This window comes from Musa acuminata, chromosome BXJ2-8 (assembly GCF_036884655.1).
Source record: "Musa acuminata AAA Group cultivar baxijiao chromosome BXJ2-8, Cavendish_Baxijiao_AAA, whole genome shotgun sequence".
In the NCBI taxonomy this organism is placed as follows: Eukaryota; Viridiplantae; Streptophyta; class Magnoliopsida; order Zingiberales; family Musaceae; genus Musa; species Musa acuminata.
Genome location: NC_088345.1, coordinates 13,666,630 through 13,738,718, shown reverse-complemented (window position 1 = coordinate 13,738,718; position 72,089 = coordinate 13,666,630). Strand labels below are relative to the sequence as shown.

The following is a 72,089-nucleotide window of genomic DNA, read 5'->3' as shown; positions in this document are numbered from 1 at the left end:
ATTTTAATATACAAAGAGAAAAAAAAATTATTTCGCTTTAATACATTTTTTCCAACTTTCATGAATACATGTACTAGTCAAATAAAGTGCCGGCCGATTACAATTGTCGCATACGGCTTACAAGACTGAAGAAGAAAGCATGTATTGTCAATCATAAACACGGTTGCGGCATGATGAGTCACATGGATATGGACAATCAATTTTTCGAAAGGCGCTTCGATCATAAAACCAATCTCCCACTGCTTTGCCAATTGGCTGCAACATGAACAATTAAACAAACAAATAATCAGTCATAACAAGTTGACAAGAGACAGGAGATGGAAGCGATATAGCTCGATGCCAGGCATCCTAGACATACTAGATGCAAGTGTGTGTGTGTGTATAGGCCTTAACCTAATGCAAGTGTATATCAGGTTATGTGGTAAGAAAAAAGAGCTAATGCTGGCCATCAGCAGAAAAAGTAATGATAATGGATATACTATTTCACCGGTAATCAATTAGAATGGTTGGTGGGGTGTACTAAATAAATGATGCCGCAGTAGTATATATATGATATATCGAATTGTCAACCATGCATGCATGCATGCATGCAGCTGCTTTCCTACTGTTTGCAGAATCCTCTTCTCTCTAATCCTGGGTTCCAGAATAGTGGAGAGCTTACAATATTATCCAGCGCGGGAGAATCAGCAGCTAACCACGTATCCTGACTTCCGGACTGGCAGTGAGCATAGCATGAGTTGATGAACATGCCTCTTGCAGATGAGTTCCCGAGTGCTGCCACAGCATTCAGAAATTCTGACCGGAAACCTGTTTAAGCTCCCATCAAATCATCAGTCGATGCTTGATTACACGTATTGTACTTATATCATAATTAATTGTTATGGGTGATCTGACATCCATTTTGTGAATATTATAGCTAGCAGATGTTATGCAATATCTCAAGCAGCTCCGCCAAACGTTTGGGGGGAAGGAAAGTTCTAACCTTGCATGATTTGAAGTTGATCCGAAGAACACTGCTTTATGTCGAGCTTGCAGTCATTCCAAGTTTTGTGTGGATCGGCAGCACTTGGTACTAAAATGTTTTTGATCTGTGATATCGTAGGAGATTTTTTATTCAACAAGCACCAAGCATAAACCATGATATATGCATGTGCTTATGAACGACTAGGAGATTGAAAATAATTGCTGCAAGTCTGAATCTACATCAACTCAAACATGCACGTTATAGCTAACAGCGTCTGAACAATATAGTAAATGGTTAGTTCACTTCCTCGGTGAAAGAAAAAGTAATTATGGAAGTGAAGGTTACTACAGTTTCTGTCCTTTTCCTGTATACATACTGCCAATGGCAATATATTTAAAAACCAAATTATAACTTCAAAGAAAAACAATACCCTTTTACAAAGAAAATTATCTTTGATGCCGTGAACAAAGAACATGATACTATCATGATATGAAAAAATGAATCATTTTCTATAAAGCATGATATTGGGAAGCAGTACACCAGACTTGTTCTGGGGAAATTTTACCTGCCATGCATCGTATGCTGCATTCAGAATAAAAAGGGATGTACGCATCTGCGGCACCACATATTGCGGGAAAAAGCACTGGTTTGTGTATGTATGAAAAAATGTTAGTGCTATTAGAAAGCAACATCATCTATATGCTCTCCAAAAAAAAGAAAATTCATCTGTCATTGCATCATTAAATGTCATGTTCCTTACCATACTCGGAGTCATTCTTGATGTGCAGGAAGACGGCAAATTCTTTGCAGATCCCTAGAGAACATGAAAGCATCAACCAAGCATGAACAGGTTAGTACTACTCAAAACAGGGGATGCGACCAACATTCACAAGGTAATCATGCATAATTTGTCATTTTGGGTCAGACAAATCCATAGTTCTTCATATATCAGATTAAAATAGCTAATGAATTCAAAGGATGCAGATATCTATGGTCAATAGGTGAAAGAAGAGACATACATGGGTGTTGACAACCTCACTATAGTAGGCTTTGATTGATTCTGTCCCAGTTATGTCCTTCCTGTTATTGGTATGCAACCATGGAAAGAACATCTTCCTCGTCAAGTATTTAGCAGTCAAATGGACTAAAGTATATATTAAGAAAAAAAGGAAATCAAAGCATGGCCTTACGTACGCATTAATAAAATAACCAGCATCGGAGAGGCACTTAACAGTGGCACCTGCTGGTAGAAGATCACCAAATTTGTCACAATGCAGTATGGATGCCAAGCCACCTGCTGAACAACCGGAGAGAAGCGCCTGCAACCCATTTTTTGTATTAGAATGTGGAATCATTGTGGAAGGAAAAAAGTGTCAGTACAACAACCTACGTTTTCTGCCTTGTTCATCCCCTTTGCTAGTAGCTCTTCAATAACAGCGAGCCAAATCTTAGCTCCTCGAAAGTAGAGCTTCGTTGCCTAGTAAAACAAAAGCAGAGAAGAAAGGTCATGGACTTCACCAAAAATCCAATCTGTAACTTGCATCATTCCGTTTATGCTAGACAGTGAAACATGGTCTGCATGCAAAGAGTGTGTGGGAATTCAGCCAACAAAAGCAATGTCTTAATTAATTAAGGAACTTGATCACTTACAGGATCTACTTCATCCACATCTCCTGTAAATGATGAACCATCACAGTAGCGAATCTTGACCTTATTCCAGTTGTAGAAATCTGCATATATACTCCAACCAACATAATTCATGCAAGAAAACTGCTTTAGCTTGCTACAAGGAGTATTTCTCAGTTTTTTTTTTCCTTTTTTTTGTGAAAGAAAAAATTTGTATTTCTTTTAGATAGCCACGTGTGATTGAACAGTTTCATGCATCTGAATCATCAAAAGCCACAAACTGCATTTGACAACATGCAGTTGCCAAATGGATGGTGGAAGTTAGATCTATCATAAAGAGAAAGCAAATTTCCTAAGATATACGTAGCTTCCATTAATTCATGGTTTTGGCTAAATCATTTTCCAAATGATAGGAATGAAGTCAAACCTGATATGTCCCAAATGATTTATTTTCACAGCTGTCTTCCATGATTAACTTTTGATAGGTTATTTTAAATGCACTTTCCACAAGTACAGTATAATAATGGGTACGCTTTGAGAAACTTTACGTGGTTACCGGTTCCATGGGCTCACTATAGACAGGTCCAATGACTATTCTCTAATAGGATGCCCTGAAGCCTCCAATTCAGATCCTTGTTCCTGTTGTCTATGCATAAGATCGTATATTTTAGCAATTTAGTCACAAAAGAAGAAAACAAAAGCCTTGAAAAACGAATTGAAAAGTTGTTCTTCACAAAATTGTGCCCTTTGTTTCTTTATACCTTTTTCGGTTAAGGTCAATTTTAGCCCTTGTAGTTTTGGATATGGATCTCTCAGGTTCTTACAGTTTACTTGTGTTTAAGATAACCCTTATATTTTTAAAAACATAGCACATAAGCTCCTCCCGTTAAGTCGAAGTTAACAAATATTAGAGTCTGCTTGCATGGCATGCTGACTCACAATAAACTATTAATGTAACGACACATGAAAGTTAGGGTTAAGATCCATTTTAGCTCCTGTGGTTTTAACTAGGATATCTTAAGCCCTTATGGTTTACTTGTATCTAAAATAACTCATACATTTTAAAAAACGTAGCATATAAGCCCCTCCCGTCAAGTTTGAGTTAACAGACGTTAGAGTGTGCTTACATAGCATGTTGACTGACAATAAACCATTAATATGATACCACATATAATTTAAGTTTAAAAAAAACTAAGACCTTCATTAATGACGGGAGGAGGCATCGTCGTGGAAATGGCCACTACCACCAGCACCGAGCCGCTGCTACCTAGTAGGGCGTCATATGCACGCAACCTCTGCCGCGCTAATGACAAGCTCAGGAGCCTTCGGTTCTGCCTCAGGTGGATGTGTATCAATCAGTCCAATGCTAGGCACGTAAAGGTCTCTTGGTCCCTCTTCCTCCTCCTAGGCATTGTCTCCACCGCCTCCCACTTCTTCCTCTCCTACGCCCCCACCTGTCGCACCCACGATGTGGTGGTTCAACTCTTCCTCACCTCCGCCTCAGGCCTTACCTACCTCTACCTCTCCGCCTTCGTCCATCGCTATGTCCTCCGTCGCTTTCTCTTCCTTAACAAGTTGATCGGGGAGAGAGAGCAAGTGTGGGAGGGCTACATGGACCAGCTCAACCACTCCTTCCACCTGCTCTTCGTCTTCGTGATGCCATACTTCGTAAGGGAGGTGGTTTACAAGGTACGGTGGTACTCGTTGGGATCGGAGTGTGTGTTATTCGTGGTGACAAGCAACGCCATGGTGGGCGACGTGGTGGCATGCACCCTAGAGCTGATGAGTGACATCCGGAAGCTCTTGAGCTCGTCGTCAAGGTGGGAGAGGCTGCGTGCATATGACGCCCTACTAGGCAACAACGGATCAGTGATGCTGCTGGTGGTTACTTCAATGATGACGCCTCCTCCCGCCATTGATGGAGGTCTTAGTTTTTTTTTTTAAACTTCAATTTTACGTGTCATTATATTAATAATTTATTGTGAGTTTACATGCCATGTAAACAGATTCTAACATATATTAACTAAGATTTGATGGGAGGGACTTATATGCTTCGTTTTTAATAGTGTATGTATTATTTTAAAAATGTACGAGGAAACCATAAGGGCTTAGGAGGTCTATGACCAAAACTATAAGGGCTAAAATAAACCTTAATCTAAATTATACATATCATTATATTAATGATTTATTGTGAGTCAGCATGCCACGTAAGTAAATTCTAATGTCTGTTAACTTAGACTTGATGATGGGGGACTTATATGTTATGTTTTTTAAAATATATGAATTATTTTAGACACGAGTAAACCATAAAGACTTAACAGGTTCATGGCCAAAACCAAAAGAGCTAAAATAGACCTTTCACCTTACCTTTTTTTTTTCTGAAGGAATTTCAAAACTTCATTTCACCTAAGCATTAGATGGAAATTTCTTCTTCTATAGCTTTTAAATTAAAGAAAGATGTTAGAATCTTTAACATCTAATTAAGTTCAAATGTGTTTCAAACACATGGTAAAATCCACAAATTACGAATATAAATGGTCAAAAGATAGTATACCAGGGTTTGAGTTCTGGCTATTGCCTAGGATCCCAGAGAAGGAAAGAGGCTTCATATACTTGGAGGAGCCTCTAAAAGTGTCTCTCCGAGCTAGACAATCTTGGACATTCGTGCACCAGCCTCCTCCCTGCCAAAGCAAGATAAACCTGTCACAGTCCAACTAAGAACAGCTAGAAGCTCTTGGGAGCTTGGCCTTTTCCATGGCCTAGAGCAGTTACAACCCTTCTCTCACCTTTTTCATCGAAAACCTCGACTCTTTTGTTACCATGGATCAACTTTGTGCCTTTAGATTTTACAGTGAAGTTAAGCATTACTCAATATACATACGTATATATGTGTGCGTGCGCGAGCATGCACGAAGTTTGGAGTTTATTAGTTAGTTCTAAGGTGTGTTGTCAGTTCTCTAGCAAACCAGTTGATCTGCAAGTCTTTGAAATCACATGTAGTTGTGGCTCCAAATTGCAATCCAGGACAATTTCCAACCTGTGTCCTAGCTAGCAGCTATAAGTACAACAATCACAGTGCAACTCTGATTGGTTTGATATCTGAACAGCAGATAGTGTTTCGATCAGACCGATTCAAAAGAAGGCATTATCTTACACAAGATAAGGCAGAGGAAATAGCTAACCTCCATGTGAACCAACCAGTTGTTCATCCCAGAGCCAAAACCCGGAGAGATATGATAAGCTGGAGGGCTCCCATCCAAGCAGACTACAAAAGAGTTGAAAAGCCTTTAAATCCTAAAGGACTGCTGGCTGTCTCCTGAACCAGATTACAAGAAACAACAGTACTGCGGCAAGGAGAGAGAGAGAGAATCTGACCCGCTCCTTCGTCTACTGCACCTTCAAGCAATGTCATGGGTACATCAAATCCGTTTACTACAAGTGCGGCTAGCAGGCAACATACACAAACGAGGGGACAAATCCGTGCTCCTAACTTATCATTGTCCATTCTGCAGAAGCAATTCGAAATATTAAGAACAGAGACACGTCTCACGAAAAGCACTTACCGATCAATCACAAGAGCAAGGCACAGAATATGACGTGATAATTCAAGCAAGAACTTGGAGGTTCTGGTTAGAAGCGGAAAAGGAAGATGGTGTTCTATCGTACGTGCTAGAATCTTCATTTTGGTGATGCGCCAAGTGAGATTTTGGTGATGTAGTCAACAAGGCAATCTAATTAAGTAACGTGATCCGAGATAAATGGAGGGCCTCTACAAAATCTGATGTCCTGTGGTAAACATAAACTCCTAGAGTTCAAGATCCAACTGACCACGACGCTAGCTCTTCCCATCCCCCCAACCCAAAAACAAAAAAAATAAACAATAAAATTCTCAAACTCACTAATAATGAAATCGAGAAAAATCTCCGTCCTTCCGATTCATGTGGACTTCCTCGTTATAAAAGTCATAGAATTGCGTAAATTTCCAATGGAGCGAACTGAAAGCGGAGCTAAAAAACCAAAAAAAAGAGGGTGGGGAAGAATGTATGATTTGCTCCTCATCAAAGCAACAGAACGTCCGAGTAATCTAGCAACAAATTATAGAAACAAAATCTCCAGAAAGGAAAAAAATGCACATATTTTTCAAGAAGGGAGAAAAGCATAAAATTTGCAACACCGTGCATACCTGAGCATCTCGAAGAACCAGATTAGGTCTACTTGGTAATACTCTTCAAAGAGGGAGCGGCAGTGGAAAGCATATAGAAGAGCGAGCCGAGGACTCCCATCGACCGTCGTGGCTTCTGACGTGGTTGAAAGTGATTCCCAAAGACGTGTTGACGCCTTGGTGTCGTGTTGCGTCGGAGTTGCGATTATCCCACTTCCCGGGGTCCCGACCTTAGCAGAGAGAGAGCTGCAGCAGTAGAATGAAGCAATTACCGTGGTCGGGCTTGGCCGCGTCCGGGAATCCAGTCAATTATTGTGGTCTTGCCGGTCAGGAACCTTTTTTTTTTTTTTTTTTTTCTTTAAGGATATATTTGCGAAACGGCAGGTGGTTGTCGGTGATTGCCATAAAACCACAAGGACTCCTGTTGTCCTCTTCACCTGCTTCGATGTAATGTGTTTCGGTCATTCCTGGGTGTCGGCCAAGCTTAAAAGTAACTACATATCTAGAACCGTGCTTTTTCTTGCATATAACGTTGCTCGATTGACGAGCCTAAAGCTAACTTTGCCCGAATTATGTTCGCATTTATTCAGCTAGGTTAGTTGTTATCTATCTTTTTTTTTGTTTTAATTAATTAATTGGATGAACGATCACAGCAATTAAGAATTGGGTATTTGCATCCCAAATTTAGTCCGTGTCGACTGAGAGTGCGCGGAGTGAAACGGTTTCAGGGGAGAATAATTTTGCTTTCTCCATTTTAGTTTTGAATATGCGATGGATAGGTCGTCGTTTGTACTTGTAGTTTTATCATCGTTAATTAAATGACTACGAATCTCTTTTTTATAGAGCAATCAGTGTGTACCAAATATGCCAGAAAGAAAGCGTTGTCTAAATTTAGTCATCGAGATCGAGGTAGCCGTACCGCAGATTGAACAGGACTTGCCTCCTCCATATTAATTTGGACTTGTGAAACAGGCAGCAAAACCCCGGTGGAGGGTATGCATGCATGCATGTGAAAGAAAAGTCCAAACATGATTACTTTCCAAGTTGGAGCCAGGCGTGACAGGACGAAACAACTACCGCCCGTGAAGCAGACGATGCAATATTAAAAGTGTGCTTCTCTCACTCCGCATCTGTTATCTTTGTCGTCGGTACCATGCCGACCTCGTTAGGCACATCAACGGGACGTAGACCATTTGTGTCGGCAACAACCTTACCGAACAAAGAACAGTGGTTACGATAACAGTTAGAATCTTAGATTTTTTTTTTTTATAAAATCAATTGATGAGTTTGTGATCTGTATTTTGAGTAACACAGGAGTAGTTTCGATCAATGAGAAATAAATTGATTGAAGTAGGAGGAATTAGACGTTGAATCAGAGTTGAATATGTCAGGAGATTGATCGGTCGACATACCGACAGAAGGATTTTGTATCGTGAGTTCGAGCATCGGGTCGAAGGATTGGATATTGTGTCAAGGAGGTCAGATGTTGCGGGAATCAACGTGCCGATTGGGCAATATGTTAAAAGAGAGGACGATGCGTCGAAGGATCGAACGAAGCGCTAAAAGAACCAATGATATGTCGGATAATATATAATTCATGTTTTGTAATAATTTATCTAGATCTAATTAGTTTAGATATACTTGAGTCGGTATTGGGGTAAAACAATATCAACTCAATTATGGGCCAATTGAGCCTGAATCATGACTGAATTGGGCTTACTATTTGGCCCATTTAATATCATGTAATAGGGTCTGGCGTGATACCTTACATATTGTAAAGAAAACATTGAACATTGTAAAAAAAAGCAAACATGCTAACTTATACATCTAGCAAAATTTACAAACTTATAAAACTCAAAATTATTGCTAGTTTGCATATTATAAAATGATGTAAAATTTTAGACTTTGCAAAGGAAGCAAAAATTGCTAGCTAAAACATTGCAAAAGAAGCAAAAATTGCAGCTTGCACTTCTCAAAAGAGAAGAAAGAAAATTACTAGCTTGCATGATGATAAAACTTGAGATTATGTTTATTATACAATGATTTAAAATTATGTCTCAAATACTTGAAAGTTGCACTTCTCTTTTTTTATTTATGATAAAGGGGGAGAAATATGATGATGTTATCCATAATTTTAACATAACATGTTACTTGGATTTTTGAATCCAAAAGTTTTATCAATATAGCATATTGATAGGGGGAGTTTATTTAAACTTTATGAGATTTTTTATGCATAAATTAAGATATTATATCATTTGATCTCTTATGTCTCTTTTTGTCATTTACTAAAGAGAATATCTCTTTCGGAATTCATGACTTAAAATTTCTTTTGAACATCTTTTACTATTTGATCTCCTATGATTCTACTTGCTATATATTAAAAAGGAAGTATTATTGAAATCATGATCTTGAATTCTCGGAATCAAAACTTGATATTTTCCTTATGTGAATCAAGATCACTCACTTTTTATTCTCGAATAATTTCTTATATTTTATTAAAGAGAATATTTGTCCAAATGAATCGTAATGTTTCCTTAATTATTTTTCTCACAACTTGAGATGATGTGCTTTGATGTTTGGAACATTGTACACATAAATTGATTTTTCTTTCATGTTTCGATACTCCCTTATTTTCATGAAGTATAACTCATCACCAAATTAATATTTCTTGTTATTCTTTATGTGATGATTTGAAAATTAATGGAAAGGGGAAGAAAATAAGTAATAAATACTTAAAAATTTTATTTGGTATCATGTATGATATGCCCATAGTGATGATTGATTTATTTGGTATCATGCATAAGGATGAAATGTAAGGTTTTAAAATTATGCATGTTTTAATTTGAAACTATAATGATGCACAAACATATTGAAAAAGAATTGATACTTTAACCTTGTCATGATTTGAAAATTAAAATAAAGGGAAAAAAATTACAACATTATATTCTTCCTTTCTATTTGGCAATGATATAAGGGGAGCAAATTTTGCTAGCATGCTAGATAGTTTGCATACTTAAAGAAGAAGCAAAAAATTTGCTAATTTGCACATCATAAAGAGAAGCAAAAAAATTTGCTTATCTCAAAAGATGCAAAATTTTGTCAACTTTCACATGTGTAAAATTTGCTAGCTTGCATGTTCCAAAATTATGTTAAACTTACTAATTTGCTAGCTTGCAAATTGCATGGAGAAAGAATTGCTAGAAACGCAAAAAAGCTAGCTTGCACATTTCAAGTAGATGCAAAAACATGCTATCTTGCATATATCTAAAAATTTTGTAAAAAAAAACTCACTAGCTTGCATGATGCAAAATTTGTTAGCTTGCTTCATGTAAAATATTGCTATCTTGCATTATTTTTCAGAAACTTGCTAGTTTGAACATTGTAAAGAAAAGCAAACATGCTAACTTACACATCTAGCAAAATTTACAAACTTACAAAACTCAAAATTATTGTTAGTTTGCATATTATAAAATGATGTAAAATTTTACTAGCTTGGACTTTGCAAAGGAAGCAAAAATTGCTAGCTAAAACATTGCAAAAGAAGCAAAAATTGCTAGCTTGCACTTCTCAAAAGAGAAGAAAGAAAATTACTAGCTTGCATGAGGATAAAACTTGAGATTATGTTTATTATGCAATGATTTGAAATTGTCTCAAACACTTGAAAGTTGCACTTCTCTTTTTTGTTTATGACAAAGGGGGAGAAACAAACATGATGATGTTATGTATAATTTTATCATAACATGTTGCTTAGATTTTTGGATCCAAAAATTTTATCAATATAGCATATTGATAAGGGGAGTTTATTTAAACTTCGTCATAACATGATTTAATGTGCGTTTAAGTGACGTAGGAAGCTTCGATCAAGGAGAGACAATTAAAGTAGGAAGATTCATGTTGGGCTAGAGAAAAATATGTCAGAAGATTGGACATCGAGCTGGAGGATCGATCAATGTATCGGTAGAAGGCTTCGAGTTATGAGTTCGGGCATCGGACTAAGAAGAGCGAAAATTACGCCAAGGATATCAGAGTTACGAAGGTCAACTGGCCGATTGGGCAATAGACCGCAAGAGAGAACGATATGCCAAAGATTCGAACGAAGCACCGATGAACCAATGACGTACCAGACAACATGGTTCAAGCTTTGTAATAATTATCTAGATCAAAATAGATTTTACTTATGTAGAATTAACTACGATAGTGATCAAGGAATATAGCAAAATGAAGTCTTAGAGTCAAGAACAAGATTTCGTTGGGAGTTCGAGAGTTCGTCGGAAGTCCGAACGTTAGTTAGAAGTTCTATTGGAATTAACCGAGAAGTCCAAGAGCTTGCCAAAGAAGCTCATCGGAACTCGCCAAGAAGATCGTCATGAAGTATAGGAGCTTGTCTAGAGTTCGCTGGAATATTGCCGAGAGATCATCGGAAGTTCGTCGGAAGATCACCGGAAGCTCGCTGGAAGAAACCAGACTTATTTAGCTTAGTGTATGCCTTAAATTTCATAATTAGCACATAATTGGGTTTAAATTGGGCCAACCTAATTAGGGGATGGCACAGTCTCCGAGACTGTGTCAGGCGATAGTACCACCAAGACCTAGGAAACCCGGGATGAGACCTTTTTAGGCTTCAAGTTTGAATCAACTTGAGGCTTATAAATACCCCTCTCATCTTTAGTTAATATATACACAACTGAGTATACAAATTGAGAAAAACACTATTGTAATCTTGAGAGTTCTCCTCCTCTAGCCTAAGTGTTTAGCATTCTGTTTAGGAAGGAGTAAGTGGGATTGTAAAGATTCTCTCCTGAACCTGTCAAAAGGAGAATCGAGTTGTAAGGGTGGTTGATCTTTGCCCAGTGAAGGAAGATCGTTAGTGGATATCGGTGGCCTCGACGGAAGAGGAATCAATGGAGTGGATGTAGGTCATGACGACCGAACCACTATAACTTAGTTTGCATTTACTTCTTATAATTTACATTTACTGCAAACTGCCCTTCTTTACTTGCTTTACATCCATTATACTCTTCCGTATGTTTTCAAGTTAACATCCTTCGAAATGGGTTTAATCGCAACGAGATTTTCAAACCGACATAATTTTTACCGCTGCACTAATTCACCCCCCCTCTTAGTGCCGACTCGTTCCTAACAAAACTGTGTCAAGAGGTGGTATTGCCAGACTAGGCAGTGGTACCACCTAAACATAGTCTTCCAAACTGTGTCAGGTAGTGGTACTACCAGACTGGGCAATGGTACTGCTTAGTGTTAGTTGTCAGATTAGCGATGGTATCGCCCAGTTGTTAGAATGACAAGCGGTGGTATCGCTAGTTATTAGTATGATAGGCGGTGGTACTGCCCAGTACTGGTTGTGGTATTGCCAGTACCCCGAAAACCTAGGATGAAACCATTTTGACTTTAAATTTGAATTCATTTGGGGGCCTATAAAAATCTCACTCATCCCTGCTCGGTTAACACATCAACTGAGAACAAAAATTGGGAAAAACGTTGTTGTAATCTTATAAGAATTTCCCTCATCTAGCTCTAAGTCTTGATTTTAATTTAAGAGAGGGGTGAGTGAGTTATAAATATTATCTTCTAAACCTATAAAAAGGAGAAAGTGTTGTAAGAGGGTGGTTGGTCTTTGCCCATTGAATAAAGATCGTTAGTGGATATCGATGGTCTCAATAGAGGAGGAATCGAGAGTGAACGTAGGTTATGACGATCGAACCACTATAAAATTAGTGTTCTATCTTCTTTGCTATTTACTTACTTTGCTACTACTTTACATCTTCATCACTCTCCTATGAACATCTTTAAACTTGAACATCTTTCCGATACGGTTTTATCATATGAATTTTCAGGATTGACATAATTCTCCAAAAGCACTAATTCACCCTCCCATTTTAGTGCCGACTTATCCTACCAGTTGGTATCAGAGCCATGTTTCTCTCTATTTGGTTTAACACCTAAGAGAGATGACTTTTTCTGACTTTCAAGAGGGTCACTCTATCATTCGTCCTCCTATATTCAATGGGACAAACTACACGTATTGAAAAACTCGAATAAGAGTTTTTTTGCTTTTTATGGATTTCAATTTATGAAATATTATTAAAAATAATTTTCAAAAGTATTCTAATCCGATGAATAAATTGAATGATTTGGAGAAGAAAGCTTTTTCATTGAATGCTAGAGTTATGAACGTTTTATTTTGTGTTTTGAACAAAAATGAGTTTAATCTTTTTTTTATGTGAAATTACACATGAGATTTGGCATACAGTAGAAGTAACTCATGAAGGCATGAATGAAACTAAAAAAATCTAAAATAAATCTTTTGATACATAATTTTAAACCATTTCGAATGAAGCCAAACAAAACTATTGTTGACATGTACACCTGTTTTACGAATGTCATCACTAGTTTAAAAGCTCTTAGCAAATATTTTTCTAATCTTGAATTTATAAACAAGATTCTAAGATCCATTCCAAAGAGTTGAGATCTGAAAGTAACTGCAATACAAGAGACAAAGTACTTAAGCAAATTTTCATTGGAAAAACTTATTGATTCATTAATGATATATAAAATGATGTGCAAGGTATATGATGAACATGATGATAATCTTTCAAAAAACATGAAGGATTTGATACTTAGAACAAAAGAAGACCACTTGAGCGAAAGCTTAAGTAATGATGACATTGAACTCCTCACAATAGAATTAAAGAAGCTTATAAAACAAGAATCTAAGAATAAAAATAAACTTAAAAAGGATAAAACAACTTGCTATAAATATAATCGGCCGGGGCACTTCAAAAGCGAATATCCCCAAGTAAAGAAAAAATTATAAAATAAAAAGAAAGCATTCAAAGCGACTTGGGACGATTTGAGTGCATCCGAAGACAAGAAGCAAACCGACAAAGAAGATGTGGCAAATTACGCCTTGGTGGCTTTCGACAACGAGGTAAGTGACTTAATTAAAACCTCTTTACTTTACTATAAAATTACTTGATATATTTCATGAGTTATTTTTAAATTAGTAAGAAATATAAAATATAAAAAAAGAGATCATGCTTCTCTTTCTAGTAATTTTAAAAAAATAAAAAAAAAATTAAGTATAACGATTACATGTTAACTCATTGCACCAAATATGAAGAGTTAGATTCACTTAAAGAAGAAAAATATACTACTATAACTAACAATAGTAAAGGAAAGATCATGATTGAAACTTGATGATTTTTGTTATAATAAATATTTTGATTGAAGATAGTTTATGATTACACAAATAATAATATATTGATCTTGATTATTTTCGTATTGCTTTACGGTTTTAAATGATAATGCAATGCTTTTGTATGTAAGATTAGGGCATGCTAGTATAAAATCAATCACACAAATGAACTCAAAGAATTTTAGTTAATTTTTATCTCATAGGAATCAATATATATTGTTTTCAATGAATTTTTCAAATGTAAGAAAAGTGATTTTGATGATGAGTTTGGAGTTAACAAATTGAATTTGAATGAAATTTTTTCAACCGAATCATGAACTTTCTTTTGAATTCTCTACTTGAGGTATCTTTTATGAGAATCAAAATCATTTCTATCTTTGATGATTTCTTCTTACCATTTATTAAAGAAGAGATTTATGCAAAGACCATGATAATGGTTTGAAATTATGTATATTATACCTTAATGACTTGAAATCATATTTTGGTATCATGCATACCCAAGTAATAATGATTTAAAAATTTATTATTTTAGTATCATGCTCAAAGTGATGATGATGATGACTTAGCATTTCTTACAAGAAAATTTTATGGATTGAGATTTATTTTGTTATGAATCATGATCTTGATATTTCTTATGCATGAATCAAGTTCTCCCATGTTTCTTTTTGCCATAGAGAAATTTTTATTATAATCATGATCTTGATTTCTCGATATTTGATAATTGAGATTTATTATAAATCAAGATATTTTCATTAATTGTCCTCCTATGATTCTTCTTGGTATTTTCTAAAGAAGAGATGCATTCAAATTAACCATGATATGTCACTTAGACTTGAATTTTATGATATACAATTCTCTTGTATTTATGATTTGTATATCTAATTAAATCATTGGTGTAAAAAAGAGAAAAATTACACCATCGTATTCTTTCCTTCTCTTTGACAATAACAAAGGGGGAGAAAGTGTTGCTAGCTTGCACATCACAAAAGGAAGCAAAAATTGCTAGTTTACACATTTCAAGGAAAGAAAACTTACTAGCTTATAAAAGGAAGCAAAAATTGCTAGTTTACACATTGCAAAGGAAAACAAAATTGCATGGTTTCATATTTCAAAGAAATATAAAATTACTATCTTGTATATCTCAAGAGAAAAGTGCTAGCTTACTCATCTTAAGAGAAGCAAAACTTGCTAGCCTTCGTATTTTAAAGAGAAATAACACTTGCCAACTTATTAACTTGTATGTTCTAAAGTGATGTAAATTTTGCTAAATTGCTAGCTTGAAACTTATCGGTTGTACTTCTCCTTTTTGTTGATGACAAAGAGGGAGAATTTATGATGATCATGCATGGTGTACTTTGATTATGTATGAAATACTCATGATTTTAAGATGATGTGATTAATTGGTTCCTTTAATATTCATAATGCATGTAATGATGAAATAGTCATGATTTTCTAAATTCAAAGTTTTTATCAATATGATACATTGATGGGGGGAGTTTAGTTTAAACTCTATCATCAATTGATTATCATTATTAAAAAGGATTATCATTATTAAAAAGGGGGAGATTGTTGAATCTTGGATTTTGATATTGAAATCAATTGATGAGTTTGTGATCTAATCTGCATTTTGAATAACGCAGGACTAGCTTTGATCAATGAGAGGCAAATTGATTGAAGTAGGAGGAATCAAATGTTGGGCCAGAGTTGAATATGTCAAGAGATTGGACGTTGGGCCGGGGGATCGGTCGATGTGTTGGTAGAATGGCTTTGTGTTGTGAGTTCGGGCATCGGGCTGAAGGATCGGACATTGCGCTAAGGAGATCGAAAGTTGCGGGAGTCAACATGCTGTTTAGGCAATACGCTAAAGGAGAGGACGATATGCCGAAGGATCAGACGAAGCGTTATTAGTACCCCGAAAACCCGGGATGAGACCATTTTGGCACCAAATTTGAATTCATCTGGGGCATATAAAAACCCCACTCATCCATGCTCAGTTAATACATTAACTAAGAATAAAAATTAGGAAAAATACTATTGTAATCTTGTGAGAATTTTTCTCCTCTAACTCTAAGTATTGATTTCAGTTTAAGAGAGAGGTGAGTGGGTTGTAAATATTATCTCCTAAACCTGTGAAAAAGAGAAAGTGTTGTAAGAGGGTGGTTGGTCTTCGTCCATTAAAAAAAGACCATTAGTAGATGTCGATGGCCTTAACAGAGGAGGAATCAATAGTGGACATAGGTCACGACGATCGAACCACTATAAAATTGGTATGTCTTCTCTTCTTTGCTATTTACTTTGCAACTATTTTACATCTTCATAACTCTCCTACGAACATCTTTAAGTTTGAAAGTTTTTATGATACGATTTTATCGTATAAATTTTTACGATCGACGTAATTTTCCAAAAATACTAATTTGCCCCCCTCTTAGTGTCGACTTGGTCCTAACAATAACAATAGCTATTTCGATTCAGCCAAATGTACTTAAAGCAATTGGCTACAAAGCTCTTAATCCAGAGGCAACTGTGTTTTGAAATGTCATATCTCTCACTTAGTTGGGTTCCCTCCCCTCGATTATCGAACGAGTGAAAGGAGAAAGAGATCCTCTCACGAACTAGGCCTTGAAAGGAAAAAAGTGAAGTTACATTCGTTGAGAAAGTGTGACAAGGAATTACTAAAAAGATGACAAACAAGGCATAGTTTCTATTGGCCATGAAAGAGTTTTCAAAGAGATCAACGATAGGAAGTCGATTCCAAAGAAGTTTCTAGATATATATTTTGACATTAGATACAACCGAAAGCTGCCACGCCTTCCAACCGATCCATGTTTAATCCTCGTGATGTTTGCTTTCCCTGACATATCTGTATGCACAACTAGCAACGAGGGATACTCTCGGGTTGAGAGTTAGGTCCAAGTATCATCAAAGGGGCCTATGACAGATGCGATCATTCAGTAAAGGATAGCATGCATCATTGAGCTTTCGTATATCCTAGCAACCTGCAGCAAGTAGAGCAACTATGGTATCAAATTGTTCCACAACATTGATATTAGGGAAGATAGGCCAATGACTAAATGGAAGATTACTAACCCAACCCATGGGTCCGTCCAAATCTTAATGTGAGTGCTCGTACCAACAACTTTGTGAAGCCCCCCCTCTCCCCTGATGAGGGCTAAAAGCTTAGCGAAACCCCTTCTAGCATGCGACTGATGCTTAGAAGAGTGGGTGTCTTAAGGTTTTAGATAACGGCATGTTGAATGTTAATCTAAAATTTATCTTCATAATCCAAGAAAGACAGAATACATTAGCATTGGTAATATGTTTGACCAGCTTTAAGTCAGAGGCCGGTCGATGGGAGATGTCCAAATCTGCCGAGGGTGCAGAGTTACTCACCGAACAAAACAGCGTTCATAGTAACCATGGAATTACCAGAATGGGAATGACCCGGACTTGTCAGGTTAACCTGACCTGATTCGAACACGGCCGATGGAGTTCGCCAATCGAGTTACGGTTCGATCGTAGCACAATGCTCGCTCCCACCCACAGCCTAAAGCGCCCAGCGATCTCCCCGCCGCCGCCTCCTCGTTCGCGCTCGCCTTTTCTTCCCCTCCCTTCCCTCGATTGTCCAACAAAGTCGCACTACCAGCACCATCTGCTCCCCCCGCCTGCCTCCTCCCTCCGCGACACGCTGTGGCCGCTTCCACGTCCACCGTCATTTTGCTGCTCACAGCTCCCCGTCTCCTGGGTTGCCATTACGACACCGACCTTGGCGGGTCGGTTCTATGTGATTGCTTGCGGCCCTTCCTTTTACCCGGCCCGGCAGGCCCCAGCCGACCTGTCCATATCCCTCCTTTTATCTATCTGTAACGGCTGGACTTCCAAATCAAAAGAAACGGCTGCCGACATAGCAGGTTTTGTTTCGCCTCGGGAGATCTATAAATAGTGTGGGTGAGGGATAAATAAAAGTGATGCCTCCTGTATCTCCTCTCCTCTTAAGGCCACCCATCTCCGCCTCTGTAGTTCTCTGGTAGCTTCTTCTCCTTTTGTTCCCGTCAACTCAGCCCTCCCCCCTCTTTCTTTGCCTTCTTGGCTTTTTGATCAGCCGTGGTGTTTGTAGGATCTGGATCAGAAGAATCTTTCTAGCTATCATGGACTTTAAGTTTCTTGATGTGTTTCTTTTCCCTTCTTCAGAGATATTTAAAAAGTTTAATTTCTTGATAAGTGTATATTTGATTGTTTCTTTTCTCGCTTCACGAAGGTACAATCTGATGATGAGCCTCCGGTGTGTTATACGCGTGATGCTGTTGAAATCTTCGATTTAACAATGGTTTATATATATATATATATATATATATATATATATATATATATATATATATTAATGACAATAGATGCATCAGATGATGAAGTCTTTGGCTTTTCCTTAATTTCTGCTTTCCAGCATTGTTTTTCGAATAAACTACGCGGACTTGTCTTTCTTTTTCTTCTTCTAAGGTGCTTATTTTTACATGAATAGTTGGCAGAGCGTAAAAGGAAAACGGAACCTTTTGCTTGGATTAAGATAGTTGCTCGCGGATGAGTCGGGATAATGGGGTTTAGATATATCATACCCTCCCAATAAAAACCCGTGTTTAAGGTGCATAATGTTTTTACATAAACCTGTGTTTCAGGTGCATAAGAGTTTAACATGATTTATTGCCACCTAGAGTGCTTTGAGAATTAAGTAGTTTTTATCACGCAGATCTAATACTTTCAATTTCCACCCTACTTGTTTTAATTTTTAAGGTATCATGGTCATTCGATCTTTACTGGTTTATCCACAAGTTCCGTGATATCTACGCACTTTTTCTTGTACAATGTTGTTACCATGCAATTCTGCCATTTAAAAGCTTTACTGTTGATTTTAATTTTAAGCATCAAATAGTGTTCTAGCTCAAGTGTATTTTTCCTGTTTGGTGTGTCAGCATTGTGGCATCTTGAAGCTTGATTCCCATGCCTTCTACAAATCTTTCTTATGTAGAGATTGAAATTTTCTACTTGGTAATTGGTTTGCGCTTTACCTTTACCTGATCCCTTTTTGTAATTACTGCTTGTGTCTTTGAGGAACCAAAAAGCTCTTAATGATTCTACCTAAAGAACCTAAGAAATTCATTAGATGCAGTAACTGAAAAAAAAGCAATTCCTACCTTTTCATTGGCTTGATGGTTTGGCCGTTCATCAGGATTAGCAAGAGGAGAATAAATGCAATGGCTAAGCCTATATGCTCAAGGTTTATTCATTTGGAAGATTCTCAAGATGTGGCAAATGCTTCAAATGGTATATGCTACACTCTACCATATTGAGAGTTCTATCTTAGCAATCACTTTTTGTTCCTAAGAACCTTGAGGGTTGAAAACTGTTAGCGAAAGCTGCTTTTGTATGATATTAATACCTGTAGTTTTAGGTGCATAATACTTCTATTACCTTCCAAACTTGGTAATGGTACTGTTAATTCTTTGACAAATTATGCAACCAGGTAAAGAAGTCCAAAGTAACTTCTGTGTAAGACACATCTGAAGAACTTGCCCTGTCACTTGAAGAAGCCTAATGTCTAGGATCTAGAAGCTAGCCCAATAAATTCTGAATTTGACACAAGTCCTCTTTGCTTGCACTTGCTCTTCAAAGGAGGAAAGCAACTCATTTATGGTTTCAGAAACATAATGCTGGACATAAAAAGAGACAAACTTAGTGCACGATTCTTTTGTCAATGCAAGGTCTGGGAAGGATCAATTCACATAGCATTACTCAACAAGTAGAGAGACTTCCATGACTCAACCCTGGTCGCCCAGCTCACAAAGGATCAACTTTACAATTGCCCCAAGGCTAACCTTCAAATGTAATGCTATGTATGCGTGGGAAAATATTATTGCCTATTATTTGTCCTTTGCTCTACTTGGTGTCTTTTTGTTGCCTTTCTTCTCAGTATTTCTTTTTTTACATTTTTCATGGAGAAATTGGGATTTGATTGTATTACCCTAGGAACTTTATCTCTTTCAAACATTTTTGATTATATGTATATCCTCCATCACTTGAGAGTTTTAGGTTGGTATTCTCCCATTTTTCCTCTGGTTGATAAACCTTGAGACCCAAGCCTTACCTCCTGCTGTGGATTTGCTATTGTTATTTGTTATAGCTGTACCAGTAAAAAATCTGTTCCTGTATTGTTCTTAAGAAACTTCAAGTAGCATCCACTCTGTTTGGCTATCAAAGCTCAATGGTCCTTTTGAGATTCATATAAAATTTCCAATTTATTCTTTATGCTCTACCAACTTTTGCCTAAATTCACATCTTGATCAGGATGAAGTGGGCTTTAGAGCACCCATGAAAGCCCACGTTCACACCTTAGGAATTGACACCTTAGGAATTGACTTGATAGTTTAGGTGCTCCTATAATTAGTTATATGCTAGCAGCTGAGTATTTGTCAATTAAATCTTTCATAGCATTTCTTTTTCATATTCAGATTTCAAGATATGCTCATGCCATAAGAGACTGTTTCATAAAACATAGTGCATGCATTTGAAAATGGATCATGAATGCTATAATACTGTTTGGATCTTGCATTTTCTTATGATACTCCATATTCGTTCAATTTCTTGCATTTGGTGGCTGTATGAATTGATTGACACAAAATGGTTGCATGATAATGATGTATCCAGGGATCTCTTTGCCATGGTATGCAGTACCGAATGGTACCGCTCGGTACGGGCGGTACATACCGGTCCGACGGTATATCGGTATGCGGACCTCCCGGTATCGGACAGAACGTACTGCAGTGCTACAGTATTACATTGTAGCAGTTCTACAGTGCTACAGTAAAGAAGAAAATATATAAAACTGTTCGATACACCTTAGTGTACCGCTCAGTATGCTGGTACCGTACCATACCGAGCCAACCTCGAAACACCGGTACGGTACGGTATTGCATATCTTGCTCTTTGCAGCTGCTTCTGCTGCATCTTAACTGCATGCAAGATATCAAGGTTCCTAACTGAAAAATATATGTTTTAATGTAGCATGCAAAGGAATCTGGATGTGCCTTTAAGTATTTCTAAAATTTCTTAGGTTAAAACTTTAAATATTTGCCAAAGTTTGACTTGTAATATACAGTATGACAGCATTATTTAACAATTGATATGTCTCTTAGTCTACAATGAACAAAGTAGCTTCCTTAAGGCTTAATTTTTTGTACATATTTGAGATTCCAGTGAGTCTAAATTCATTTGAAAGCTATTTTAAAGATTTTTTTACTCATATTCATGAACGAAATCTCAAAATTGTGTTCAAGTGATCAAAAATTTTGGTTGGATATCAACAACATGAGCAATAAGGTCCCAAATATTTTGTATACCACCACTGTAGTCAAGTTACATTTAGATTTTATACTGGCATTGTTTTGGCAAATTTAGTGTTTTGAGATGAATTGACAGTCTTAAGTTATGTCTAGTTAGAATCAAGGTCTGCCATACCGAAGCGTACAGCCCATACCGGGCGGTACGTACCGGTCCGACAAGTTACCGGTATGTGGACCGTTCGGTACCGCTACAATGCTACAGTATTATACTGTAGCACTGCTACAGTATGAAAAAGTATAAAATTGTTCGGTACACCAGGGTGTACTGCTCGGTACGTCCTGATGTACCGCTCGGTACACCGTTACCGTACCATATCGAGCCCAGGTCGAAATGCCGGTACGGTATGGTACGGCGAACCTTGGTTAGGATAACCTTTTACCTATGAATAATTGGATTTTTTAAGTTGATTAGAATTCAGAAATTGATCTCGTTTGGCATAGTCCTTTATGACTAGAAATCTAGAGTACATTGCTTTTAAGTTATTTAGTGGTCTGCAAAATGAGGACAAATAGGATGTACGTATTTAATTATTTTTTTATTATTTTGTGTATGCTCTTTTTTTTTTATGGAGGATTCTGTTCCTGCCTATTTTCTTGTTTCTGTGTCATTTATTCTGTCTTCAGTACCCCTATTTTTGTTCTATATCCCTGAATGCTATTACAACTGCTTCAACTGATCTAGACTTTTTGCTTCTTTAAATATGTCTGTTTTGATTTATTTTGTAGGTTTTAAATTTCGCTTCATCTCCTATAACATTCTGGCACAGGTATGATGTAACAGTGGTACATTAACTGTGCATTGTCGAGCTGTTTTACTTCAATGTTGGAATATACTCTTATTGATTTGATGATGATGAAACATGTGGCTAAGTGTCCTTTATTAATTTGTTTTGGTTTCGTTGCTTTCCTTGTTTTACTTCATTTGGTGAGTTACCTTATTGTTTGACGATGATGAAGCATGTGGCTATCTGATTAAGTAGCTATTTTAATTTGTTTTTGGTTTGTTGCTTTCCTTTTAATTTTTATCGTACATTTTTGGATCATTGCCCCGTTATCAAGTGCATTGAGTAAGTGTTGATTCTTTTTCATTTTATGTAGTCTTTGTGAAAGAAAAATATCTGATTGATTTTCCCTGAAGTAAAATAATTGAAGGAAGCCAGCAGCAGATGCCTGTACAGACATATACATAAATTAAAATCTGGAAATTTCAAAGGAAGATTTCACTGAAGTTTTCTATTGGCTGCAACATATGGAAAAAATCCATCAAAATATTGATTTCCAGCAGTATTAAGTTAAACATGCATAGTGCAATCAACTTCCTGTATGTTTGTATTATTTGGACTTCATTAGACACTTTAACCTTGAAAGTCTAGTATTTTGTTTTTTGTACATTGTGTTGGTAGAACACCATAAAGGCCACATTTTTAGTTTTAGTTCCAATCAAACATTCATATATTATGTGCTAGAAAAATTTTCAAATGAAGTATCAGATTAGAATAGCAGCATAAATAGAGAAAATTGTGTTCTTTGAAAGATTTTTTTTTTAGTTTCCTAATTTTGTATTAAAAAAATTAGTTTCCAAATTTTAAAAACCTTAATGATCAGGGACTTACGAATGTGATAGGTATGTTGTGAGGATTTAAGAACAATAACATGCTAAAAAAATTGTTAGAATGTGTGACTTGTATCCTTTCATCCTCTTGTATCCAGATTGCCAGCATGAGCTCCTTATTGACTTCTTGTTAGTTGACTACACGAACCTTTATGTCACCATCCACAAACAACGCAAACATCTTTTGTGATCTACTGAGATAAAATAAAAAAACATTGAAATACTGGAATATACTAAACCAAGGATTCTAAGTTTGTAATGGGTGCTGCACCATGATGGCCCATCAGATAGTTTTACTGCCATACAAGGCAGTAAAGGGCCAACCATTTGAGAAATGGATCTAGTTCTACTTATTCTCTAAAATGTTTCTGCTACTTGTTGCATCTAAACTGTTAATGTAAGTGTTATTTTTTGGAAGAATTATATTTTTTCCATGAGTGCATGCCTAGCATAGATGTATTAGACTATTAGTGATATACTAATTAATGTTCAAGGTGTTCTAATTATATATGCATTGGACTCGTGATCTTGATTTGCAGGTTTATGTGAAGAGTTCTTATTTTCAGCATTCTCCATCTTCCTGTCTCAAGTAAGTTTAACATTCTTTGTTTACAGTTAATTGAGTAACGTTAATTAGTTTCATACTGGAGCTGGACTGACTTAGTATTGGTATATACAAATAGGGAAGCTAGTCGCTGTTATGCATATTAACACGCACTGTATCCCTAAATGACTGGATTTTGATTTGAAGCACAAACAAAAGTTGAATTAAGTATCGAACCATAGATCTAGAATCAGAATGAACCATGAATAGAATTGTCATCCTTGTGATCTTTGCCATACACAAAGAACTGTATATGTCTTATGTCTAGCAGTCAATATACTTGAGAATGCTATCTTCTTCTTATTCGTTTAGCCAACAGCTCAATCATGAACCTTTTCAGGCCATACTACTTCACATTAGTCAAACTTATGATGCTGATATGTCATTTAGCATGCTTCTGTTAAGCTAGTTTCTCCTTAGAAGGTTCCTTTAGGATCTAGAAAATTTGTCCATGCCATCTGCTGAACAGAAAATTTTGTTTCAACATTTTGTTGCTGGTCACTTTGATATATTAGACTAAAATAGTCTTGGTACCGTGGAAACATAATGTAGCAACAAAATCAACTTTCTGGTCATGCAACTACATCGATGCTGGCCATGCAGCATGGCACATGTTCCTAAACACGTACTTATATTCTTACTGTGCTTTGCATTAATCGTTTGTTGTTCTTCATGTGACTTGGTTCGTGTCTATTTTTTGTGTGCTTTCATCAAAATGGTGTCATAACTCATACTTGGTTAGTTAATAATAATTAACAATTCATGCTGAAGTTGAAGTAATTAAATTGATATTGTGTATATAATTCCTACTTTAATTTTCTTTAGAAGATTGATACTATTGAGTCTGTTCTTCATGCTTTAATTAAAGATACATGGTTTCATATATCATGTTGTAATGTGTGTACTATATTGGTCCAACCATATACTGCTAGACTAATGTACTGATTGTACCAGTCAATGCATATTAACCAAAATATTAGTAATTTTTTATTGGTTTAACGATGTCTACAGTGCCTTACTGACTGTTATATACCAGTTATTAAGATTTCGATATGGTTTTTGGTATCAATTTTCAAAACCTTGATATACATATATACATGTGCCATGTGTCGGTACATCCTGTTCTTTGTTCTGATAAAGAGAACATATAATACAATTTATCATTATGGAGAAACTCTTTACACTATTTAACAGGAGACACCCTTCTTTTCATGCATACGTCTTAACACTGTTTTAGCTCATATGTGAGTTTGCATACATATCTCTATGCATACATATCTCTATCATATGATATTGGTTTTCGACATGGTTCTGTATTAAATAGGAAGCTGAGGGTGGTAATTATTACTAATTGTTGTATTGTACCCTATTTCTCACCGATGATTGTGTAACAAGTACATAATGTTGTAGGTGGAAAGCTCGTTCACAAGCTATTCTAATGGATTTCAAGAACTTTGATGCTGATTTTCTTTGTATACAGGTTTGAATCTATTCATGCCTTTTATATTGTTCTCTAACAAATAACTAAGGTAGCATTGATGTATCTTGTTGTGCTTTCTTTTAATTGATTACCAGATTCTGTTTTTTAATCATTGTTTCACCAGCCACTACATTCAGGGATCCCACTTTATTTACTACTGTGTGTTGCAAAACAATATCCTGCTAGAATCATTGAAGGACTCTGAAGTGATTTTCTGACCTTCAGCTCTGCAGCATGTCATCAAGATATTATCATTATTTAGATGATTTGAAAGAGATGTTGAAGTATTCCATTTAACTTCGAGGAGTTCAGTACCAAAATGTCTGGAGCTTCATGGTGGAACTATTGCTCCATTGTTTTCCCATGGCATTTGACCTTATTTGTGCTTCCTGACTTAGCCGACCCCTTGATTATAGTCCATGCCATTTTACTTTGTTTTTGTTTGTGTGCATTGGTGGTCATTTCTTTCTGAACTGATTTGTGTCCCAGAAACAATTGTGGGTATCCACCTGCATGGTAATCAAGGTGGTTTGCACATTGAAGATTTGGGTTCTTCTAGAGAACCATTGGATATAATGTTAGTCGAGTCATGAATTATTGTCTGGTTTTATATGCATGTAGTAAATTCCCCCCCCTTTCACCCACCACCATGGATTCTGGTTAGAGCGTCGACATATCTGAGTGAATTATGAGTTTGAGCTTGAATCTTTCTGAGCGTAACTAGGATTAGATCAAGTCTTATAACATGGCATTTAGATTTTTTTTATCTTTCACTGTAAAATTGGAATAGCTAGTTTGAGTTGTCGGTGGATGTTAAGGTTAATTTTAGGTTAAATCAATTGATTTTTTGTTTGGAGTTTGATTTTATCAACAAAATTTGTATTTTACATATGACTTGAGGATCACTTGTTGACATCATTTATCTTAAAAAAAGACCAACTTCATTTATGACTTATGGTTGCTTGTTGGCATGTTTATCTTTGATGTTAACTAAGGGACAACAACCTGTGACCAGAGCTCCATTGGAAACTAGCCAATTTTGGTATTTCTCTTGCTCTCTCTCCTCCATATTAGTCTCTTCCTCTATCCGTCTCTCTATCTGAATGTGTGCTAGCTGTGAGTTCAATGTGTTATTGTTCCTTTGTCAACAGAACTTTGAACAAGACATTGCCACAGATGAATTTGTCTGTTCAGCAACACCATCATCATCACATTCACTCGTGTGACACTCCACTTGTTACGTGACTCGTCTCTCCAAGCCACCAAAACACCTTCCATGATCTGTACTCGCCCGGACTACTATTGCCTTCTACATCTCAGAGGCTTGCAAGCAAGGGAACCTTATATATGCCCTTCTCTTCTTAGCTAACTTACCATTTCATGTATGGAAAATGTAGCCAAGTGCTTCAGGTTGGAAAAAAATGTAGCCAAGTGCTTCAGGTTGGAAAAAATGTAGCGTGAAAAATGCCTGATAGATCCATCTTTTAATTGTTTAATTAGTGATGTAAAACTGTTTCATAGTTTTGTTTATTGTTCAATTAGTATTACTTTTCTATATCCATTGATACTTGTTATTTATTATGTCATCATGGTTCAGCCTTCTGTTTGGTCCCTGTTGTATCTCTAAACCTTGGAACTTGTCTGTTTTTGGTTATATGTTCAGTCCAGTTATCTAAATATCAATGTAAACTTGGATTTTCTTGAGGCCAGTGACCTTGATATCTCCATCATCATCTATCAGATTTTCTCTATCCCATAATCTTCTAGCTCCCTTGCCTGATGTGTTTTTGGACTATTTTGCTGTATTTTCTCTGAAACTCTAATGGCAGATGATAGTCCCTACACCAACTGGTGAAATTTCTTGTTGCATTAACTGCAATGTTTTTAGCAAATTTATTTAGATCATCAATTGTGATTTTGCTGAGAAATTTTTTGTTCATTGTGTGACTTCATTTTGTTATCACAATCTGTATGTAAATATCATTTTTTATTATATTTATTATTTTCTAATATTGTCCTTTGTCTATTGAAGTCTACAGCATTCATGTCATGACAACCAACCGGTTATATGTTGTACATTTTTCGTAAGACTTGTTTTTTATTTTTTTATTTCTGTCATTTTATATGTTGTGGATCATGGTTAAGCATACATGTCATGACAACCAACCGGTGTTTATAATGTACTAATCTCAATAAACCTTGTCAGTAGAATGTAGAAATGATAAATGATTGCTTTAGGCACTTGAAGAAAGCATTAAACTGTACTGAAATTAATATGATCATTTTATACTAGGGCACGACTGTTGGATTGAGAGAACTGAAGCTTATCCAAAAAACAAGTAAAAGTTTAGTATCTGGTTGTAATGTCATAATCTTTGCACAGGTGGCTTTTAGCCTTTTAGAACGATGAAATGGACCTATTTCTTGAAACTCATGAAATGGGCATAAACAAGTGCAGAACAATCAGAATCAATGTCAATTTCAAATGTGAGACATCACCATCTGGTAGGAGACTGGAAACCAATCCAAAAAATGACATAAATGTCTAGCTCTGGCTACCTATGGTTCAGATGAATGTGTACCATCTATATGGCTTTTAAGATTGTGGATGGTGAGTTACAGTTTCGATTAGTTGAGGCCAAGTTTAGATTGGGTAACTAAAGGAGTTTTTAATCATCTATTAAATGTTAGATGTAATACATTGAAATTCTTGAAGTCCACAAATAATGGTGATGGGCGGGCAATATTTCCTTGGCATGCTGGGTTAGGTGTGTTCTAAATGTTTTTTGCTTATAAAACTTGCAAATTCAGAGCGGAGTTTTCCTTGTGCAACTGCCAAATGCAGAAAAATTCTTTATAAATATATTCTGGCTCATTCAATATTTTCTTCTGACATGATAATTTTAAGAGTCTCATCCTTCGAGCACAGCTTAGATACTTATTTTTTGCTAATTCATGACATTGTTTGTGCTCGTAGGAGTTGGATGAGTACAGTACCTTTTACAAAAGTAACATGGAGAACCTTGGATATTTAAGCCTTTATATTAAAAGAAGTGGACAGAAACGTGATGGTTGCGGGATCTTTTACAAACCTAGCAGGTATTGACAACTCTTTTACTGTGTTGTGCATAGATCTTTCCTACCTCATGTTCTGAAGACGTGGAAGTGGTGTTTCTGATATATTTACTTGTTTCCTTTTGTAAGAATTCAAGGGTTAGATTCTTTGCTTCTCAAAATTATTGTGTGTGTTGAAACTAAAAGTAAGGCAGTTTAGAATTTAGACTTCTTTAGTTTCAACTGGCATGTTCTTTCTGCTATGAGTAATTTTGCTTCAAATTTTACTATCAAGGATAAAAACTCAACTTAAATCTGGAATATAAAAGTTTGAAATAATAGTTGCACCAAAGAACATCAATTTACTTTCTGGATATAATTGTTTGTTCGGATGTCCAATTTTCTAAAGTTCGTTGCATAGTAATGAATTCCTATATCAGGAATATCAGGTGAACAAGACTTTACATCTTGGTCCACCCACAATTGGGATCTGGACCAGGTATACCACTTTGAGACCCTGAAAATTTTCTTTTGTTTTTCTTTTTGCATCAAACCAGTTCATTTATTGAATTAACGCGCTCATGACTTATTATGAAATGGTATTCTAGCATATTAGTGCTTAAAAATTGAGTCTTCAATCCATCATTGATGAGGACTCTGCCCACTGCAAGAAAAGGATGAATAAGAAAATATATTCTCCCTTTATTCATCATGTTTGTTTTTCCTACCTTATTATTCTTTTTTCTTTTCTCTCTCTTCATTCGGGTGGCCATTTATGCTGGTCCTTTGATTTTATGGTCCATATTTGTGTACCATATCAATCTGCTGGCTTATCAGAACTCAGCATGTGTCAGTTTTGTAATCCTTAACACTAGTAATGTCATCTCCACAATTTTTTGCATACCATGAAAGATAATGACCCAGATAGAGGATTGTTTTCCCTTTAGTTGTTTGAGATTCAGTAACTACAATAGCCAGCTTGTTTTCCTGTCTTCAAACTAATTTATGTACATCTATGATTTATACCTTTATTGGTTCAGTTCATTGTTGTTTTTTATAGTTTTTCTCGATGAAAATTTTATAAAATTTTCGGACTCTAGATTAGTATGACTTGTAAAGAGGATTGCAAATATTGCTTGTTGATAGTTTTTTTTGTTAAAGGAAAGGTACTTCTTATTTTACTTGATTAACATGTTAGTATATCATGTAACATGCTCTTATGTGATGGATATATGGAGTCCAATGCACTTATAATGCACATATCACGCGAGTCAATATGTTTATTTGAAAACTATGAGAAACATATTTCATAATTAAACTGTACTTTCAAAGATATGTGTGTATATCAAATCAGCTACATTGTTTATGCAACTCTCTATATAATTAGTAATATTAGAATGTAGTGCTTCTATCTGAGTGCATTTAGGAATTTGCAGGAAGGCTATACCATTCGAAAGGTTAAATAGAAGTTATCAGCAAGCAGTACTTGGAAATTAGCATAATTTTTTTATTTTTAAACTTGATGGTTTAATGAAGGTCAGTACTCTTTTTGGCAGTGTGTTACACACGATTCATATTGAAAAGAAAGCAAGAAAATGTAATACAAGAATTCTTGTAGATGGTGACAGGAATGAGGAAATAAGTAGTCTAAAACTCCTCTATGGTTATATAAATACTGGAGAAATTTTTTTGCTGGTGCAGCTTTTTATTTGGTTTCCTAACTGGTTGGAGGAATAATTCATTTAGCCTATGTAAAATTAATGACACCTCTTTCTTCTTAAACTCCTATTCTTTTATCCTATATTATGGTCTGAACTAGTGCAACCATTTGCTTTTTTTGCAGTGCACAGTTGCTCCAAATGGAGGAAATTGATTATAACGATCTTGTTAATTGTGCGAGTGCCCTAAATGAGATAGGCAACAACAAAGTATTGGATCTTGAAACTAGGGATGCACCAATAGAAGGTTCTCTGATTCTTTAAAGTCATTTTAATTGATTTGAAGCTTTAGTTTGTTTTAAAAACTGTTGCATTAAATTTATCTCATGCTGTTATCTCTTTGCGTTCTTTTTTATGAACATGGACTCATTCTCACACACACAGAGATTACACATATATATACGTATTGTCTTTAATTCTTTGAAATTTTGGAATCTGCATGATTGAGTATAATCATAATAGAAAATTTATGAATATTGAGCTCCTATGAAACTTCATGCAATGACCATGGAAGTGTCTGTACTAGATTGCATGAGTTTCTGTGTCGGTCCATCCGAGTACCTGTAGATGTACTGTCATGCTGTGGGTGTGCCACTGGACCCTTGTTAATATGATTGGCTTAAATACCAGTTGGTAGGAGATTTGTGCTGTTTGTCATGGTTGGAACTTGGAACATCAGTTTCATTCAACACCCAATACAGTACAAGTACATGAAATGAACCACCAATGTGGTACGTAGTACACTAAACAACAATTCTTGTTAGATTGCATTTCAGTGTCCAATTATGCTGCCCTGTGTGCCTTGCTTGGGGCATTACCTGGTATTTGTAGTCAACCAGTGACTGGCATTCTTTAGCTACGCATCGTGCCTATCATGTTGGCACTCTTTTTTTTTTGCTTGTCAGGCTTTAGAATCCAGAAGCACATCTGAGAACTAGAAGCACCTTTAAAGTATTTGGTCCTCGAGTCTTCTAATTCTAAGACCGGGACTGGGCTGTTGACTTTGTCCTTTAGATAGCCCCTAGTTTGCAAAGAGACCTCTTCATGTCATCATTTACATTTACAATACGCAGCCAACCGTGAGTACAAGATTGTTTATTTGGTCTTTTTCCTCTTCTGGCACTCACACTCATTGACTAACTTCATCATTAGCATTCTTGTTCATATAGCTTCTTGGATCGTAATTGTTAACTTGTTTTCATTGTATTCTTGGTTTGCTATGAACTTGAGGCAGAATTGGCTAGAGCAAACCATTTCAAAGTTGATGCATCTCGTCACTTGTAGAGAAGTATCGATTGCTCTAAGATCTAGTGATTCTCTGTTGTGCAGTGAGTTGTAACTATGTTATAGTCTTTCACTTAAACGAGCTCTCATACAAATGAGCATGATTGAGATTCTGGTACTAGATGATTGTTCATTTGCTACTAGCTTGTAAACTTTGCTAATTTGTCATTCATTGATCTGTTTTTCATCTTATATTTATGCTCTTGATTTGTTATGCTAGCTTATTTGACTGACTAGTTCAACATAAAATCTCTCATGGGTATTAAATCCCTTTCGGACTTAATTACGTGACGGCCTAATTTTGTTGTAATTGTTTTCAGAGTTATCAAGGAAGCACCAATCTGACGATCCACATGTGAGATTAAAACGTGACTGTGTGGGTTTACTAGCAGCATTTCAGCTAAATGATTCATCAAATCACATTATTGTTGTGGCAAATACTCACATTTATTGGTGAACAAACTTTACTTTTATCGCCAGTTGTTCATGAAATTATGGGCTGTCTTATGATTCTTACCAGTACCTCATCTTGTTTGTCTGATTTTTTGACTTTTGATGTAGAAATTCTATTTTGGACAAATTTTTGTACATTTTTTTGTTGTAATTATTTTCTGAAAAGTAAGAACTTTTTTATTGTTGTCATTATTTTCTGGAAAGTAAGAACCACTTGCTTGAATTTGTTTTATCGTACTCGGAATTTCGATTAACATGTTCAAGTCCTGGTTTTGCAGGGATCCAAATTGGGCTGATATAAAGCTTGCACAAGTGAAGTACCTTCTATCCCGGCTTTCGCAGTTTAAAGAACTTGTTTCAAATAAGTTCACTTGTATACCTTCAGTGCTTGTTGCAGGTGATTTTAATTCTACTCCTGGAGACGAGGTTAGTTTGCATTACCTTTTATTTCTTGTTTAGACTATATAGCTTAATGTAACTACTTTCCCATCCTGATAGTGAAGTCTGGTAAGAGTCTCTGCGGTATAATTTAGTTATAGTCTCTCTGTTTTGCCTTGCTATTGTATTTGCTTAATCTGCAAAACGATGATTTAGAACTATGAGAAAAGGTTTTCCATTAAAATTGTAATATGTAGATGGGTTCCGTGAGTTCTTTATTTTATCAGGCTACCATTGATCATAACAACTTGTGAATTAAGCTGATTAGTTTCAGTGTATTTTTGGTTATTATGCTTCTGCTCATTTCACTTTTTGAAGTTCTCGTCGATCCACATTGACTGATATTTGCAAGTCAAGTAAAACCAGAAAATGACAATTCTTATTGTATGTTTTTCTTTCCTCATCCCTCTATGCTAACAAGGATATGTTGGTTTTTTAGAAAAATAGATGGAAATAGAGAAGCGAGGAGTGCTGGACAAGTACAGCAGCAATTCTGTCCAATTTTGGAATAAAAATTCTAATTTTATATGAATCATATCTTACAGTTGACTGATATCCAGATGCATAATATTTAGGAGATCTAAGCCGATTACACACTGAAATAGAGATTCTATGGGCCTTGGCCTTTTGCTTCAAAGAAAGCTCACTAATATAAAAAGGAAAACCAGGACTAAATATTAGCTTTCGTTTTTCATTTACTAAACTACAGCTCCTCTAGCAGGATTGCTGTATTCAAACTTCAAACTTGGTTTTCTAAGTTCAATTTGTCAGGCAGGATTATCAGATTCAACATCATTGATACTTATTTTGCCGTCACACTCTTCCAACTTAAATATGTTGTAGCCAACAAAAATATAGCTAGATTAACAACGGTTCTTTTTTGTTAGGTGGCCTATCTACTATCTTACAATGGTCTTATGATCTGGTTGCTTTTTTTTGTTTGCCTCAAGTTGTCATTGGATTGTGACCTTTTAATGTCTTTCAATACTTTACCAAGGTGTTAGCTTAGTGTTTGTCTAATTAGTCACGCAAGAAGAACCTTCCTGATACTAAATTGAATAATAATTAACCTTTTTCCCGAAAAGATCATTTAATTTTGGTCATAGAAAGTTTCTGAGGGGAAGAAAAGTGGATCATGAAAGGACATTGATCTATAAGAAATAACACAAGATTTATGCAAAAACGAAGTGGAAGTATGGGGAAGAAAAAGTGAAGAAAGAAGAACACTGGGACACTGGTCAACAATGAAAACACAGACTTCTGTGGATCTGATTAATATTGTAGAGATTGCCCTAAAAAAGAGCGTATGAAGCCAAAGAACTAAGAAGAATAAACCAGGGGAAAGATAGACAGGCTTTAGATGGAGTGATGTACTCTAACAACCTTCTTAATTCATATTATACAAACATTGCGGAACTATGACAATGACAACAATGATGATGACGATGAAAACATAATGTTTTGTACAAAGTTTTGGTAGCATTTAAACTTTGTGTCTGCAGATTTTGATAACCACAGATGCAGTTTCTCAATTTTTCTGGAAGTGGAGGCCTCAAGGCACTATGATAATAGGTTTACAAACATTCTTCCCACCTCTCAAAAACTTGGAATTTAATATTTGATGAAAGAGATTTCTATTCGCAACCCCCTTTTTACTATTTACAATCCTTTTAAAAATTTTTAATGTTCCTAAAATATCCCTATGCAAATGGATATTTATGGACATAAATGCCTTCTTCTTCCTGTTCGATCTGGCCGACACTGATCCGAGTTAGCACGGGGGCTGGCCATGGGGGTGGACGACCCTCATGAGGGCTGTTGGCGGAAGCAGCAACAGTTGGTGGGCCTAATTGTTTGGGTGGTCGTCGGAGTCTGACTACCTAGACACCCCCGCAACGTTGGAGGCTTCTTTGGAAGGGGCTGCAGAGGAGACGAAGGAGAAGAGCAGGCGGCCGGCACAGCGGAGGATCACAGTGTTCATAGAAAAGTTGAGGGATCTATGGATGTAGACACTGGAGGGGGCATTGACAGCAAGTGGAGAGGCGCCGGGTCATCGGAGAGTGACGTTGGAGGGGGCGGCAAGCAATGTCGACAACTAGCGGAGAGACAACAAGTGGTGCCGCTTCTGACTACACCTACGGCAAGCATCGGGGGGGCATCGACGACATTAGCAGCGAGCAAAGAGGGGTTGGAGGGGGTGGCGAGCAGCGTCGGTAGCGAGTGGCATTGACAGCGAGCAAATGAAATAAATGGTTGTGGGGAAAGAAAAAAAGGTTGGATTAGTAAAAATGGGGTTGTAAATAGTAAAATAGTATATATATTTTTTTAAGGGACTGTCAATAATAACGGGATTGCCAATAGTAAAAAGGGTTTGTGAATGACGAAAACCCTATGAAGCCATGTTCACATATTTCATATGTGCTTTTACTGTTGCCAGTCTACTATGATGAATAAATTAGATATGTGTTAGTACCTGCTTTTCAGAAACATGTCATTGTATGTTTGGTGGATGAATCACAGTATCAACTGTTAGTAGTTTATTTCTATAGTGGTATTCATATAATCGATGATCTTTTGTGTTTCAAATATCTATAAAATCACATGTTTCACGCTTCCCTTCAGGTCTATCGGTACCTTGTATCAGCTTCAGAAGTTGCACCTATCCAATTGCGTAGTCTTTACGCGGCACATGGAGGGGAGCCAACATTCACAAACTGTACCCCTGACTTTACGGGAACACTGGATTATATTTTTTTGTCAGGTAGCCGCCTGAGAGCAGTGAGCCTGCTAGAAGTGCCTGGGCCTGAATCTGCTGATGTCATTGGTGGACTGCCCAATCACCACCATCCTAGCGATCATCTACCAATTGGTGCCGATTTTTCAGTCCTTCAAAGTCCATGACAAAAATATGTACTTCATTGAGTTGAAATGGATGGTAGAGAACAACATTTGGCATATGCTGTCTCCACCTAATGTAATTTCACTGGTAATATATGCGCATCCAAATGGTGTTGTCTGGACGTAGTTGATTTATTTGTCAGCCATTTGTTTTGGCAGACAGCATCCCCCCATCCTTGTGTGAGGCATGATTTACAGATGATGCATGGACTTTTGCAAGTCGAAGTAACGCATGCTTGCTGATGTTTTCTTGAAGGACATGGGCCAAGTTGTCCAACCTGGTTTCGGCTGAAATCGGTAAAGTTTTATCGATTGCCATGGACAGTTCACGTAGGCTTGCAGCTCATGAAGTTTTATCTGTGCAGCTGTTCACCATTTTGATTTATTCATACTTAGGTAGCATGTCTGGGCCTTGCAGTAGGCTTGATACCAAACATTCCCAAGTAAAATGTATCCATTTTAGTTCTCAAATAAAGTATTTTATTGAGATATGATTGTGCAATTTTGAATTATCATTGCGCTTTGATGAGCAATGATAATATTTTGTTCGTACATTTTAGTGTTTTAGTTTTCGGGAGGTTGACCGTTTGCAAGTGGTTGTCGCGGGGGTGTCATACAAGCTAGACATGACACCCCTCCAAAGACAAAATCAATTAAACACGTGATGGTTGGTTACATACTACGGCAGTTGGAATGATTGAGTTTGAACTATGATTTGATGTCATTATAGTGTGATGTTGTCAACTTAGCTTAAGGATGCGACTGTACTAGTCAGTGAAGAATTATTTGGTGATCTAAATAATTCATGCAAGAACTTAGAAGGGTGAAGAGAATTGACAACTTAACATCGGATGTGAGTTAAGGGCTACGTGATCATCCCAAGATGATTAAAACTTAAGATCATGGAGAAAAGGATACGAGATCCAAAATCATACAACAATATTTTGCTGAGCATTATTGGCATAACAGAGGACTGCATTGATGAACCGTTGCAATATAGTAAATGCATTCACAAAGGCAAAACAACACACAGTTGTTCTCTGCAAGCTATGCAGATTAGAGTGACATGGTCTTTAAGATTTTCAAAGAAAAATATATTAAGAGAATGGTTACTAGAAGGGGACAAGTTTCCAAATGATACGTCTAAACCTATATGGATGCTTTTTTTTTTGCAACAAGTTGCATATTCTAAGAAATACCTCAAGTGGAGGCACACTTAACTCTTGTTGGTGTCTTCCAAGACAAAGAGAAGGGAAGCAAAGATAAAGCATGGGAAAGTTTGAAGAATGTCGTAGTCCATAAACAATAAGGAGTCATCGTATAGCACATTGTGATGCTTTTGGTGGATACTTTGTAAAACTAAATAAATGTTTGGGTGATTGTTTCACGAGACTATGTGGTAGAGTGACCGAACATAATGTCAAAGACCTAAGCACAACAAACCAACAAAGGTGTATATTAGGTTCGATGGAGGAATGACTTATGGACTTAATTATTATCTCAATAAAAATTAAGGAGTGGAGCAATTCGTGTTGGACTTAGTGAAGGGTTCGATCTCTAACCTCGTGGCATTCTTTTTTTTTTTTTATAATGATAGAGGACATGAATATTTATAGAGACAAGAGCAAATCATATTGTTTCTTAGTTTTCTCATTATGAATAAGAATGAGTCAACATATGTCATGCCTCAAAAGAGACCTTAAGGCATGTCCATATTATCTCAATGATGTAATTAACATAGGAACTAATATGGGGAGATCCGACTTAACTCATTGTAATAAAGTTAGAGTTGGAAGGTGTTCGCATAAGGCAAGAGGCCATAAGGACAAAAACTTTTGAAGAATATATCAAACTATTGATATTCTAATTATTACAAGAGGATTCAACGAGAAGTAACATACAATAAAGATTATACTTGTGCACATTTCTAAGGTCCTGTTGGGGCACCATAGCTTCAGCAAAGTTAAGAAAACTTTAAAGTTGTTAGGCAATAGATTTGCCGAGAGATAAACTTTATTTATGAGTAGCATGATATTGTGAGGTCAAATTGGATGGATGAAAGTTGATTACCAAAAGAGCAAATATAATCAAAATAATATAGGCACAGTAATATGTTGGCAAAGGCCAAATAAGGAAGGTTTTAGTTTAAATTTCTAATACCGGATTATGAAGATGTCACCGAGAGGTGATGCAAAGATAGTAAATCATAGTGAAATAGTTCAAGACAATGCAATGCTCTCATGATGGGCTTGATCATCTTAAAGGATGGTTGGAGTTGGGAGGAACATTACGAGAAGAAGGGCAATGAGTGCATTCCATAATATCGAAGAGGCGACCTGATATTCATCGGATGAAAGTTGCCAATATTAATCGATGAGGTATGGTACTACTATAAAGGTGACTCTTCTAAGTACTTACTAGTAAGTCTCACAAAAGACGATCATATAGAGGTATGATTAGAGTTACTAGATGGTGGATTTCTCAATAGCTCATATTTTACTTAATAGAGCCTCAAAGTTAGTAGACAAGGTAACACGAGCAAATATCGCTACAAATGATGCAGATAGAGAATAGAATCAACATAAACCCTATAATATAATAGTGGAGGCTATGAAAGTTGTTTTAGTCTATTTTTTTTCATTAACTAAAATGAATTACTCAAAGAGCATAGAGATATTAAAGCAATTAGTCAAAATGGGCGACGAGACAATAATGTGACAAGAGGGGCTTAGGTGAGGGACCACAAAACCAACTAATCACGTGATGGTTAGTTTGATGTTGTCAACTTAGCTTAATGACATTCATTGCAAGAAAGAGTGTATGGTTACGTACTAGTCAGCGAAGAATTATTTGGTGATCGAAATAATTCATGAAAGAACTTACCGGGGTGAGGAGAATTGACAACTTAACATCGGATGTGAGCTAAGGGCTACGTGATCATCCCAAGATGATTAAAACTTAGGATCACGGAGAAAAGGATACATTCATGAGATCCAAAATCATACAACAATATTTTGCTGAGCATTATTGGCATAACAGAGGACTGCATTGATGAACTGTTGCAATATAGTAAATGAATTCACAAAGGCAAAACAACACACGGTTGTTCTCTGCAAGCTATGCAGATTCGAGTGACATGGTCTTTAAGATTTTCAAAGAAAAATACATTAAGAGAATGGTTACTATAAGGGGACAAGTTTCCAAATGTTAAGTCTAAAACTATCTGGATGCTTTTTTTCTTTTTGCAACAAGTTGCATATTCTAAGAAATACCTCAAGTGGAGGCACACTTAACTCTTATGGTCTTCCAAGACAGAGAAGGGAAGCAAAGATAAAGCATTGGAAAGTTTGAAGAATGTCGTCTAGCCGTTATTATTAAATATCTAATTTAATAATAATATAATTGTTCTCATTAAAATTCATAATTTATTATCATGAATTTTTTTATTTATTATGATTTAAATGATTTTTATTTTTTATTTTTTATACATGAAATCATTATTATTAAATTAAATATTTAATATCATTAAAGTTCTTTGGTTCAAACGTTACAAATTTGAATTAATTCTTGAACGTTATGAATTGGTGATGATAAATGTTCTTGATGGGAGAACATATATATATATATATATATGAGGATTTTGGTCCTTGGGCTCAATCATCTTTTTGAAACAAAAAGGCTTTTCTACACCATCTAAAGCGAGAGTTCTGAGTCGAGAAGTGCCAAAGTTCAAGAAGAAATCTCTGTAAAATTTTTTGATAATAATGGCTGGAGGTACGCTATTTTGTTTCCGCATTAGTTTTTATTGTGTTTATATTATAATGATTTAGATACACAAGTTAGTTTTAGTGATTTCTTACATTTGGTATCATAGCCTTTTGACCTCTGTCTTGATACGAAAGAGTTATCATTTTTATACCATGAAAATGATTTGATTTTGGTTTCTTTTTGAAACTTCTTGATATATTTCATATTGAAAATTATGAGGATATGACATTTTCAATAATTTTAGATAATAAAATACTCATATTATGTATGCATATTTGATTATATCCAATCTTACTTATGAGTTAATTTTATATGTTTAAAATGTCTAGCGATCCATATAATCTTAATTAATTAAGAATTAGCCACAACATCCTTAATTAATTAAAATTATATATAAAATTAAAATAAAGATCACATAATTAATTAGATATCATATTATGACTGATTATATTTCATATAATAATTGTCATCCCACAAGATCTTTTATTATATTTAATATAATTAATCAGGATAAAATATCAAATTATTTTCATAATTTATCCACAGGGATTATGAATTGGAATATAATTTGATAGTTTTATCATAAAAACCATATGAATCTATTTGAATTAAGAATTTAGCCCACGGGTAATTTTTATATCATGAGATTCATATTTTTTTGGCATGTTTCACGTTGGTAAAATATGTAATTTAAACTATTAAGCTTCAAATTTTGACATAAGTATGTTTGATTTTATGCAGTTTCTCAAACTGTTAATTTCTCTGATATTCGATGTGATATTCCCGAACTTAATGGTGATAACTATAAGATATGGAAGGAGAGGGTTCTCCTCCATTTATGGTGGATGGATATTGATTATGCTATTAGGAAAGACGATCCACCTATAGTCACTAATACCAGCACTCCAACTGAGATCACGTTATATGAATGATGGGAGCGATCCAATCGGCTCAGCGTGATGTTTATCAAAACTAAGATGACTGCTGGCATACGTGGTTCTGTTGATCAGCATGAAAATGTCTAAGACTTGCTAAATGCTATTGATGAACAATTCGTTACTTCGGATAAGGCACTAGCAAGTACCATAATAATGAAATTCTCATCCCTTAGACTCACCAACATAAAGGGTGTGCGTGAGCACATAATGCAAATGCAAGATATTGTGGCTCAACTTAAGAAACTTGAGGTTAATATGTTAGAATCCTTCCTAGTGCACTATATTCTGGACACCCTTCCACCTCAATATGGCCCTTTTAAAATTTTATACAATACACATAAGGACATATGGTCAATCAATGAATTAATGACCATGTGTGTTCAAGAAGAAGAGAGGCTAGTGATGGAATTGGGTGAGAGTGCATTGATAGTAACCACTCGTGGGAAGAACAAAACTGACAAACATCAAGCCAATCAAAAAGCTCATCAGCAGGGAAAATGTAAAATACCACCCCAAGCTGATATAAAAAAGAAGCAAGGTGTTTCTTTTGTAAAAGAAAGAGACACATGAAGAAGGAATGCACGAAATTCCAACAGTGGCTTGAAAAGAAAGGTAAACCAACCTCATATGTATGTTATGAATCTAATATAGTCAATGTTAATATTAACACATAGTGGATTGACTTTGGATCGACAATCCATATTGCAAACTCTTTGTAGGGTATGCAAAACCTAAGAAAGCCAGTGGGAAGTGAGAAAAACATCTTATCAGGAAATAAGATAGGCTCATATGTGGAGGCAATTGGAACATGCATTTTAACTTTAAGTAGTAGTTTTGTTTTAAAATTGGAAAGAACCTTTTATGTACCAAGTTTCTCACAAAACTTAATTTCTGTTTCTAGACTCGTATCATTTGGGTATTTCTTTAATTTTAAAGATATATTATTTCGTTTATTACATAAATATGATTGTGTTGGGAATGGTATTTTGTCTGATGGTCTTTACCGTATTTTATTACAAAATGATAATACTCAAAGTTCAATGCATGTTCACGTTAGCATTAAGAGGTATAATATTAATGAGGACTCCTCTATATTATGGCATCGGAGATTAGGACATATTTCCATAGAGAGAATTAAAAGATTAGTTAAAGATGAGGTACTTAGTACTCTTGATTTTACTAATTTTAAGACTTGTGTGGACTGTATTAAGGGAAAGCAAACTAATAAGTCCAAAAGGGTGCTAATAGGAGTTCAGACTTATTAGAGATAATTCATACCGATATATGTTGTCCAAACATGGACATATATGGTCAGAAATACTTCATCTCCTTTATAGATGATTACTCACGATATATATATATATATATATATATATATATATATATATATATATATATATATATATATATATATATATTTGATTCATAACAAAAATGAAGCATTGGATGTCTTCAAAATCTTTAAGGCTGAAGTTAAGAACCAATGTGGTAAGCAAATTAAAATTGTGAGATCATATAGGGGTGGAGAATATTATGGTAGATATATTGAAAATGGACAAGCACCTAGTCCTTTTGCTAAGTTTCTTCAAGAACATGGGATTGTTGCCCAATACACTATGCCTGGTTCTCCAAACTAGAATGATATTGCAGAAAGAAGAAACTGAACATTATTAGATATGGTGTGAAGTATGCTTAGCAACTCCAATCTTCCTAAGTTCTTATGGAATGAAGTACTAAAGACGGCTATGTATATATTAAACCGAGTTCTAACCAAAGCTATCCAAAAGATACCATTTGAATTATGGAAAAGTTGGAAACCGAGTTTGCGACATATGTGAATTTAGGGATGTCCGTCTGAAGTCAGAATATATAATCTACAAGAGAAGAAACTAGACCCAAGGACTATTAGTGAGTATTTTATTGGATATGCCGAAAAGTCCAAAGGTTACAGATTCTATTGCCCATTTCACACAACTAGGATTGTGGAATCAAGAAACGCTAAATTTCTTGAGGATGATGTGATTAGTGGGAGCGATAATTTCAAGAACATAGTTTCTGCACATGATCACATATAATCTCAACCTTCCACATCAAATGATAGATTGGTTATAGTTCATAGCACTCCTCAAATACAAACTAGTGCTGAACAACCAATCATTGAAATTCCACAAGTTGTTGATAGTATTCTAATAGATCAAGCAGTTCAGGAATTACAATAAGCTCCTGAACAACTAGTTGAACCACAAGTTCCTCAAGGAACCATTAGTACAACATTAAGAAGATCTACTAGAAATAAAAGATCAGCAATTCCTAGTGATTATATTGTATATCTACAAGAATCTGATTATAATATTGGAGTAAAAAATGATCCTGAAATATTTTCACAAGCCATGAGTTGCAAAGAATCAAATTTATGGCATAATGCCATGAAAGAAGAGATGAATTCCATGATGAACAATGGAGTCTGGGATCTTATAGAGTTGCCTAATGAAGCAAAGGCTATTGGTTGCAAATGGGTCTTTAAAACTAAGAAAGATTCATTAGGCAACATTGAGAGGTACAAGGCAAGACTTGTTGCAAAGGGATTTATTCAAAAAGAGGGAATCGATTATACGGAGACGTTTTCTCCTGTATCTAAGAAAGATTCTCTATGTATTATTTTGGCATTAGTTGCTCATTTTGACCTTGAGTTACAATAAATGGATGTGAAAACGATATTTTTTAATAAAGATATAGAGGAAGAGGCTTATATGAAACAACCTGAAGGTTTCTCCACTAGTGTTGGTGAACACTTGATTTGCAAGCTTAGGAAGTCTATATATGGCTTAAAACAAGCCTCCCGCCAATGGTATTTTAAATTTCATGAAGTAATTTCTTTATTCGGATTTGTTGAAAATCCCATGGATCAATGCATATACCAGAAGGTTAGTGGGAGTAAAATATGTTTCCTTGTTTTATATGTAGATGATATTTTGCTTGCAACCAACGATAAGGGTTTGCTGCATGAGGTGAAACAATTCCTTTCTAAAAATTTTGACATAAAAGATATGAGTGAAGCATCTTATGTCATTGGCATTAAGATCCATAGAGATAGACATCGAGGCATTTTAGGTCTATCACAAGAAACCTACATCGATAAACTTTTAGAAAGATTTCAGATAAAGGATTGTTCACCAAATGTTGCTCCCATTGTGAACCAATGCCCAAAGAACAACTTTGAAAAGGAATCAATGAAAAACATCCCATATGCTTCTATCGTAGGAAGCCTTATGTATGCTCAGGTTTGTACTAGACCTGATATTGCATTTATTGTGGGGATGCTAGGTCGATATCAGAGTAATCCAGGTATGGACCACTGGAGAGCTGCAAAGAAAGTGATGAGGTATCTACAAGGAACCAAAAATTAAATGCTTATATATAGACATACAAACAATCTGGATGTGATTGGTTACTCAGATTCAGACTTCGCCGGTTGTGTTGATTCTCGTAAATCAACATCATGATATATTTTTATGATGGCCGATGGAGCTATTTCTTGGAGAAGCGCTAAGCAGACCTTGACTGCTACTTCTACCATGGAAATTGAGTTTGTCTTCTGTTTTCAGGCTACTTTACATGGTGTATGGATTAAAAGTTTCATTTATGGGCTTAAAATAATGAATTCTATTTCTAGGCCATTAAGAATTTTTTGTGACAATTCAGCTGTTGTCTTTATGACTAAAAAAAATAAAAGTGGAAGTTGAAGTAAACACATCAACATTAAGTATTTAGCCATAAGAGAACGTGTAAAGGAAAAGAAAGTGGTCATTGAGCATATTAGTACTGAATTGATGATTGTTGATCCTTTGACTAAAGGCATGCCACCTCTGAAATTCAAGGATCATGTAGAGAAAATGGGACTTGGTTCCACTTTGTAATGATATTAAAACTCTTATATATTGTGAAATTTTCTCATTCATGTGCATATTATTTTGAGAAAATATATTGTTACTGGACTAAATACATCGTGATACATGGATGATAATACTCACTCTTAGAGGACTTATCATTATGATTCATGTATTTATTTCTTAAGAAAGTTGTTTGAGAAAGATTAATTCAAATTATTAAGATAAACGTATGGACCAAGTGAGAGAATGTAACCGTTATTATTAAATATCTAATTTAATAATAATATAACTGTTCTCATTAAGATTCATAATTTATTTTCATGAATTTCTTCATTTATTATGATTTAAATGATTTCAGTTTTTTATTCATTATACATTAAACCGTTATTATTAAATTAAATATTTAATATCATTAAAGTTCTTCATTATGGTCCAAACGTTATAAATTTGAATTAATTCTTGAACATTATGAATTGGTGATGATAAATGTTCTTGATGGGAGAACATCTATATATATATATATATGAGGATTTTGGTCCCTAGGCTCAATCATCTCTTTGAAGCAAAAAGGCTTTCCTACACCATCTAAAGCGAGAGTTCTGAGTTGAGAAGTGCCAAAGTTCAATAAGAAACCTCTACAGACATTTTTGACAACAATGGCGGGAGGTACGCTATTTTGTTTCCGCATCATTTTTTATTTGTGTTTCTATTATAATGATTTAGAAACACAAGTTGGTTTCAGTGATTTCTTATATATCGTAGTCGATAAGCAATAAGGGGTCATCGTATAGCACATTATGATGCTTTTGGTGGATACTTCGTAAAACTAAATGGATGTTTGGGTGAATGTTTTATGAGACTATGTGGGAGAGTGACCGAAAATAATGTTAAAGACCTAAGCACAACAAACTAACAAAGGTGTATATTAGGTTCGATGGAGGAATGACTTATAGAATTAATTATTATCTTAATAAAAATTAAGGAGTGGAGCAATTCGTGTTGGACTTAGTGAAGAGTTCGATCTCTACAGAGTTTACATAAAAAGATGGAACATAGATCGAAAGCACTCGTGGCTTTTTTTTTTTTTTTGATAATGATAGAGGACATGAATATTTATAGAGACGAGCAAATCATATTGTTTCTTAGTTTTCTCGTTCTGAAGAAGAATGAGTCAGCATATGTCATACCTTAAAAGAGACCTTCAAGGCATGTGCATATTATCTCAATGATGTAATTAACATAGGAACTAAGATGGGGAGATCCGACTTAACTCATTGTAATAAAATTGTAATAAAGTTAGAGTTGGAAGGCATTTGTATAAGGCAAGAGGCCATAAGGACAAAAACTTTTGAAGAATATATCAAACTATTGATATTCTAATTATTACAAGAGGATTCAATGAGAAGTAACATGCAATAAAGATTATACTTGTGCACATTTCTAGGGTCCCGTTGGGGCACCATAACTTCAGTAAAGTTAAGAAAACTTTAAAGTTGTTAGGCAATAGAGAGATAAACTTCATTTGTGGGTGACATGATATTGTGAGGACAAATTGGATGGATGGAAGTTGATTAGAGCAAATATAATCAAAATAATATAGGTACTGTATTATGTTGGCAAAGGCCATATAAGGAAGGTTCTAGTTCAAATTTCCACTGGATTATGAAGATGTCATCAAGAGACGATGCAAATATAGTAAATCATAGTGGAACAATTCAAGACAATATATCAATAAGTCTCATGATGGGCTTGATCATCTTAAAGGATGGTTGGAGTTGAGAGTAACATTACGAGAAGAAGGGCAATGAGTGCATTCCATAATATCGAAGAGGCGACCTGATATTCATTGGATGAAAGTTGCAAATTTTAGTCGATGAGGTTTGGTACTATAAAGGTGGCTCTTCTAAGTACATACTAGTAAGTCCCACAAGAGACGATCATATAGAGGTATGATTAGAGTTACTAGATGGTGGATTTCTCAATAGCTCATATTTTGCTTAATAGAGCCTCAAAGTTAGTGGACAATGTAACATGAGCAAATATCGCTACAAATGATGTAGATAGAGAATAGAATTAACATAAACCCTATAATATAATAGTGGAGGCCACGAAAGTCGTTTTAGTCTATTTTCTTTCGTCGTTTTAGTCTATTTTCTTTCATCAACTAAAATGAATTTCTCAAAGAGCATAGAGATATCGAAGCAATTAGTCAAAATGGGCGATGAGGCAATAATGTGGCAAGAGAGGCTTAGGTGGATTTAGAAGGAAATGTTATGATGTCTTAATGGCAGGTTTGTCGATCATGAAGGGAAAATAAAGGAATATGAATATAACATAATAGGTAATAGATTTATTGGCATGAAAAAGCTCTATAGTACCACATGAGTAGGACTTTGGTTAAGAATGGGGGGCCAAGGCAATAAAAAATGCAATGACAAACTTCATGGTTGAAGGGCGATTATTAGATAGCTTCATAAGATCATTTTTTGGAAGGCTCCTTATTGAGTTAGTGAAAAATAATGAACTTTGGATTGATGTGATAGTAGTTGACTTGGGAGGGGTATAACGATAAGAAGGACAACCAAATCTTTAAAAGATTTGCTCAAAAGATAACACTTTTTTTTATAGAAATGTGAGGTAGAGAGGGGGTGAAATAAAGTAGCCAACTTGATATAAGGAGTGTATCTCAGGCAGGTGAACGAAGACGAGTAATCTTCCTCTCTTCAACCATTGAGAGAACGAATGAAATCAAATACTCTATTTCTCCTAGTAATCAAGTAGAGAAGCTCTACATACTTCTAAAGTCTCTTTAAAAAACACTTCAAAAATACAACAATCACTAGTGATTAATTCTTCCGAAGATAACTTATCTGCTTCATTTTCTAAAAACGTCATAAAAAAAAAAAAGAATCAATGGGCAAAATTTAAAAACTTTAAATGTTGCAGGATGAAGCTCGTGAAACTCTAACAAACATTTATCTCATTTAAGGGGACACAAAGACATTTGCGAAATAAAAGACTATTTTCTTTTATTTGTTGTCAGCGAATGGGCGAATGCAGCGGAGCGATCGATATTCACCCCCTAAAACTTCTCATCGGAATTGTTGTCCTCCGTCGCCGTCGCCCACGAATATGCCACACGCTCGCACCGTAAACAAACAGACTCACAAGAAGAAAAAGGCACTTGGGGTTATAACGGATGAAGAGAGTGAGAAAAACAATCAGCCGACCACAGTTGCTATGTATAATGGATGAAGGAATAAGGAAAAAAATGTATATATATGTATTTTCAACTCCAGTCAAATTCTTTGTCGGCCTCAATTCAAGGTTTTTTCTTTATTAATTTTTATTTCCAACCATCTCATCCACTTTACAGTTTGAATTTTTTTTCATATATGTATGTATGTATTGAACCAACATACAAGTGAATTTTTTTTCAAAAGACATGTATGCATATATTGGAATATTTACGGTTTATGATCAGTGCATGTATGATCGTAAGCTATCAATCTCACCAAAATGATATGCCAACCAAAGAGAATAAAAGATAAAACGAGCTTTGCGGTACAAACCAGCCAGCCAGCAAATGGTAGTAAAAGCAGGAAACATTCAGTATGAAACTTTTGCGGCAAAAACGATCGGCTAAAGGCAACAAGCAAACATCATTTTGGGAAAAGAGAATTTCATTTGAAAGAGTAAATGAATCCACACAAACGGGCAAAGAGGACTCTTACATCAACTTAAACTGGTTTGCTTTTGCCTTTTCCTATTCAGCTTTATCATCTTTTCGTATTCAAATAGAGTAATGGGCCTTGCTGCAAACCTAAATAGAGTGAAAGGATATTTTACAAAATCTACATTTAGTGTGTTGGGCATTTATTTCTACCAGTCTTTCATATTTGATCTCTGGATATCTCATTGATTTCTCAATGGGGACTCCGCTCATCGGTCTCGGATTTGTTATCAAAGTCATCAGGTTGACTTTCTTCCTTACCGTTTACCGAGAGACAACCATCTGGTACCAGAAGGCTTTTAACACTCTCCAAAATATATGGTTCTACAAGCTCCCAGAACATATCAGCATTGGTTCCTTGAAAACCCATCCAAAACACTCTTCCTTTCCTCTTGACTCTGCATCCCAAGGACTTTGCCTGAAATGCCCTGATGATCCTTTCAGTGTCTTCACGGCAGCCACCTTTCAGCCTGAGCAATATATCACCTGAGGATGATCTCAAGCCTCCATACATGTACCAATATGCCAGAACACGTGCTGACAGCCATCTATGAACAAGCTTTGGAATCATCAGTCGTCCTTTCAACCAGAACTGATCGGCAAAGAAACCAAAATAGGAATGTGCAATGGTGGAAAATCGGTACGGCATCTCATTATCATCATCGTTAGACCTACTTGATAATGTTAACCACTCATAAAACCGTTCATGAATGTGCACTCTCAGAACCGAGTGAATGTTGGAGTTCTCACTGAATTCAAAAAGGATTATGTGGTTCCTCCGCTCCTCATCTGATTCCATTCTCACACCTCCTAGCAGCAAGCCAACTAAAATCTCACGCTGTTCTTCATCAAGCTTCATGCTTACTTTTCTCTTAACTATCTTCCTGTTCAAGCTTAGAACTTCTTGGAGCCTTTCCACAGAGCGGGGTTCTATTTCATATTTCTTCTGGCGCATTATGTCGTAGACCTTTTCAGCTTTAGCACACTCTCCTGAAGCAAGATAGCTGTCTAAAATGGCATTACATGACCGAGCATTAGTACCGATCATCCCATTTGTGTGCATTTCATTAAATATGTCCTCTGCCTTCTCAAGGTAACCAACCCTTACCAAGGATTCCAGGTAAAGGTTATAGATGCTCCGATTGGGACAGCATCCAGTGGCACACCGTGAGAAGGCTATTTCCAACTTGTCGTGCAAGTGCAAATTAAAGTACATAGACATCAAACTGAGGAAAGCAGGCATAACAGGTTTCATTCCGCTTCCAATGTACTCATCAAAAATTGTTTCTGTTATTTCAGTCTCCTCGGCTTTTGACATGACCTCAATGATCTTAAGATATGCAGCAGAACTGACAGGTTCATTTTGCCTCTTCATCCCTTCAAATATCTCCAACGATTTCATCGGTTCCCCGACCTTTGCATAAACCTCCATGCGATAAACAAAGGCTTTAGGAGGGATTCTACAATCACTCTCAAGAAGCATGAGCCATGTCTTTTCAGTTTCCTCTACATTGCCTGCCTTGGAACAAGCTCTCATGATGGAAATGAGCACATCAGTGCTCTCCTCGAATCCGGCATTCTTCATCTCCTGCCTTAGATCTGCAATTCTTTCCCAGTCGATAATGTCTTGATAGCTATGGAGCCAGATCAATCCCGCATAGACATCCTGATGCACCTCGAATTCAGAAGTCACTATATTGTGGAAGATGAACTCAGCCTGTTTGAGATAGTACTTTCCCCGGCCATCGGGCCGGCTCACAAGGGCTCGGAAGAGAGAATTATGCAAGCTAAGGCGGGGCCTGTAACCACCCAGCTGAATCATCTTATTGTAAACACTGCATGCCTCGTCAAGACAGCCTTCGACGGGAGCACTCAGATAAGCTATCGTCAAGATGTGAAAAGTGGACTCGCTGGGCACACGACCTTGATTAATTATAGCGTCAAAGATCTCCCGGCATTTTGCGAATTTCCGGTCCTTCCCCAAATAATCAGCCAGCTTTGTCGCGAGAGAGAAATCGAAGTGGAACCAGTGCTGCTGGGACATCCATTTGTACACCTGGACGCAGCCATCAACAGTTTCAGACGGAAGAAGGACCATCTACAGAATCGATTCTTGAGGACAATAAAGAGTACAGAGAGTCCAAGCAAGCGATTTATTTGCTTTAGGCATACAAACGAACACGTCGTGAGCAAGGTGAAGATCGATGCTACCACTAACCCGGAAGCTGGCTTCGTTCTCCCGGATTCTCATGCAGTGGACGGTAACGTACGTGGCATCGTCCTGTGTGATCCACTTGCGCTGGGCGTTGAGTATTCTGACGAAAGTAGAGTGCTTGTAGGAAGGCAGTTCCTTGCAGAGCCATGCGATCTTGGACCGCCTCCACTGCTCGGGGAGCTCCTCCAGCTCCTTCACCTCGAGTTCAGGGGAGCGGAAGGACCTCATCTCCCTCTCCGCGGCCACATCACGGAAAGGCTCCACGGAAGGCCGCACAGTTTCCGTCAACTCCTCCTCGTCCGATGCTTCCTGCTGCTGAAGCGGCTGCGCGGTCGCCAGGGTGGAGCTTCTAGGCGGTCCGAGAAGAGTGGGCGAAGAACACGTCTGCAAGGAGCGAACAGGAAGGGAGGAGGGGGCGTGACGGAGGCGGAGAGGAGGGGAGGGGAAGGCGAGGGCGAGGGCGCTTTTGAGAACGGCGAAGGAGGCGGAATAGACAGAGGCGTTCATTGCAGGCAGAGGAGGAGGAGGAAGAGGAGGAGGAGAGAGTGGTGGCGTCCGGGGGTAAGAAGAACAGCTCTGGCCTCTTGAGTTTGATAGCGTCGGTTCGTCGTCGGCCGCCCAGGCTTACAACAGAAGACCACTGAATAACTGGGCCGGATCACTGACCCGGTTCCTTAAGGGTGGTTGGGCTGTGGCGACCGACGAGCAATCTGTTCGATGGCCTTTGAGCATCCCACCATCAGAAAAAGAGATTACGGAGGTTCCAAGCTCATCGTCTCTGCAAACCGCTGGGTGATCCCCAGAAGTTGCATGGAAAGACCAAGCCCAGTAAATATTGTTTCTGCAACCTCACTAATTTTGGGTACTTGGAACTTATCCGAGTTTGTAAGATGCGTATCACCCGTGATAGAGTAAACGGTGACCTTTTATTCTCATCTTATCTTCTTCCCTGGACCGAGCCGGACTCTTTCTACTGCTCTTCCAAGTGCCGTAGATCAAGTGAATCACAATCCGATGAAGCGCATTACCATCGTGTCGTCTCCCTCGACAACGTCATCTCCGGTAGAACACACCGGTTTCCGGGCGCCACGATTGTCCAAGAAAAGTAATCCCCAAGGCAACCAACCACGATATCTCACCAGGCGATGTTACTCCACGATTGTCCAAGGTTTCCGCACAATGTAACTCGCACACTGCCCGAACTTGGAATCGTCCAAATGCAGCAGCAGCCCCAACAAGTTCGATTTAAGATATTCCTGCTCCTAGTACGCCCATCGCCACATTTCAGAAAATTTACAGAATCAGCCCATCGTTTCTGAAATATATTTCAGCTGGACCTCATCATGGCTTCCAACATGTGTGGATGAATATAATAAGACACGTTATGGGCACCCATCCAACAGCAACTTCTACTTCATCAGGGAAACGAAGTACCAAGCGAACTCAAAAACATGAGCGGATTGCCACATGAACCGAGCTAGTAAGTAAAGAAGCAACCGAGATGGGTGATAGAGCCTGAAACCAAACATGAATGATAGCTTTACCAGCAGTAATCCATAAGTGGATTTGATCATGATTAACACATGAGATGTAATCCTAAAAGCATTTTCTAATGGGCATCACAACTCGAAAGGAGTCAGCTTATTTGTGTAGAATAATACTGACTGAAAATGAAATTTGTCCTGCGAAAAAAGGAACCACATTATTACATGTTTTTCTTTTTGGAGTGCCACTTCTCTATGAGGCTGAACCAATTCCATTGGAAACATAATCCCATGAAGCGCATGAATCCAGCACCAAGCACCTCAGCTAATGCCGTGAAAAATGAGCTCTGCGGGGACAAACCGGCCGTAGCTATAGACAGCATACTTCCCTCAAAGTTGCAGGGAACGATAAACATTGAGGATTTGATGCCATTCAATGCTTTTTTAGCGACATCATCAGCCTTCATACCACCCGAAGATCCTGCTATGATATTGGTGAGATCCGGCCTCCTCTTGTGCTCTGTATTCAGCAACAAAGTGTTGGTGATCATGACAGTTTGCTTTAGGAAAATGATTGAGAGCAAATATGTATGTTCTATATGATGTTGTCGCGATGGTAACAGACGGTAAAATGAGTTAAATCAGAAGGACGACGCACGTGCATGCATTAAGACATAAGATCACTAAAAAGCCAAGAATAGCTCAAACCATACATACGCAGTAGAAAAGCAAAACCAAACAGGTAAAGATTTATAAATCTCGAGCAGAACCTGGAAACTTGTTCTTCCCGTGCATTTTGCTGCTACTTTTATCTGAACATAATTTTGCTCATGGACGTCTCTCTATAAATCAAACTTAGGTAAAACTGAAACTGAGATTACCTCGAAAAATGCAAACATGATTTCTTCTTCTGCACCAGGATGGAAAGGCTTTCTATGAGATGAACAGCGGCTGACAGTAGGGATTGATTGCTTTTACAACCAAGAAAGGGGATGAAGCCAGCTAGCTAGCTAGCTAGCTAGCTAGCGAGCCCCTTGCTTGAAATGATCAGAAACGAAGGACATAGGGAACCGGTAAGTCGTGCAGGGAAGGCTTGATGGCCCAAAAAACCGATTAATTAATGCTCTTTCGAATTTGTTAAGTGGATTGCCAGCCTTGTTGTTCAGATTCAAACCTAGCAAAGCCAGGAAATCATTGAAGGAGACTTTGTGGTTTCGTTAGTTAGACAGACCTCTCTTTTAACAGCCAAGAAACAAAGAGTAAAAGAAAGATTACAAGAGACACAAGGCACGTTTGCTTACCTTCAGCAAAACCTGGAGTATCCGTGTCTGGAGGAAATATCATTGACACATGAATGTTGTGGGCGATGACCTCATGCTGCAGAGCCTCTGCCAACCCACGAAGTGCGAATTTACTAGCAGAGTAGGCGGTGTAACCATATACCCCCACCTACAACACGGAAGCCACCACTTGTAATAAGCAATGAGGTCTCATAATGCGGAGATCACGACGGCTATAAGCTAAAGGCACTTGTCCATTTTGGTCGGGAATAAAGTCACAGTCGGGCTTCTCGAGAGCATGTTCAAGAACCCGACTGCCGGATGAAGGAATGCTTTCTTAATCAAACATGAAGTAGTTTAGTAAACAAATTCAACAAAACTTGGATTTTTGAACCCTGCCAGCCAAGGAATGGAGGTGGCAAAAGATTGAGCAATTAGCATATCGGTAGGATTGGTGAAAAAAGCGACTGGTATATAATAGGAAAAGGGCCACCTAAAAAAGCATGTTCTTTAGGAAAGGTCAAGGGTCGAACACTTTCAAGGCGGTACCTGACCGGCCTGGGAGGACATGATGGCGATGGAGGCAGGGAGTCCCGTGGCCTTGGCCCTCTGTTTCATGGCGGGTAGTGCAGCCTTGATGAGGTGGAAGATACCCATGAGATTGATCTCCACCATGAACCGCACCTCCTCGAGGTCCTGCTTCTCGAGCTCCTGCGGCGTGAATACCCCGTGGTTGCACACCAGCACGTCGACGGGCCCGGCCTCCTCCACCGCGTTCGCGACGGCGTCGGCGTCCCGGACGTCGGCGCTAAATATTGCGACGTCAACGCCGGTAGCCAGGCGGATTGCGTCGCGGGCTTCCTGGAGGCGGACGGCGCTACGGGCGAGGATGGAAACGCGGGCGCCTTCGGTGGCGGCGAGACGGGCGAGAGCGAGGCCGATGCCGCTGGAGCCGCCGGAAATGAAGACGTGGCGGCCTTTGATGGGGATGCGCACGGAGCGTGGGCGGACGATGAAGGCTAGGACGGCGGCAAAGGCGACGGGAGCCATCAAGAGGGGAAGGAGAGGAGACGCAATAGGGAGCGGGGACGGAGCCATCGAAAATGTTTGCCTTGGGCGTTGGGTCTCTCCGATCTGATGGAGAGAGCGAGGGCGAATAGGGCGCTCGCTATGTACAGATGTATATATAAGTATAAATACTATAGTGGACTGCGAATATGTTTGTTGAAATATTCAAAATGGTTTGTACTCCTCTCGGTTCCATTTTCGCCCACACCATCAGTTAGAATCGGGGAGCCGTTGTTGGTTGACCAATGGGAGATGACCGAGGATCCGTATGGCTCCTAATCAAATCGGTTCGACTCGAACCCATCCATAGGACAAGACGGTGCTTTCTTTTCATAACGTGACGCATCCGCCACTCTCTGACCATGAAAAGGTCGCCGCACGAACCCACCCCTCCGTCATGCTACCTCGGGACGTTGGACCCCACCCGGTGAGCAAGATGGGTCCCGAAAGGCGTCTCCCGATTCAACAGCGGAGACTTGACCTTTTATGTGCATATATTCCTACTGCGTTGGACGGAATGGGTTCATGGTTCCATTTGAATCTTCTCCATTTCGCACTTGATCGATCGTCAATAGATGGTCTTTCGCATCCAATCTGGCCTGACCCACCAAAACAAGACGGCCATTGTCGACCGATCAATCCGGCTCCTTCATGTGGGCTCGTCTTCTTCGTTCTGCTGCTACCACGCAAAGACACATACGAAGCTTTCCCTAGAGCTCAGTTAACGCCTTTGCAGACCCACGACTTTGTTTGCTTATTTGTCTGTGCATCCGTCGCGGATGCACCATGCACGACGAGTCTGAGGCTGTTCATTGATTTCCTGACGGAACTGCAAGCTCAGACCATCACTGGGGGCAGCTGCTTCTTCGTCCGATCAACGTTTCAACCCAATAAAACAGAAATAAGCGACAGAACATGACTCGCTCTTATTCGCATGTGAAGAAAAGAAGCAGCATCACGCTTTCATGTCCAATTTAACTCACATTCCCTCCCCCCCCCGCCCCTTTTCTCGCGTTGTGTGCATTTGCTTCTTCTCCTCACTCGCCACGCCGAAGCCAGAGAAAGTCATCGTCGCCTGGTCGCCTCTCCAGATCAGGAGATCATCTTAAAGCGAGAGATCCCTCGTCACATGGCCCTTCCTTAAGGAGAGTCAAATAATTGTTGCTTTGTCCCGGTATCGCCTCGGTTTTAGACGGGTATATGGGCCTCGGACGGTGCCGAGTGCGGCAAAAGGATGAGCCCACAACGACGAGTGGCGGAAGTCTTCTGCATTGACCAGCGTTATTTCATTCATTTATTTCATATCCACAGGGAAAAGAAGAAAACCAGCAGCCGTCGGAGGAGTGAGTTGGCTAGCATCCTCGCACGTTCGATGCTTGGAAATAATGCATGCTCCTCCAAGGTACATCGACGTCTCTCTGATGGATGAGATGTGTGTATATGGTCTGTCTGATGTCTCGTTTGCTCGTGTTCCTGTTGCACTTGCTGTTTCTTCATCAGTAGACGTCTGTCTTTTTATGACAATTTTATGCACAGGCATCTCCACATTTTCAATCTCATCGCGTTGCATGGATCCAAAGGTTGGGTTTCTGTGGCAGGCCGATCATGTACGTAGCTGGGCGCTTCCAAACTGCCGGTTGGGCTGTTGCACGGGTGCCCATCACACGTGAATCTAAAGGCCCAAACCATTTACACCATCATCATGCTGGCGGATTGAGATACTCAACCACCGGCCTGTCAGATCACTCTGATATTTGCCTTTGATTAATCCAAATAAATTCGAAGGCAGCAACTGCCAGCTGTATCATTAGCGACCTTCATCGCAAACAACTCAAACCCGCTTCAGCTTATTCCTATAGCGAGATATTATTTGACATGAGATAGCGATGATTAAGACTGGTCGAAGCTACTACACTTCCCTCTGTCTCTCTCTACGTTCTTCCGATGCCATTTGTTAGAACACGTGTTTGGATGAAAGCAACCGTAGGTAAGTAAGCGGGTGTGGCCTACTCTGCCTATATCGCGGAAGGATCAAACGCAGGAAGGGTACGTAGGTGGAGCGTAGCGGACACTCGGAGGTTTGATGTTATTGTTAGTATAAAATTATGCTAATGCGAAAAATTTTTTATATTAAGATTAAAATTAAATAATATTAAATTAGATTTACGATATCTCTATGACAAAAAATTCAATTAATTCTATTATATATCTTATCTAATCATAAATGACTACATAATCTAATATTTTACTGCTTGACCCATTAATTGATAAGATATAAAATATATTTAAAATTAAAATAAATAAAATAAAATTTGTTTGAAAATAATTTTACCTAATTGGATTCCAAAAAAAAATTTGAAAAGTATTTTATACATGACTATGAATTTTAAAATAAGTCAATAAGTTCAATAAGCATAATAATAATATATTAAGTTCAACTATCAATACGAGTCATAGTTCTTGTATATCATCAATTTTATACTTCCTTCTATATATCATAATATTATTAATCTTTCCTTATATAATTCATAGTGACCCATGTAATTTATCTTGTCAAGATAATCCACTTATTGCATTCATCTATAATATGCATAAATATAAATATAAATAGGATAGCAGAAACAAATAACTTTAATTATGCAAGAGAAATGTCAATAATAACATCCATTTAAACATACATCATTGTATCTTTTATTGCCCGCTCACAAGTCTCATTCTAAGAACATATTCTTTGAATCTTTTATATAGTAAAGACTTAGTAAATAGATCAACAATGATCATAGTGGTGCTCAGGTTCTCAATTGACACTTTTTATTGTTGAATCTCGAATTTTGATGATAAAATTAATTAATAAATTAATGATCTAATCCATGTATTGAAAAAAATGATGCAGGACTAATTACGATCGTGAAAAGGCAAAACAATTAAAGAAGAATCGAATATTAGGCTGGAGTCAAAGATCAGGCATCAGGCCGAAAGAATCATGGGATATGCCAAAGGTTTAGATGATACATCGGAAGCTCATCGGGAATTCGTTGAAAGCTTGCCGAAAGATCGTCGGGAGTACGTCGGAAGTTTTATCAGGAGTTTGGATGAACAATTGATGTGTCGAATAACTTAAATTACTTGTATCATAATTATTTAAGCCTTAACTATCGTAGTTATGACCTTAATTTGAGTTAGTTTTGGGAGAAATCCCACTAACTTAATTATGGGCCAACTAGGCTTATAACCGGGCTGAATTGGGCTGGTTAGATGGCCCATTCAGCCACTTTGAGCCACGTCAAGCAGTGGCACCACCTAAACTGGGCAGTGGAATCGCTTGAGGCTCGACCTTCGAGGGGGTCTGGGCGGTGGTGTTGAATCTCGGATTTTGATAATAAAATAAATTGATGAGTTTGTGATCTAATCTACGTTTTGAGTGACGTCGGAGTAGCTTCGATTAAGGAGTAGTAAATTGATTAAAGCATAAGGAATCAAATGTTGGGCTGGAGTGAACATGTCTGAAGATTGGACATCGGGCCAGTAGATCAGTTGATTTGTCAACAAAATGCTTCGTGTCGTGAATTTGAGCATCGTGCCGAAGGATAAGACATTGCGCTAAGGAGATCGAAAGTTGCGGGAGTCAATATGCCAATTGGGCAATACGCCGAAGGAGAGGACGATGCGCTGAAAGATCGAACGAAGCACTGGATGAACCAATGACATGCCAGATAAAAGATTCATGCCTTGTAGTTATTTATCTAAGATCGAAATAGTTTAGGGGGCTAATTGAGTTAGCTTTTGGTGTAATCATGGTAACTCAATTAGAGGTCAATTGGGCCTTAATTGGGACTGATTTAGGCTCATTAGGAGGCTCATTCATGACCTAAAAGTTGGGTCAAGCGGTGGCACCGCCAAAACAAGCGGTGGAACCGCTTGAGTTGGAAAACTCAAAAAACTCGATCTCCAAGGTTGTCAGGTGATGATACTATCGGACTAGGCAATGGTATCATCTAGTGATAGTGTGTTAGGTGATGAAATCGCTAGACTAGGTGGTGGTACCGCCTAGTGTCAGGCTGTAGGCGGTGGTATCGCCCATACTTAGAAGACCTAAAAATTTAAATTATTGGCTCCATTTTGAAACCATTTGGGGCCTATAAATATGCCACTTAGGCAACAAGAAAGGGGCAAGAATTCTTGAGAAAAAAAACTAAGTAAACTCTGCTAAAACTTTGAGTTCTCTCCTTCTAGTGCTTAGAGTTAGTCCTAAGGAAGGTGTATGAGGGACTACTTGTAAAAGAGTGGCTTGTAAGGGTTATCTCCTAAACCCGTGAAAAGGAGAAAGTGTTGTAAAAGGATAGTTGGTCTTCGCCCATTAAAGGAAGACCGATAGTGGACGCTGGTAGCCTCAACGGAGGAGGAATTGAGAGTGGATATAAGTCATGACGACCAAACTACTATAAATCTAGTGTGCTCTTTTCCTTTACTGCTTACTTAGCTACTTATTTCATTTTACATTTACTCTAAGTCAAACTTAAATATTTTACTATACGGGCTTTATCAAAATGGTTTTTCTACATTGAATGAGTTTTTAAATTGACGTAATTTTTACGTAAGTACTAATTCACCCAACCCCCCCAGTGCCGTATTGATCCTAACAAGTGGTACCGCCCAGATTGAGCGATAGTACTATTAGCCATTAATGCCTACAAGCGGTGGTACCGCTAGAGCCCAATCTTCAAGGCTTTATCAAGTGATCGTACTGCCCAGATTAAGCAGTGGTATCATCCAATGTCAATGTGCAGGTGGTGGTACTATCCAATAATGGTGGTGGTACCGTCAATACCCCGAAAATAGGGGATGAGATATTTTTTGACTCTATGTTTGAAGTTATTGGGGCTTATAAATACTCCACGCTTTTCTGCATGAAAGAGTACAAAAGTGTGAATAAAAATCTTTATATTTTAGGTTATAAAAGTATTGAAAAATTGCTATGTATCCTCCTCCTCCTTCTTTAACTTTGCGATCATTCTAAGAGAGGTGTGAGGCTTGTAAAAGTTGTCTCCTAAACCTGTGAAAATGAGAAAGAGTTATAAGAGGGTAGTTGGTCATCCTCCATTGAAGAAAGGCCATTAGTAGACGTCGATGGTCTCAATGGAGAAGGAATCGGGAGTGGACGTAGGTCACGATGACAGAACCACTATAAAATTGGTGTTCCTTCCTTTCTTTGCTATTTACTTACTTTACAACTAGTTTACATTTTTATCACTCGCCTACAAACATCTTTAAGCTTAAAACGTCTTTTTGATATAACTTTACTATATGAATTTTTACGATCGCCATAGTTCTCCAAAAGCACTAATTCACCCCCCCCCCTCTTAGGGTCGACTTGATCCTAATAGTTGTTTTTGGACTCTTTCTTTAACCACCAAGTACTTTATCTCGATGTGCTTGAAACCACTAGAGTACTTATCATTCTTAGAAAAGAAAACTACTGTGGTATTATCATAAAATTATTGAATCTCAGATTTTGATGATAAAACCAATTGATAGTGTTTATCTTATCTGCATTTTGAGTGACACATGAAGCTTCGATCAGGAAGAGACAATTAAAAGTAGGAAGAATCATGTTGGGCCCGAGTGGAACATATTAGAAGATTATACATCGAGCCAAAATTATGCCAAGAAAATCAGAGTTGCGAAGGTTAACTGACCGATTGGGCAATAGGCCGCAAGAGAGGACGATACACCAAATAATCGAATGAAGTGTCGATGAACCAATGACATGTCGGACAACATGATTCAAGCTTTGTAATAATTGTCTAGATCGAAGTAGGTTTTATTTGTGCATGATTAACTACGATAGTGGTCAAGGCATAAAGTAAAATGAAGTCCCGGAGTTAAGAATGAGACTTCGTTAGGAGTTCGAGAGTTCGTCAGAAGTCCAAACATTCGTCAAAAGTTCGGACGTTCGTCGGAAGTTCTACCGGAATTAACTGAGAAGTCCAAGTACTTGTCAAAGAAGCTCATCGGAACTCTCCAAGAAGATCATCGTGAAGTCCAGGAGCTTGTCGGGAGTCCGTTGGAATATTGCCGAGAGATCGTCGGAAGTTCACCGGAAGATCGCCGAAAGAAACTTAGACTAACCGGACCGAATTTGCTTAGTGTATGTTTGAAATTTCATAGTTAACACATAATTAAGATTGGAATTGGGCCAAACCAATTAGGGGGCAGTTGGGCCCATGTATAGATTGTGTTGGGCCCAATGAAAGGCCTAAACAATGACCCAACAGGTGAAACCGTCATGGCACAATCTCCAAGACTGTGTTAGGTGGTGGTACCACCCAGACTCAATCTCTGAGACTGTCAAGTGGTGGTATTGCCCAGACATAATCTCCCAGGTGGTGGTACCACCCAGTGTCAGTGCTGTAGGCGATGGTACCGCCCAACATAGGCGGTGGTACCACCAGGACCTGGGAAACCCGGGATGAGACTCTTTTAGGCTCCAAGTTTAAATCCACTTAAGGCCTATAAATACTCCTCTCATCCATGGTTAACACACACAAGATTTGAGTGAAAGAAGTAGAAAAACTCTGTTGTAATCTTGTGAGAACTCCTCTAAAAGCTCTAAGTGTTAGTATAGTTTTAGAGATGAGTGAAGTGGGTGTAAATGTTGTCTCCAAAACCTGTGAAAAGGAGAAGAGTGTTGTAAAATGATAGTTGATCTTCGCCCGTTGAAAAAAGATCATTAGTGGATGTTGATGACCTTGACGGAAGGGGAATCGGTGGAGTGGATATAGGTCACGACGACCGAACTACTATAAATTAGTTTACATCTTTGTTCTGCTTTTAATTCTCATATTGCAAATTGATTTACTTACTTTATTTGCTCATGACATTCTTGCAAACGTTTAAAAGTTAAGCATCTTTCCGAGATCATTTTTAATCGTATGAAGGTTTTCAAAATCGATGTTTTTACCGCTACACTAATTCACCCCCTCCTCTTAGTGCCGACTCATTCCTAACAGTTGGTATCAGAGCCACGTTATTTCTCATTTGGTTTAACACCCAAGAAAAATGGCTCTTTTTGGATTTCAAGATGGTTTTTCAATTGTTTATCCGCCTATGTTCAATGGGATGGACTACATTTATTGAAAAACTCGAATGAGAGTTTTCTTGCTTTCTATGGATTGAAACTTATTGAATATTATTGAAAATAGATTTCAAAATTCTTCTACTCGAATGAATGAATGGAATAATTTGGAGAAGAAATTTTTTTTTTAAATGCTAGAGCTATGAATGCTCTATTTTGTGCCTTAGACAAAAATGAAGTCAATCGAATTTCTATATGTGAAACAACTTTCGATATTTGACACTCTTGAAATCACACACGAAGGCACTAGTAGAGTAAAATATTCTAGGATAAATTTTTTAATGCATGATTTTAAACTTTTTCGAATAAAGGTAAGCGAGACTATTGGGGGCATATACACTGGTTTTACGGATATCATCAATAGTCTAAACGCACTTGGCAAATGTTTTTCGAATTTTGAACTTGTTGATAAAGTTTTACGATCTCTTTCAAAAAATTGGTACTCTAAAGTAATGATCATTTAAGAGGTCAAAGATTTGAATACTTTTTCGATCGAAGAACTTAGGGTCTTTGATGACTTATGAAATGACCAATGTGGCACATGATGAACTTAAGAACTATTGAATCTCATATTTTGATGATGAAATCAAATGATGGATTAATTGATCTAATCCATATTATTGAGTTAAGTGTGCAGGATTAACTACGATAGCCTGAAAACATAAAGCAAAGATACCAGAGTCAAGTTCGATGGGTGTTTGAGAGTCCGAAGATTCATCGAAGATGTTGCCGGAACCAACTGAGAAGAAATCGGGGACTTGTTGGAGTTTTCGGAAGTCCGTCAAAGAAATCGTTGGAGGTTCGCAGAGATCACTGAGAAGGCTCGTCTACTCGCTAAACTTGCCACAAGATCGGGAGCCTACTGAGAGTCCGCTAGAAGAAATTCGAGGGTGTATCGGAAGTCCATCGGAAGATCACCGGAAAGCTCGCCGGAAGGAGACTCGACGTTTGCCGGTTGAAAACTTACTTAGGACTATATTTTCAGTTGCGTAGTTTACATGTAATTAGGGTTAGGATTAAAGGATAATCCTATATCCTGGTTAGGGGCCAACTGGACCCGATATTACCTAGTTTGGGCCAGATTTGAAGCTCGTCTAGTGACCTATAGGATCGGGCGGTGGCACCGCCCAAAACCCGAGGATCGGGCGGTGGTACCGTCGGACTAGGCAGTGGCATCGCCTAGCACCCGAGAGGTCCAGTGGTGGTACCGCCAGACTGGGCGGTGGCACCGCCCAGCACCCGAGAGGTCCGGCGGTGGCACCGCCAGTACACTATCTGTGTCAGACACTAACAGGCGGTGGCACCACCAGCATCGAGAACCCAAGATAATTCAAAATTTGGAGCCCAAATTTGAATCCTCTTAGGGTCTATAAATACCCCTCAATTCTCAGTAGAGAATACAACTTTTGAGAAGCAATAGATTGAGAAAAAAAGCCTTAGCAAAGTCTTAAGCAAGTCTTGTTTTCAATTGCTTGAGTGTTCACCTCCTTCTTTCTCGTTGAAAATTTGTAAGAGTGTGAACCACTATAAAAGGTTGTAAGAGGGGTATTTGTTCTTCCCCTTCAAAGTGATTTGCTAGTGGAAGTTGGGAGCCTCTTCAAAGAAGGCTTCGCAAGTGGATGTAGATCATTTTGACCGAATTACTTTAAATTGGTGTGTTCCTTGAATGTGTGAGTTCTTACCTTTATGAAATTGTTATTTACACTACTACTAGCTTTCGGTTTTCATCTACTCAAGTTACTATCGAAACAAAATCTCCTCGTATTTACGAATTCATTTTTAAACTTACAAGTTTTAATCTGCACACTAATTCACCCCCCCCTCTTAGTGCCACTCTGATCCTAATAATTGGTATCAGAGCAAGGCTTACTCTCATATTTGGTTTAATACCTAAGAGAGATGACTTACTCCAGCATGCCAGAGGGTCACTCTATTACACGTCCGCCTATATTTAATGGGTCGGATTACATATATTGGAAGACTCGTATAAGGATCTTCCTTATTTCCATGGATTTTGAGCTTTGGACTATTATCAAAAATAGATTTAAAAAATCTTCTCTTCCGATGAGCAAATGGGATGAATCGGAGAAGAAGGTTTTTGCTTTAAACGCAAAGGCTGTGAATACCTTGTTTTGTACATTAGACAAAAATAAATTTAATCACGTTTCAATTTATGATTCGGCTTTTGATATTTGGAGAACTCTTGAGGCCACTTATAAAGGCACTAGCCGAGTGAAAGAGTCCAAAATCAACATTCTTGTGCACTCTTACGAACTTTTTCGAATGAAACCAAGTGAGTCCATCGTAGACATGTACACCCGTTTCACTGATATCATCAATGGACTCAAAGCTCTTAGTAAATAATTTTCTAACTTTGAACTAATAACTAAAATCTTAAGATCCCTTCCAAAAAGTTATGGCCATTCAAGAGGCCAAGGACATTAAAACATTTCCTCTTGAAGAACTTATTGGGTCTCTAATGACCTAGAAATGATATGCCATGCTCATGAAGAGCTCAAGAACCCCCTTCCAAAGAACAAGAAGGATATGACGCTTACATCACAAGAAGACAACTTGAAAGGAACATCAAGTGATGAGGACAATGACGATGATATTGCACTTTTAACTCAAAAATTTTAAAAATTTATAAGAAAGAACAAATTTAAAAATAACACCAAAAACAAACTTGAACATAAAAAGGACCAAGTAATATGCTACGAATGCAAGAAGCCGGGGCACTTCAAAAATGAATGCCCCCAAGCAAAGAAGAAGCAACAGAAGAAGAAGAAAGCTTTAAAAGCGACTTGGGATGATTCAAGTGATTCAGAAAGTGAAGAAGCTAGCAACAAAGAGGAGACAAACTTTACGCTAATGGCTTTAGGAGAAGAGACAAACCTATAAGTTAGGAGCAAGAGATGGTATCTTGATAGTGGATGCTCAAGACACATGACTGGAGATCCATCTCATTTTTCTATGCTCACTAGCAAAGAATAAAGGTACGTCACCTTCGGAGACAATAACAAAGGCAAAATCATTGGCAAGGGAACCATAGGTAACAAATTATATTTTTCAATTGATGATGTATTACTAGTTGATGGATTAAAATATAATCTCTTAAGTATTAGTTAATTATGCGATAAAGGTTACATCGTTAGATTTGAATCTAATGCGTGCATTATTGAAAAACCAAACAATAACTTGTCAATGATTGTTTTAAAACAAAATAATGTCTACACCTTCAACCTTGATGAACTAAGTAATGAAATGTGCTTCTCTGCTTTAAATGATGATGCTTGGCTTTGGCATAGGAGATTAGGCCATGCAAATATAAACTTAATATCTAAGATCTCATCTAGAAAATTAGTACGAGGGATTCCCAATATGAAGTTTGTTAAGGACAAAGTATGTGATCTGTGCCAACTAGGTAAATAAATAAAAACTAGTTTCAAACCAAAAAATCAAATTAGCACCACTAGACCATTACAATTGATCCATTTGGTGTAATCACATCAAATATTTAAGTTAGGAATTGATTTTATTTCCTTACTTGTTATTATAATTTAAGGAAATCTTAATCTACTTCCTTGTTTTTTGATATGAATTAAAGAAATAACTATTAAGTATTCCAAATATGATGATATCATATTTGTTAGTATATTAAATAGAAATAATTTATATTAAATAAATATAAAAATTAAAATGAATTTCACTTAATAGAGGCTCACCTCCTCCTATTTAAGGGGAGGGATTTCTCTCATTCGTTCTTCACCTAGTCGAGCCTAGCAGTAGGAGGAACGAGGAATTACACCCTGTTGACAAGATGTAGGTTTTCCTACATTTCTTAAATTTAAAAGTTTTAGCTTCTATTTTGATTCTTTAAATGTTGAAAGTTTTACGGTTTAAAAAATATGTATCCATTCTTTAAATGTCAAAATTTTTGCATTAAAGTAATTAGTTAAAGTTTTCATAATATTCTTTAACCCATGATTAAGGTTTTTATTGTAGAGTTAAATATGTTAAAAATATATTTATTTTATATGATATTTCTTGTATTACAGTTTATCTTTAATATTATTTGGATTAAAATCTTATTAGATTAGAATATGTTATCTAAAATCCTTTTTGATATTCTTTGATCTGAAATTTAAAATATATTATTCTGAATGATTTAAAATATGACTAGAATATGTTGAAAACATGATTTTTATTTGAATTTAGAAGGCTATTTCCTTGTATTAAAACTTATCTCCCAGTCCCTCTTTTAATATCTTATGATTTCTAGTCAAATTTAGAATGTTATTTCCTTGTATTAAAGCTTTTCTCCTCATCTATCTTTTAATGCATTATTATGTTTTTATTTATATTGTTAATGAGTATATGTTATGATATGAAATTGAATATTAATTGGAATGAAATTGCTCACTGGCCAGGCCCAACCCACGGGTTAGGCCTTGGCCCGTAAGCTACCTCAGCCCAACCATTATGGGCGGTCACATGCGACGCACATGACTAGTCCATGGGCCAGGGCTGAGCCAGTTTTTATTTATATCTAGATGGATTGGCTCAATCTAGCCCAATATTATTGTTGAACTTGAGCCCAAATATTGATTGAACTAAACTAGACTTGATTAGTCTAGATCAATTCAGGGTGATTCTGAATTGATTGACTTATTCAAGTTAGTTTAACCTAAATTGAACTTAATCTAGTCTAAATTATACTAGTCTAGGGTGGTTCCAGACCAGTTAAATAAGGATTAGAGATCAGTTCAGTTCAGCTCTAGTAAATCGAGTTCAATTAAATCGATTAAACTAGAGTTCAAGTCAATTGAGGGCTAATTTATATTATTTGATATTGATGATATTTGAAAGAGACGTTTTAAATATGTTATTTCATCCCGAAATGGACATGACCAGTGTGAGATTATATTATTTTCCTACCGAGAGCAGGTAGAGCGATTCCCTTCGGGGATTAGCGGGTCGTCAGATGTGGCGATTGGATGGTTCCTCCATCTACTGTTGGAAGGAACGTGTCCCCACTTTGGCGGGGGTGGGACACCACTCCATCCACTGTTGGGAGTGTGATATGAGTTTGCCTCCATCCGCTGTTGGGAGAACACAAACTCATCCCGTAGGATAAAGCCTCTCCATCCGCTGTTGGGGGAGTGCTCCTTCGGGTATTTGATATACGCCAATGGGATGATTGATTGAATTTTGATTACATATACATTTTGAGTTGACTTTTGGGGTTCCTACTCAGCGTTGCTGAATTTTCTTTGTTTTTGATTTTCAGAGCAGCCTCCCTCTAGTACTAAATCGGATTCCGGTGGAGAGCGGACCTTCCTCTACCGCTAGGTAGAGCCACTTGGATGATTCTTGAAGTTAACAGCACTATGTTTACTTTTCTATTTATGATTTGATGAATAAATGGATTGTAATAAATGAATTGTAATAAATGTTTATGAATGATGAATAAAGTGATGTTTATCTATTTGGCCTAAATATGTGGGAAGATAAAAAAAAAAATCCAGGATGTGACATCTTTTATGGTATCAGAGCCGACCTAGCATTTGGGCAGGGTGAGAGGGCTCGAGTAGGAAAGGGCTACCCGTGGATGGAGTCAAAGAACTCATCACGGCATGGAGCCACCACTGGGTTAATCCTCACATGCACTATGCTAGGGTTCGATCTAGGATATGTTGGACCTTAACGAGGACGTCAAGCTAATTGAGTTGGGGATATTGTAACATCTCATTAGTCCCACATCAAAACTGGCCAATAACTCCATTTTGGTTCTTCAACCACGGACCAAAATGCTTAAGCGAGAGTTAACGTAGTTAACTCATCAGACTCGGGTCGTGACATTTGGTATCAGAGCCGACCTAGCATTTGGGCAAGGTGACAAGGCTCGAGTAGGAAAGGGCTACCCGTGGATGGAGTCAAAGAACTCATCACGGTGTGGAGCCACCACTGGGTTAATCCTCACATGCACTATGCTAGGGTTCGATCTAGGATATGTTGGACCTTAACGAGGACGTCAAGCTAATTGAGTTGGGGATATTGTAACATCCCATTAGTCCTACATCGGAAGTGGGCAATGTGTATGATTAGCTTATATGGGCATGATGAGTGTACTATGTTAACTCCCGCTTAAGCATTTTGGTTCGTGGTTGAAGGACCAAAATGAAGTTATTAGCTGGCTTATCAGACTCGGGTCGTGACATTTGGACTTATTTAGACCAATTGACACGACAAGTCTAGGAGGAAGCAAATATGCTTTTGTAATTGTAAATGACTATACTAGATATACTTGGACCTATTTCTTGGCTCACAAAAGTGATTGTTTCAAATATTTCTCTAAACTTTGTAAACTCACTCAAAACGAAAAAGGCTTCATAATTTCATCAATTCGGAGTGATCATGGTGGTGGTGAATTTCAAAACCGTGACTTCCAAAGTTTTTGTGAAGTTAATGGATATAACCACAACTTCTCCACTCCAAGAAATCCTCAACAAAATGGAGTAGTTAAAAGAAAAAATAGAAACCTACAAGAAATGGCAAGAACTTTGTGAATACGGCTTGCTATATCATGAATAGGGTTTTAATAAGACCGTCTCTATCAAAAACTCCCTATGAATTATGAAATAATAAAAAACCAAATGTTTCTTATTTTAAAGTTTTCGGTTGCAAATGCTTTATTTTAAAGGATGCTTTAGAAAAATTTGATGCATGAAGGCACCTTTCTTGGTTACTCTTTTGTTTTTAAGGCTTTTCGTGTTTTTAACAAAAGAACCTTAGTTATAGAAAAGTCTATTCATGTAGTTTTCAATGAAATTTTTGAGTTAAATAAAAATGATTTTGATGATGATATTGATTTTAAAATTTTAAATTTAAATAAACCCTCCCCTCAAAATAGAAACTTGGATGCATCTTCTTCCTTACCTAAGGAATGGAAGTATGTAGATGCTCATCCAAAAGAGCTAATTTTAGGAGATACATCAAAAAGGGTTCAAACTCGTTCTTCCTTCAAGAATTTTTGTGCTAATGCCACCTTCCTTTCTAAAATCGAACCTAAATGCATTGACGAGGCCTTGAAAGATGATTCTTGGGTTATTGCAATGCAAGAGGAATTGAACCAATTTGAGAGGAATGAGGTATGTAAGCTTATTCCTAAACCTAGTGACCATTTAGTCATTGGTACTAAATGGGTCTTTTGAAACAAGCAAGATGAATGCGGTATCATGGTTAGAAATAAGGCTAGATTAGTGGCCAAAGGTTTCAACCAAAAAGAAGGTATCGACTATGAAGAAACCTTCACTCCTATGGCAAGATTAGAAGCCATTAGGATGCTCCTTGCCTATGTTAGTAGTAATAATTTTAAACTATTTCAAATGGATGTCAAAAATGCCTTCTTGAATGGTTTTATTTCCGAAGAAGTATATGTCGAACAACCTCCCGGATTTGAAAATTCTCTTCTTCCTAATAATGTATTCAAATTGACTAAGGCTCTCTATGGCTTGAAATAAGCTCCAAGAGCTTGATATGAAAGACTTAGTTCCTTTCTTATTTTAAATAATTTTACCAAGGCAAGGTTGATACTATATTGTTTATCAAATACTTTGAAACCAATTTTCATATTGTTCAAATTTATGTTGACGATATTATTTTTGGTTCTTCGGATAAATCATTATGTGAATCATTTGCTAAGTGTACGAGTCATGAATTTGAAATGAGTCTAATGGGTGAATTAACTTTCTTTTTAGGATTATAAATTAAATAACTTAGTGATGGTATATTTCTTAATCAATCTAAATATACATTAGAATTGTTAAAACGATTTAACATGGATGGTTCAAAAGCGATAAACACTCCTATGAGTACTTCGACAAAGTTAGATATGGATGAAAATGGTGAGAATTTCGATTGAAAAACGTATAGGGGAATGATAGGTAGTCTACTTTATCTCGCCTCGACTAGACCGGATATCATGTTTAGTATAGGACTTTACACTATGTTTCAATCTAATCCTAAATTATCTCATCTTAAGAGTGTTAAAAGAATATTTAGATATCTTAAAGGAACTCCTAATTTAGAATTGTGGTATCTGAAATCCGATAAATTTGATTTAATAGCTTATGCAAATGTCGATTTTGGCAGATGCAGGATAGATAGAAAATGTACATCCAGAACATGTCAATTTTTAGGACATGCACTTGTTTCTTGGACTTCCAAGAAACAAAACTCAGTTGCACTATCTACGGTGGAAGCCGAATACATTGCTGCAAGTGCATGTTGTGCACAAGTTGTTTGGATGAAGAATACATTAGAAGACTATAAAATTTACTTGAAAAACATTCCCATAAAATGTGATAATACAAGTGGCATATGTCTTACTAAAAATCTAATTCAACACTCTAAAACTAAGCATATCGACGTTAGGCATCATTTCATATGCGATCATGTCCTTAACAATAATGTCATTTTAGAGTTTATTGATACAAAGTATCAATTAGCAAACATTTTTACAAAAGCCTTAAATGAAGACCTATTTGAATTCATCAGAAGGGAACTAGGCATGTTAAATTGTCCTTGAGAATAAGCTTGTTTGAATGTATTTTCCGAAAAGTTTTTCATCCTCTTTCCATTTTTTCGTGGATTTGATTTCTTCCTTCTCTTTCGATTCCAAATGACATATTAAAGTGCAATCCAAGATCCTATCCTATCTTGAGCCAAACACCTCTGAAAAACAAAATGAGGGAGGAAAGAATATTTTTCTTTCTCTTTCTTGGCATGCCAGCAATGGCACCGCCAGAACCGACGGTAGCATCGCCTGAGCGCTCGGTCGCCAAGTGGTTGTTGGGAAATCTTGGGGGCGACATCACATACGCAGTGGAAGAACAAAAAAATAAAATCCCCGATTCCCAAAGAGATGTTCGTCGTCGTGCGAAGATTGGTGCGCAAAATCCATGAAACTTAAAACTATGCATAGAGTAGATTGTGTTACCTAGGAAGATCGTATATCCTTGTTTCCTCGCAGATCTTTAGGAGAGGGTAAAGGAGGTCAAGCGTCCTCCTCTCTAGCGGTGATCCACACAGCAGGGCTGCGACGACGCTCCTCAAAACTCCAGGCCTACTCTGAGGTGGAGAGGGGGAGGAGAATAGGAGAGGCAAGCAAAGGCTCTAGCCTATGAGACTCTGAATCCCTCCTATTTATAGAGGTCCCCTGTCAAACCCTAATGGGTCCTCCCCTAGTGGGTATTGGATCTGCATCCAATAAGACAAGGGCTCCGTCGGATATCTTATATCCGAACCTCTACTCATCGCAATGCCTATCATATGTGTGTGACCCTCTAGGCCCAAAATCGAGCTGGTCGTGAGTCATACCTATCAGAACTCCTTTTAACTCAGTGAATTATTATATCTGTAATAATTCACTTGACTCATAGACTACGAACGTACTAGGCCACTACGCCGTAGTCCCCAGACGATACAAGGGAATCCAATCCATTGGACCTGTATGTCCTCAGTTACCGTGTACCTATAGTCCCTCATCCATCTAATATCCCTGAGATCGTATATCGAACATGGTGCTATCAGACTCATATTGTTTCTAATTGAGTCTCGCTCTAATCAGATTCTCCCGGAGAACTCTTTCTCTCTCAACCCGAATGGGATATTCCTCTCATGACGCTGAGAGTGGATGATCCTCTATCGATACTCAATAGCCCTCGTAGGGTCGACTACCACTCCCAATGACCAACTGTTCTAGATATGGGACAGCCAAACCTATAAGTCTGGTATCAAAGAGTGGAGCACTCATACAGGACATCCTTGGTGTCTCAAGTCTAAGGACCAGATATACCACTAGGACTACGGAATCGTTGTCTGACAATAAGGCTTCATCAACCATCCAGCATTCCGTAAGCGGATCAATTAGTGAACTCATTCTCCAATGAGCACCTGTACTGTATCCCTAGTGTCCGTACACGAGCAGCTATGAGATCAACTGCATCCATCATATGGATGGGTATACAGCACACCAGTCTGTCCGGTTATCACGATGTCCCTCTCGAGTAACCTATGACCGGGATTATTTAGGATATGTGTTTAAAGGTGAATCGATCTCATTATCGTGATCTCATCACGATCCGATTCCCATTGAACAAATCTAAGGACATCACAATATATATATATATATATATATATATATATATATATATATATATATATATATATATATATATATATATATATATATATATATATATATATATATATATATATATATATATATATATATATATATATATATATATATATATATATATATATATATATATATATATATATATATATATATATATATATATATATATATATATATATATATATATATATATATATATGTGCAATAGTTATAAAGTGATATACGCCAAAATATAATAAGCAAAAAGATTCTATATCAAGTCACATGTGTCATCACTCACGTGATTGGCTTGCTGGGCACCTATGACTAATAATCTCCCACTTGACCTAAAGTCAATCACCTATGTGTCTGATCCCCATCAGACCCCTGTGACGCTCAAAGACAATCTGAGACAACAGCTTTGTCAGTGGATCTGCAATGTTATCTTCGGATGAAACTCTTTCCACTGCTATATCTCCTCGGGTTACGATCTCTTTGATAAGGTGGAACCTCCTCAGAGCACTTCTGATTAGACCCGGGTTCTCTTATTTGAGTAATCGCCCCCTAGTTGTCGCAATATAAAGAAGTCGGCGTCTCGCTATCCGGCACGACTCCCAAATCTGTGATGAACTTCTTCATCCAGACTCCCTCCTTTGCTGCATCTGATGTAACAATATACTCCACCTCTGTGATTGAGTTAGCAGTAGTATCTTGCTTGGAACTCTTCAAGCACACTACTCCTCCATTCAAGGTGTACACGTACCCCAAATTTAACTTGCTATTATCGACATCAGACTGAAAACTTGAGTCTGTGTAGCCTTCAACCTTAAGGATACTACCCCCATATAGTAGTAAAAGATCCTTAGTCCTTCTCAAGTACTTAAGGATACACTTTACTGCTTTCCAATGTTCCAAGCCTGGATCTGCCTAATACCTGCTCGTGACACTTAGAGCATGTGCTATATCAGGCCTAGTACCTAGCATGACATACATGATAGACCCTATTGCTGAGGCATAAGGTATTATATCCATGTTCGCCCTTTCTTTTGGAGTCTTTAGGGACATACTCGTAGAAACCGATATCTCATGTCTCATCGGTATGAGACCTCTCTTGGAATTTTCCATGCTAAACCTTTTGACAATGGTTTCTATGTACCTAGACTGGGACAAGCCAAGCATCCTCTTGGATCTGTCTCTATAGATTCTAATCCCCAAGATATAGGATGCTTCCCCTAAGTCCTTCATGGAGAAGTGTCTAAATAACCAAGCCTTTACTGTGGATAGCATTCCTATGTCATTCCCAATGATCAGGATGTCATCCATATATAACACCAAAAAGGTGATAGCGCTCCCACTTACCTTCCTGTACACACAAGGCTCATCTTCGTTCTTAACGAAGTCATAAGATCTGATTGTCTCATCAAATCTTATGCTCCAACTTCGGAAAGCTTGCTTTAGTCCATAAATGGATCTAAGCAACCTACACATCTTATCTGGGTAG

General features: G+C 37.4%; 4 protein-coding genes across 9 annotated transcripts; 1 reads left to right on the top strand and 3 right to left on the bottom strand.

Moving 5' to 3' along the window:
* Positions 1 to 18: 18 nt before the first annotated feature.
* Positions 19 to 6,971, bottom strand: LOC135619279 (pectin acetylesterase 8-like). 3 transcript variants are annotated; one of them, XM_065121149.1, is made up of 13 exons: positions 6,774 to 6,963; positions 5,966 to 6,096; positions 5,773 to 5,855; positions 5,145 to 5,271; positions 2,615 to 2,694; positions 2,355 to 2,441; positions 2,159 to 2,283; positions 1,984 to 2,044; positions 1,725 to 1,778; positions 1,530 to 1,607; positions 983 to 1,088; positions 662 to 807; positions 19 to 255 (listed from the first exon to the last, which is right to left on the bottom strand). In XM_065121149.1, exons 1-13 carry the CDS (start codon positions 6,779 to 6,781, stop codon positions 148 to 150), a joined length of 1,194 nt encoding a protein of 397 aa, XP_064977221.1. In that variant the 5' UTR covers positions 6,782 to 6,963; the 3' UTR covers positions 19 to 147. The 3 variants fall into 3 exon arrangements, with proteins under 3 accessions (XP_064977221.1, XP_064977222.1, XP_064977220.1); XM_065121150.1 differs by lacking the exon at positions 6,774 to 6,963 and adding an exon at positions 5,377 to 5,689 and having other exon boundaries at positions 5,966 to 5,982; XM_065121148.1 differs by having other exon boundaries at positions 1,984 to 2,283; positions 6,774 to 6,971.
* A 10,523-nt stretch (positions 6,972 to 17,494) lies between these two features.
* On the top strand, positions 17,495 to 35,016 carry LOC135586926 (carbon catabolite repressor protein 4 homolog 4-like). Of its 4 annotated transcripts, XM_065121152.1 has the most exons (11): positions 17,937 to 17,989; positions 18,927 to 19,002; positions 19,184 to 19,278; positions 22,080 to 22,120; positions 23,505 to 23,554; positions 24,980 to 25,049; positions 28,027 to 28,148; positions 29,947 to 30,068; positions 31,426 to 31,558; positions 31,837 to 31,984; positions 34,619 to 35,016. In XM_065121152.1, the coding sequence occupies exons 3-11, from the start codon at positions 19,209 to 19,211 to the stop codon at positions 34,895 to 34,897; spliced, it is 1,035 nt and encodes a 344-aa protein (XP_064977224.1). In that variant the 5' UTR covers positions 17,937 to 17,989; positions 18,927 to 19,002; positions 19,184 to 19,208; the 3' UTR covers positions 34,898 to 35,016. The 4 variants fall into 4 exon arrangements, with proteins under 4 accessions (XP_064977223.1, XP_064977225.1, XP_064977224.1 ...); XM_065121151.1 differs by lacking the exon at positions 18,927 to 19,002 and having other exon boundaries at positions 17,495 to 17,989; XM_065121153.1 differs by lacking the exons at positions 17,937 to 17,989; positions 18,927 to 19,002 and adding an exon at positions 17,497 to 17,873.
* A 12,139-nt stretch (positions 35,017 to 47,155) lies between these two features.
* LOC103974514 (pentatricopeptide repeat-containing protein OTP51, chloroplastic) lies at positions 47,156 to 50,276 on the bottom strand. Its single transcript, XM_009389365.3, has 2 exons — positions 49,442 to 50,276; positions 47,156 to 49,279 (listed from the first exon to the last, which is right to left on the bottom strand). The coding sequence occupies exons 1-2, from the start codon at positions 49,943 to 49,945 to the stop codon at positions 47,417 to 47,419; spliced, it is 2,367 nt and encodes a 788-aa protein (XP_009387640.2). The 5' UTR covers positions 49,946 to 50,276; the 3' UTR covers positions 47,156 to 47,416.
* Positions 50,277 to 50,954: 678 nt separating this feature from the next.
* Positions 50,955 to 53,383, bottom strand: LOC135619280 (3-dehydrosphinganine reductase TSC10A-like). Its single transcript, XM_065121156.1, has 3 exons — positions 52,752 to 53,383; positions 52,224 to 52,371; positions 50,955 to 51,442 (listed from the first exon to the last, which is right to left on the bottom strand). The coding sequence occupies exons 1-3, from the start codon at positions 53,298 to 53,300 to the stop codon at positions 51,144 to 51,146; spliced, it is 996 nt and encodes a 331-aa protein (XP_064977228.1). The 5' UTR covers positions 53,301 to 53,383; the 3' UTR covers positions 50,955 to 51,143.
* Between the last annotated feature and the right edge of the window lie 18,706 nt (positions 53,384 to 72,089).

Bases quoted from the DNA above. Each gene is read 5' to 3' on its own strand.
- LOC103974514 (XM_009389365.3), bottom strand. From the start codon at position 49,945: ATGAACGCCTCTGTCTATTCCGCCTCCTTCGCCGTTCTCAAAAGCGCC. The intron at 49,280-49,441 runs GTTAGTGGTAGC...GGCTGCGTCCAG, and splicing joins AGAACGAAGCCAGCTTCCGG to GTGTACAAATGGATGTCCCA.
- LOC135586926 (XM_065121151.1), top strand. From the start codon at position 17,931: ATGCCTCCTGTATCTCCTCTCCTCTTAAGGCCACCCATCTCCGCCTCT. The intron at 19,279-22,079 runs GTATATGCTACA...TTTATTTTGTAG, and splicing joins TGTGGCAAATGCTTCAAATG to GTTTTAAATTTCGCTTCATC. The intron at 23,555-24,979 runs GTAAGTTTAACA...ATAATGTTGTAG, and splicing joins TCTCCATCTTCCTGTCTCAA to GTGGAAAGCTCGTTCACAAG.
- LOC135619279 (XM_065121148.1), bottom strand. The intron at 2,442-2,614 runs GTAAGTGATCAA...TTGTTTTACTAG, and splicing joins ATGTGGATGAAGTAGATCCT to GCAACGAAGCTCTACTTTCG. The intron at 256-661 runs GTAAGCTCTCCA...TTCATGTTGCAG, and splicing joins CTCCCGCGCTGGATAATATT to CCAATTGGCAAAGCAGTGGG.
- LOC135619280 (XM_065121156.1), bottom strand. From the start codon at position 53,300: ATGGCTCCGTCCCCGCTCCCTATTGCGTCTCCTCTCCTTCCCCTCTTG. The intron at 52,372-52,751 runs GTACCGCCTTGA...TCCGTGTTGTAG, and splicing joins TGTCCTCCCAGGCCGGTCAG to GTGGGGGTATATGGTTACAC. The intron at 51,443-52,223 runs GTAAGCAAACGT...TGCTGAATACAG, and splicing joins TACTCCAGGTTTTGCTGAAG to AGCACAAGAGGAGGCCGGAT.